This window comes from Alligator mississippiensis, chromosome 8, assembly GCF_030867095.1.
Source record: "Alligator mississippiensis isolate rAllMis1 chromosome 8, rAllMis1, whole genome shotgun sequence".
NCBI lineage: Eukaryota > Metazoa > Chordata > Crocodylia > Alligatoridae > Alligator > Alligator mississippiensis.
This window is the reverse complement of record NC_081831.1, coordinates 14,070,557-14,142,123: the sequence shown is the minus strand read 5'-3', so window position 1 is coordinate 14,142,123 and position 71,567 is coordinate 14,070,557. Positions and strand designations below refer to the sequence as shown.

At 48.0% G+C, this 71,567-nt stretch overlaps 1 protein-coding gene across 2 annotated transcripts; it reads left to right on the top strand.

Annotated features, from left to right (window-relative positions):
* Positions 1-22,967: 22,967 nt before the first annotated feature.
* CYGB (cytoglobin) lies at positions 22,968-71,319 on the top strand. 2 transcript variants are annotated; one of them, XM_006269221.4, is made up of 4 exons: positions 22,968-23,498; positions 45,921-46,152; positions 47,695-47,855; positions 69,522-71,319. In XM_006269221.4, the coding sequence occupies exons 1-4, from the start codon at positions 23,356-23,358 to the stop codon at positions 69,538-69,540; spliced, it is 555 nt and encodes a 184-aa protein (XP_006269283.1). In that variant the 5' UTR covers positions 22,968-23,355; the 3' UTR covers positions 69,541-71,319. The 2 variants fall into 2 exon arrangements, with proteins under 2 accessions (XP_006269283.1, XP_014457397.1); XM_014601911.3 differs by having other exon boundaries at positions 22,974-23,498; positions 47,695-47,823.
* The last annotated feature ends 248 nt before the right edge of the window (positions 71,320-71,567 follow it).

Below are 71,567 nucleotides of genomic sequence, written 5' to 3'. Positions count from 1 at the left end.
AGGAAACCCTTCCTAGGGTAGGAATCCCCAATCACTGGGAGCAAGACATCCCCCCAGGTGATATTTGTCATCACTTCCTGATTATCACAGAGCCAGAGGTTGCATCATGGTTTCTGGATGGCATCACTGAGGTGATCTACACGGGGCTGCTGGTCTTAACTGTAGTGTGTTCAAGGCATAGTAACGTCTTCCCTCAACTCTGAAGAGTAGCCCTTGGTTTTATGGGGTTCATCATGTGCACAACTAGGTGTCTTGACTAATCCTTCCTAACCACTGCCACTTGTTACCACAGCTGGTGTGAAGTAGAGAGCTGCTTCCAAACAAGCTGAGGCTGTGACATGACCAGCACCTGGAGTCTGGGCTTGAGGATGATCCAACGATACTGGGAAACAAAACACAACAGAAGAGCTTCACTGGTTAAGCAGCACTCAAGTCTTGAGATAGCCAAGAGCACAGAGGACTTGTGGACTGACATTCTCCCTGTATCTGCAGACCAGGTGGGCGCAGTCTCCTTGGTACCACACATCCAGGGATCAGCATTGCAAGTCTAGTCAGAAAGCTAGCTGTGAAATTTGGCTCCATATCTGAGCTCAAAAACTGTGGGCCCTGACTATGATCATCGGTATCTCCCCACCCAACACATGCACCAAACTGGAGTCATCATCCACTCACCCCCAGTACAAAAGGATGAAGCAAGGTTTACCTGTACCTCTCCCGATCCTCTTTGATCAGAGCTGTGGTGGTGCAGTCTCCTGCAGGACCTGGAGCTCACTTCCTGGTATCCCTGCACAAAGCACAGCACCCGGTAGTTTCTGATCACTGGTATATACCTTCCTTCCTAGTATGCATCCTAGGCCATGGCCTGCTTTCTTGGCTGGGTAGGCAAGTATCCTACAGCCAAGGTGGTACCAAATCTGCCCTACTTTGCTCCCCATGGCCCCTCCAAAGCCCAGTCAATCCTACAGTCAAACGACAGCAGCACACAAGGCTCCTGAAACATCTGGATTAGGAGGAAGAGTCCATAGAAGATAGGCTTCACCTGCATTTGTCTGGGAACTGAAAGGGACTTATTTCTCTTCCTTTCTGACCTGCTGGTCCCAGACTCAGGATGGGGTGATCTTGATTATGTCTTCTCCACTCATGAAACCCCCGCCCTATGGAAGACCACCAAAAAGCTACATTTCGTGGCTCCAAAGCAGACGATATGGTCATGAAAATGTACATGGGAGGAATAAAACCTGCCACTATTTTGTGTGGTCCTGACACGTGCCATAGGACATGCTATGAAGAGACAGTGAGGAACGGAAAGGCAATGACTGAGCTCTGTGCCAAGATATGCTTTGCTTCCAAGATACCCAGGTCCCGTGTTCTGCAGTCTCTCACTGACAACCTCCACACCCACTTCCATGTCTTGCTTTGATCATGAAGCAACATTACCTTGTAGGAGTGCCAGGGCCAGCCTCTTGCCTGGTCTCCTCAACTCCCCCAGGGTGTCTGAAAGAGGGAAAAGAAGAGGGTGAACCCACATATACACACCTCCGTGGGCCAGACCACGAAGCAACAGGGCACTGCAACTCTCTGCTAGCTTGGCTCCCTGACAAGAGCTGGGGCTGGCTGAGAGCTTCCTTTTGACACTTCTATATGACCAAATATTGCGAGTCTGACTAAACTGTTTTTCCTTTTCTTATGGAAAGTGCTTGTTTCCCACGGTAAAGTTCAACTTTTTGTTACACTCAAAACCCAAAGGTTTTCAGCTTGGAAATTCCCCTCTGGTGCCTACTGGGACCTGTGGTCTGGATGCCTCATAGGCCTGAGCTTCTCTTTGGGCCAAGCTCTCTAGCTGGACAGTATCTACCATGATTCATTGTAGGCAGAGACAACCACAGTTCATTGCATTGGTTTAGCAAGATGGATGGCAGGGGTGCAGCACAGGAGTCCACACAGATAGCTCATGGAGAACGGGAACATAAAACATCTGAACTACATGTTCCAAAAGGTACAGCTGTGACATTTTAAAAATCAAAATATGCATTTTTCAGCCAAAATTTTATTTTATCAGTCAAAAAATTGATGTTTCCCCTGTCTCACACCCTTTCACCGTCCTTGCTTTCAAATCAGCTCCATTTCTGACCCTTATCATACCGAAAGCTATACTTGAGTTTTGGGGTAGAATTGTAAAGGAAGCTCAAGGAATTGGGCTTCCATTAAAATGCAGTGAGGTCTGGGCACCTAAATCCTTTAGGTGCATTTGAAGTTCCCAGCCTGGAGGTTTAACCTTACTGTAGCATTACAGGGCATGGCTTTCCCCATTGAATACAACTAGTCTTCCTGCCTTTACCATGCACACAAACTAATGACTGAAATGCCTCTTGGAGCAGGAGAGTAGGCAGTGCTCAAACAGGTTTTAGCTATACAAAACCTTGCAAAACCAAAGGGGGAAAAAAGACATCTTATATCCTGTTGTATTGATTGCACAGGCAAGTAAAAGGACTTGCACTTGCTTTCTTCAAAGCACTTGACAAGCAGTAGCTAATCTCCAGGCCACCTTGGAGAGGCAGGTCAGCATAATCAGCATTATGCTGCCAGGCAAGCTGGTGTAGAGAGAGGCTAAAATTGGGCTCTCAGGAGCTGAGGCCTAAAGAATCAGTGGTCACTTTTGAAAATAAGGGCATAGGTGACTTGCCCACAGATGCAGAGAGAGATGGGAGCAGAGCCAAGATCTTAGCAGCCCCTGTATTCAGACCTTTAGATCAGATGGGCAAGCTCAGGGAAGGACTTTTGAAAGATGCCCCCCCCCCCCCCCTTTTTTTTTTTTTTTGCTCTAGATTCACGCATCTCTGTTACAATCCACAGCCCAGCTTTGTGTGGGAACGGACTGGTCTCCATAAACGCAGCCTCACCCTGACCTTTACTTCAATCTCAACTGTGAGCCTTTTAACATTTCAAGCTCTTCGAATAACCTTCACTTCTTCCCCAACTTGTTTTTCTGTTCTGCCTTGCACTTTTAGATGCAGGCACAACTGGAAATCAATATTGTGCAGAAAGCAAATCCTCCCCAAGACTAATGATGTTCTTTTTACTCTTGCAGCATGCCAAATATTTTTCACAGAGGTACCATTTGAGAGAAGTGTTATCAATTTAAAAAAAAAAATGAGATAAGGGTCATTCTGGGTGCCAAGCCTAGCCTTGAACCTGTCTGACAAAGGTTGCTATTATCCAGATGTTGCTTTAGCTGCTTGCATGTTTAGACTGGATGCTCTTTTGGACCATTTCTCATGTAACTGGATGGAGTTCTGACCATGATCAGGGCCTTTCTGAATTACTGGAATTGTCCTAAGCATGACATTGAAAGGGGAGGCTCTTTAGGTTGAATGGTTTCAGTATTATTCCCTGCTAAGTTGCATTTGGAAAGGAAGAAATACTAAGTTCTTATGGGACAGATTTTCAATTGCTGAACATCTGTAAGCTTTAAAAAGGGACTGGCTTCCATTTAGGGATTAAAAGAAGGATTTTCAATAAGAGCCCCATACCCCAGGTGCTCTACAGAAAGATCTGGCTACCTGTTTTGGTAATGAAATGGGAGATTAAGGGTGTGTCTACACTGCAGTCACTATACCTGAGCCAACTTTAACTTGCTTATGAGCAGCTTTTAGTGTTGTCACAGCAATAGGGAGCTTTATGCAGGTTGCACACCCTGCCTGAGAAATAGGGCAAATACTAAAGTCTGTTCTAAGCAATGAGATGACCTGGGTAGACTGTTACTGATACCCTACCTGGATAGTTTGAAGGGAATTTGGATGGTCCTGAACTCAGTGATGACAGTGTGCACATAACTCTAGTACTATTGAAACCCAGTCCTTAATGACAGTGGAAAGGCCCCCTTCACATCCTTAGTGAGATTACTGCTTATGCAAAACAGACACAGGAAACATAAAGCATTGGGCAACTCAGGGTAGGGAATACCTGAGATTTTGTCTTGTTAAAGTTAAGACTCTAGGTCACTTTTAATAACTCAGTCTAAATCAAAAGAAAAAATATTGGGCAATCCATGAAGCAGTAGCTGCCTGTTTAGTAGGGAACACTGTGCATTAATGAGCAGTGGTTACTGGGATACAGACTGTAGCCATATTGGTCTACAGGCAAGAGGAATCAGAACTCATGGCAGAGGTGATATCTTTTATTAGACCAACTAGATATTTGCAAAAAAAAGTCTTTATTTGCAAGCTTTCGGGTGCACACACCCCTTTTCAGGCATAGGAGAAAGCAAAGTTTGTAAAATTTCTCTTAGGTGGAAATGAAAATTCATATTTCACAGAAGAGTTGAAGGTGCTGTAAGATATCCTGGTTGGAAAAGTTCGTGTTGTGCAAATTAGGCTCAGATAAAAATTAGAGCAGTTTATTTGCCTGGTGGTTACTGCGCATTTAGTTACTAACTAAATGCTCATTGCTCAGTAACCAGCACTACCGCACAATAGCGCTGGTGCACGCATTTTAGGTGATGCTAATGCGCAGTAGACTAATTCTACTGCACATTAGCATGGTTTTTGCCCACAGCACTAATGCACAGTAAAATTAGTCTACTGCGCTTGTAGTGTCTTGTGTAGATGGGCCCATTGAGGTTCCTGATTGTGAATAAGATTAATTACATTTTACAAATAGAAGTTTTGTCTGCACTGAAGAGCAGGGAGACCTGGTTCTTGTAGCTCATTATACAACAGCAGGCAGTATTGTGACAGATGCAGGAATTATTGTCACCTTAGTTTAATCATCAGAAAGCTTTCTTCTCTAAGCCAGGATGGAGGGAGGATTTGCAATATTTACATATAAACTAGAGCTTACTTCTGTATTGAGAGATTCTGTATTCACTCCTCAGTCTTTTATTATGCATGTACTGGTATTAATTGTAAAATGCATAATTTAGAAAGCCTATTAAACAGAAAAAAGATTCCAAAAAAGAAAAAAAAAAAAAGTGGGAGCTAAGCAGATGTCTATTCCATTTGAAAGACAGCACTCCTCTAACTAGCAGCTTTCAAGATGATCTGCCCAAATTTTTCTCTAGACTAAATGAAATGCAGGTGCTCAATAGAGATTTAGTTGCAGCCAAAGTATCATCATCACCTTTTGTTTGTTCCCAGACACTTCTACAAGTATTATAATTAGCAGTGATACATCACTGACCCTGCTAGAATGTAGCAATAGAAGAAAGTGCATCTATTCAGTTGCTAGATATACAGGAGAGACAGTGAATAGCTGCTTGACATTCATTCGAGAGGAAAGACAAGGGGCCTTTTTGCTTAGTTGTGCCATTGGCGCATACGGTTGTTTTGAAAAGGAATCGTGGCCTTGGAGTAGTGGTGTTGTTGGCATCTCTGAATTTATTTAAAGTATAGAAAAGTAGAGTTCTAGCTGTCTGTGCACGCCTGCCTGGCACCAATCGCTGTAGTGTATGATTGCAAACAAGGCTAGGTTGAAAGAAGTTGCTGGTCCCATTTCCCATTTACATCCAGCCAGTTGCACTCTAAAGAATGGAAATTACGAAGTCGTGTTCCAGTTTCCATATGGGACTGAGCTGACGGTTTGAACGGAGGAGATGCCAAGCGTCTGGGTCTGTTCGCACTGACCCAGGGTTCTGAATCCATTCCTGAGCAGATGTTGACATCTCACCTGGGCAGATGTCACTGCCTTTCCTGTTCCCGTCTCACCACCAAGACTCAGAAATAGTCAGTGTCTCTGGTGTAATAGACCTCAAGGGCAAGATCAAGCCACTGTCCCTATTCGGGCATAAACTGACCTGATGGGCCCTGATGGTCAAAAGGGAGCTCCGTGCTCTCCCTCTCCTGAAAACTCTGGCGTTTGGCCCCAAAATAATAAAAACATCAAGGCCAACAACCAATACACCTCACTCCACTTCCCTTGAGGCTCCTTCTTCCTTTGCTCTGCTGCAGCCCGTGTTTCTTCTCAAGTGGCCCAAAGCTATGTCCCTGTTCCTACGGGAATCTTCTTATGCCCCTGGCACTCCTTCTCAGCATGCTTTGCACTCAGGCCTACCATTCCTATACACTTGGGGACTGAGAGTTCCCAGTATTTCTCTATTTTGAACTGGAACCAGGACCATGTTGGGCTTGTGAGCCTTAAATGACCATCCTGCCACCCTCAGCTTTTTCATCAGCAACATCTTCACCTAAATAAAACAATGTATTATTCATAATGAACATGTAAGAGACATTGAAAAGGGAGCACCATTCAATGGGTAACAGAGGGATGATGTGAGAAAGACAAAGCAGTAATCCAAAACTATCCTTTGGCATAAAAACCAGTAAATTCCATGTCCCTCCTACCCTGTATTGGCTAAAACTGAGAATAGATGATAGCTTAAAAGGACAAAAGAAACTGTAAAGGTCAGGACACCATACATCCAACCCCCTTGCCTTTCAAGGAAGGATTAGTCCAGATTACAGTTTCAATTTGCTTTTCATTTCCAGAAATCTCACGCATATGTCTGCCCCATCATTACAAATTCCATGGGGATTCCTAACCTCATTTGTTAAGATTGGTAGGGAGCTGGTGGAAGCAGTAGAGCCACAACTGCATGAAGGTCTGAAGTGAAACCCCCTCCTCATGAGACCATGTGCCAAGGACGCCAAAGCTAATGGACTGCGCCAGGCATCCATCATTTTGTATAAATAGAAGATGAGATATGAAGGAGATCAGGATTATAAAGAATCTTGCATAATCTAATCTTCACTCTGCTGCTTTTTTGTGTCTGCGCTCATCCTGCACTTATGGCACACACACAGCTTTCCAGTGGCTGGGCAGAGAAGGAGAAATAGGCTCTGATGTAGAGGGGGGTTTTCCCCCTCATTCTTTCATAGCTTGATAAGAACCTTTTTTTGACCCTGGACTCAGTCTTCAAATGGGAATCTCTTAATCAAATGACTTATCCACAGAGGGGATGTGGCATGGGGGGCTTACAGATGGAAAGCATTGTTTGGTGTTGCCATCTGGCATAAGAAGCCCCGGGTTCTACCCCGGTCCCTGCTGGAACTAAGTGTGGTCCAGTGGCAGGAGCACTGGCCTAGGGCTTGGGGAACAGGGGTCTCCATCCAGCTAAATCACTTTATCTCACTTTCCCAATTTGGGAAATGGGGATAAAGATGCTTGTTTGGCCAAGTGCTTTGTGAACAATTGATGAGAAGAGCTTAATGCCCTTCTGTGTATCATTGCTTAACTTCCATTTCTTTGATTCTTGTTTAACACTGTGATTAAATGGTGGGTAGATGGGACCAGGTTATGCAAGCTTCGTACACAATACTTTTCTCTTCATCAGTACTGTGATTGTCATGGATTACCTGGCCTGCTATGACCCCTTCCTCACTATCCTTGGCTTGTATCACTTCTTTCTTCAGATGCTGCAGCATTAAGCACAAAATAGAATCATAGAGCCAAAGGACCGGAAGGGACCTGCCAGATCATCAAGTCCAGTCCCCTGCAATAGGCAGGAAGTTATTCTGCTCAGAATAGCTCAACAAGGTGCTTGTCCAGCCATACTGTTGTTTTAAAACATATAAAGACCAAAGGCAAATATAAAAGACCAAAGGCAAATTCCCTGCTGGCATAAATTGGTGCATTTGGTGAAGTCAGTTGAGGTGTGCTAATATACTCCAGTAAGAGTGTGGCCAATGGACAGACGGGGTTCCAACACGGTGCCACTATAATATCTGGCACCTTTCTCTGAAGCACTGGGTTCTGCCCACTGTCAAGGGCGAGATGTTGGACTAGATGGAGCTCAGATGTGATCCAGGCTGGTAACTCCTTTGTTTACAACAGATAATAGTAATTCTCACTAAGAGTACTTGGCCGCTGGAACAGCACACAGAAGAACGTCATGGATTCCCCATTGCTTGCAGGATGTCTTTCCAAACTGGCACAGTGAAGCACATGTCTGAGGCAGAAGCCATGGGCATGATCCCAAAATCATGGGCGTGAGGACAAATCATATGGTCACAATAGGCCCTTTTAGACTGAAAAATCTATTAGTCTTCCTCTCGTGCTCCTATTCCTTTCACTATTTTTCTGGCTCTGACCGCAGTGAGTTCATATTTCACACACAGGTCACCAGACATTCCTCCTCCTACCTACACCCCAGCCTTCATTGCTACCTAGTCCTTCCCCCATGCCTGCTGCTGTCATTCGCACACTGATTTAGGTTGAGCAGGGACGTTATTTTTCTGTAAAACACCATGTACATGTGCACAGAAAAATGGACCCACTTCACGAGTAATAAATCATAGCTGCAGATCAGACACTCTCATTTTTTCCCTTTGTTTTCTTCCTAGTGGGTGCCAAATGAGCTGCAAAATTAACTTTGTGCCTGTGTTCTGATCACCAACAAAGAATATGCAGAGAGAAAATCAGGACTTCTCCAGTGAGGGGGCTGGACTAGGAGTTTCATACTCAAAACCATAAGCTACCCGTTGGGTCCCACCTGGGTGGAATGTACCCCCTGACACAAAACCACACCATGCAACTATCCTTCCTTTTGCACTACTGCAGGTGAAGTGTCTGCAGAGCGTCAGTGCTGCCTCCTCTTCCATCCTGGCTTCAGCAGTTCCCTTCCTGACCGGATAGCACAAAGCCAGCATCAGGACTTGTTTCAATAACATATTTTCTCAGGCAACTAATTAGTCTTTAATTCTGTCTCTGCTCTAGGTAGCACAGGAGGTTCCAAAGGGCAGGCGGGCTGGAAGATGCCTACCCTGCTTTGAGTCATGATCATCTTGCCTCTGATGTAAACTGGCTCATTAAATGCCAATTTGACTTACCCCCTTTCAGATGTCTCCAGTCTCTGCTGATAAATAGATTTGTATGTCTACAACGGAAACCTCTTAAAGCCAAGTCTATCTTTGAAGAGAACAGCTGCACTCTCTGCTCCTATAACCAGGATTGCACTCGGCATGTTATCATCCCTTGCAACAATTTGGGGCTTTCATTCTGCTTCCCTGTGAGCACAGCCCCATTATCTCAGTCTTAATAATCTGAGCCAAAATGGAACAGGTGGTGAGCGAGAGCTGGAAACCTATACTTCCCAGAGGGACCCAGGCCATATGCAGGAGAGGCAGGGTCCTCCAGTAGACACAGCTGGGACCTGGTAGTTGGAAGACCTGGGTTCATGTTCCAGGTCTGTCACTGACCCTACTGGGGCACATTAGGCACTTTTCCCCTCTGCTGCCTGCCTATTCTCTACTGCAAAGACTGGCTCCAGGGTCCCCTATACAAAACATAATCCTCTGGTGGGTGTCCATAGACCAGTGCTCACAATTACTTCAGAGGGACCACCCAGGGGCTAAGAATAAAAGCCACCATGGCTGACTCTTGCTGTTAACTATTACAGGCTCTTTGCAAATCTCCCCCGCCCCCCTCAGGGCCCACACTCAATAAATGCTGCACAGAAGAGAAGTTTACCCGGTGGCAGAACACATTACAGAACAGCCACTGAAAGGGGCAACACAGCTTTCTCAGCCCGTTGCTTACAGGTCTTGATCCCTTGAGATGTTTGAGAGCCTGCAGCTCTCCTCTGCAGAAGGGGAGCTACCAGTGCACATGAAGCCCTTCAGGATCAAACCTGTGCACAGCACAGATGAGGGCTCCTTTGAAAATCTGGCTCTGTAGAAGGTCCCTCAGAAACAATACAAAAGCAGTCCTCTGGGTATGCTCCTAGTTTCACTGCACCAATTTCTCCAAGCCAAGATGCATTTACATGCACAACACTGCTTGCCACACCATTTGCATTAACAGCTCCACTGAATCACCGCGCTCTGCGCACACACATTATTGAAGCAGACTTACCTTCCTGCTCTATGTACACTTCCCTCCCCTCTGTGTAAGGGGAGGCAGCTCTGCAGCCCTGCCTCACCATGCCAGCAGACCCCCTAATGAGTCCCACAGAGGGGATTCACAGATCAGAGTTGCATGAGTCGGAGAAGCAAAAGGTTTGTTAGAGCCCTGACCCTGTGCTTCAGCCTGAGAGACGGGGCCTGATTCTGATCTCGTACCCGCTACACACTTTGCTGGAGATCATCAGCATAAGTGAAATGGGCAGACAGTTCCCCATGGGTGAGTCCCCCTCTCACCAGGGTATAGAGGCCATTAACTGGAAACTATCCATAGCAGCCATTGTCCCTTGTAGCTGTTGAACAGAACCTTTCCCAGGATGTTAGACAGTGTCAGTGCATTGAGGATGACTATAAAAAACCAAATTAACACCCCAGGCTGCCCTCCACCTGCTTCCCCACCCCACGATGGCTGCCTCGGCGTCTGGGAGAGAAGGAAGGACCTACGGTTCGACTCTGTTTGAGAAGTGGCGCCGTAGCATGATGACCAGGGTGCTGATGAGCAGGATGGTGGTGCACATGGCTCTTCCTCCATCACCATGCACTTCAGAAGGCCGGCGACATCTCTGCTCTTACCCCTGAAGGCTGTGGCCAGGGCAGCAACGCTGCCCTCTGCCTGGTCCTGTCTGCTCCCCGGCGCTCCCACGCATACAGCAGCAGGCGGGCTGCTTTCCTATCAGTCACCTGAAGGCTCTCATGAGTGGTGTTAGCGGGAATTACTGATGGATCAGAGGTAATTAATGGCAAACAAATGAAGACGCCCTCCGCTGACCTTCACAGAGGGGAGGGGACTGGGCTATGAGGCCATGACATCTTCAGCTCTTAATTGATTTGGGCTTCCCCCGGGTGCAAACAGCGGGCGAGTCGGAGATGTGACAGGCTGGAGTCCGAGGTCCCTGCTGTGTAGTGGCTTGTCCAGCACGCGGGCACCCCCAGCACGCACCCTCCTCTCCCCTGCCCATCACTGCAGTAGGGAGGTGCCCCCCGTGCTCTCCCCCTCCCTCCAGTCCCCTGTTTGCCAAATCCCTCTCTATGAAGAGCTCCATGTTTCCTCTCCCTGCCCCTCCCTGATCATCCTTTAATAATCCGACAACCTGAGGACTGAATGTAATGCCCCAGGGGCTTGCTCTAGCCAGCTGCTCCTTTAGACCTTGTCCGTCTCAGCTCTCTTCCCGTTCCCCTTCTCCGCTGTCTCTGTGGGCTCCTCTTCTCTCTTTCCCTCCAGTGTGGTGTCAGCACCTCCCTCTCTTCAGCTCCCACTCTCTGTATTGGACTTCTCATGAGACCTTTGTCCCCTCTTAAATCTCAGCTGAATGCCTATAGGACCCTTTTTTTTCTTCCCTAGGCTTCTTAGTTTTTTCCTTCTGTTGCTGGTCTGATGACAGCATGCACCATGCCAGTTCATTTTCCCATGCAAAACAGGACTAGAGGCAATGCTGATTTTCAGGTTTAGGAGAGCACGCAGGAAAGAAGCCTCTATAAGACAGGCAGACACAGGAACACAAACACTGCTGCTTTACCGTGGGATAACAGACAGACATGCATGCTAGGAAACCTGATGGGAAGTCCTGGGGGAGACAAGAAGCTATCTCCTTACTGGGAGATCAGTTCAGGAGAGTCCAACTCAGCAGTGGATGCGGTGCTAACCTTGCCTGGGTAACTCCTGGTCAACGTTGCAGGTGCTTGACTCACTAGCATTTTACAGCAAGATAACCACAGTGCATTAGTAGTGCCCCTGTACAACAAAGTGCCACCATATTGTTAGCAGGGGCATAGTCCTAGGCAGACAAAACCTGGTGCCCCCATCAGCACTGTTCTGCACTTTGAGCTGAGGAATAAATGGCAACCTGGACACTCCTCCACATTGAAAGGACTAACACAAACCAGAACGCTCCTCTTCTTGGGTGCATCCCTACATGCACTGCACAAACGTTGCCATTACCCCACTGCTTTCTTCTGCTGTCACAGATTTAGCCCTCTGAAGTGTGTGGGGATGAAGGTACCATAAAGATGGGATAATTCTGCATTCTTAGACCTTTCCTTGGTAGGACTGGACAGCATGGCCCAAAGCTATGTATTTATATCTGGCCATTTGAAAATATCACATAGCATCCGCTTTTTAAATCAGCTTTAAAATGTGTTTTTTTTAAGTCAAGAGAAAGCCAGATCTAACCACCATGAGCCTGTCAGGAGTTCTTGAATCCAGATCCAAATCCAATCAGTGCCAATTGGTCTCATTTATACAGTTGGTCAAGTCAGGACTACAGCTCAAAACCTCTCTCCTTTTAATTCTACAATGCCACAGGACTCTGATATCTTTATAATTAATTATCACTCCATGGTGATATCATTTAAAAATGCATAAAGTCTAAAAAACAACTCTGAGAATAAAATGTCTAAAACTCATGCACTGATCTGATTTTATACAGTTGATTCAAACTTGGAGCTCAAGGTTCACTCATCTCTGAGGCTGGGAGGATGGGATGATTTACATGTAAATCAGAAGAAACGTTTCTGTAACCTCTTTAGCTTCCCTTCCAGGATGATTGTAATGCTGGTGAATAATTTATCACAACACAGAATCAAATACCTTGTGGGTGCTAAGGCTCACATTACACAGTGCTGATCAGATACATGCTGAATGATTCAGACCTCCATCAGACTCCTTGACTCTAAGTAATTTCTGAAACACACTGTGTATAGTGATATAGGAATGTTTTTCACATAGACAGTGCCCTAGGACCATTTTTGGTACGGTATGACATTATTAAATCCATATAAATATAAACTTGAGCCCAAGGCACTGTATCTGGCTGAATATGTGCCAGCCTAGTGTTATCTTGGACAAGAAGTGACCTTCTTTGTTTTAGTAATAGGCAGCTCGTTGTTGGGACATAAGCACTGAATTTTCATTACTTTCAGAAATGTCAGTGCTTCTCCAGCCTCCTTTTTCCCCCGTGTTGTCAAAATCCAACACAAAATCCAAAATTACTACTGCTGAAGCTCATGCAAGAGCTAGTGACCACAACTTTCCCCACTGACATCCTGATTTCTGTTTTGGAGCCCCAGGTGAATGAGAGCAAGAAGGGGCAACATTTAGGAGAACCAAAGAGATACCATCATCTATGGGCAAGCCCATCATTGTGGGATAGTCCCTAATTTAACACAGGACTGTGATGTTGGCTGCTACCTAATTGTATTGGTTGGGCAGTGACAGCGAGAAGGAAGCGAGAATGAGAGGATGTGGCTCCTATTGGCTTCTAACCTTGTAAGAAGGATAGGGAGACATTTGATCGAATGCTAGCGCTGACCCTAGAGAGTCTGCTTACTGACCGACACACAGTCTCTCTACATCCTCTTCACAGATACCTGTTGATATCCTTCCCCCACACCTGAGACCTGCATGGCCTGGCCTGGCCTTTTGTGATGGAGAACACTAGATTCTTCTGTGGGGAAAGATGGTCAAATCACCTCCTCCCACTGGAGCTGGGAGTAGGGAACTCAGTACATTTTCACCTATGCAATTTCCCCTTCCACGTGCAAGTCATCCGCACCATGGGAAGAATGTGCCTCAGTGGTATCAGAAGTACAACAGACGTCTCTTCTAGAAGTACAAGATTGTAGTCCAAGAACTGCAGGCTGTCTGGGTAGACCTCAACACACAACTCCAGTGCTGCATCCCAGTAACCAGAAATGTGGAAGGATTTCCTTCTAGGATGAGTAGCCTGAGATCCATAAGCCATGGTTCCTGTTATGTTCACCTAACATAATGATCTCAGGGCATTCGTTGTGCTAGCAAAACTTTCCCCCAGCTGGAAGCAGCCCATAGAAATCTGTGCATCAGTACTTCTGCCTAGTTGACATTCAATAAACTCACTTGGAGAAACTTGTTGTTCTGTAATGTGGTAAATCAGTTCCAAACAAGCTTGACTGACATACAGAGATACATATTTCAAAGACAAGGTAATGTGAGCAGCCTAGTTAATGCTTCCTGCCCTAGACCTTGAGCGCAGGGATGGAATGGAAAGGCAGAATTAATGGTTTCTGAAGGCTTTTCTTTTTAAGATATGAATCAATGAATCTTTATGGGAAGCATGGCATTGTGAGCTGAATAAGAATCGGGGCTTGTCTTTGAACTGGAGCTAGGTTCCTTGACAGTGTTTGCTTCATGTTCTGGCACCAAATGCAAGATGACATGAATACTTTAGCAGCCTGCCTTTCCAGAGCTCCCCATGGCATGATCAGACCAACTTCAGAGAGTAAAGTTTCAACAAAGAGAATCCTGTTGGAAGTGTCAGCTTGATTCCCAATAGTCCTGTCACTCCTGCTCACTGCTGAGGTGCCCGACTGACAGGGGTTGTGCTCATGACTCTGATGGAGTCAGGGTGGGATCTCACAGCAACATCTGGATCTGGATTTCAGGTGCCCCAGGCTGCATGGGGGATTGGACAAGCTCAGGACCTTCTTTCTGTTGTCCCTCTAATCTAGGCCATGAGGACGGAGCAGGTTAGTGTGACACACTGAACAAAGGATACCACAGCCCAAGGTGGGAGCAGTCAGCGAGGGAGAGGGCAGAAGCTGAGGGTGTTTCTCTGCTGTGCTTTATGTGAGTCTGGAGGCGGAGGTGAGGGGTGCTGGCAGAATCAGCTGGGAGGGAGGGCAGAGCATTCTCAAGGGAGGGGCTGGACGCATCCTCTCTCTTATAGCCCATCCTCCATCCATCAGTCCACTGATCCATTCTTCCATCTATCTGTCCATCCATCCATCCAATCTAGAGACATTAACAGACTAAGCAATTATAGCGTTTTAAAAATGGAGAGGGAGGTAGTGCGGGCCTGTTGAACCTACTGGAACTGGTTTGTCTGCTCTATCCTGTGATAACAGGGAGCAAGCTGCAGTAATGAACCTACCACCTGTTTCATTTAGGGGTCAATCATCCTGGTTTAGTTCCACTTGCAGTGGGATGGAGTGGACTGACACAACCTTTACAACAGATCAACTACCATGTCCCAGAGGGGTGAGTTTTCCTTCCTCTACCCCTCAAGGCAGTATAATTGTTTGCTTGCTCATGTCCACAGGTGTTATTAAAGCACCTTATCTATCACTCCCTTTGGATGAGTGTCTCCTGTCCATTTAACTGTCCCTGCCTGACCCTCCCAGATTCACCACAAGGTTTCAGTTCTCCAGAACTTTGTGGGGAAAACCAGCACGTTCACTTCATTTCCAAGGCCGGGTGGGACTGACACGGTCACCACTCACAAACACTGCCCTGACTGGCTGCTCTTTCTTTCTGCTCCCGGCCTGCCCTTTGCAAATCCAGCCTATGCCAAATCTAGAGTCGTCCCCGGGCTTCCCGCTGCAGGGACACAAGCAGTCGGTTGGGACTGCCTACCTTGGCTCTGCACCATACAGGAACCAGCTCACAATAGCTGTCTGCTCATGCAGTCTAGGAGGCCTCCAGGGCCTCTGCAGTTTTCACAGAAGTTTCCTAATCCTCTTCTGGTTTTCATAAAGCTGGCTAAGCTGTTAGTCTGCATAAATATCAGGTGGCAGATTCTTCTGAGGACGGGTTGATCCTCTTTGGGATCACTGGGTTGCTCTTCCCAGCTTCCCACCATGGCTTCCCCTTTGCCGTATGGTTGACTGGTTAAACTCCATCTCTGCGATGTAAACACACAAGCGAAGTGTGGATCCTTGCAGCGTTCTTCTTAGGGACCCCACCCCGAAGAGCTAAAGCATTTGCTAGCGTGGGATGTGGCTGTTGTCTCCTGGGGGCGTTCTCTGCAGCTATGTTGCCTGTCAACTCAGCTTTGCGTTCAGTTCAAGACTCTTCTAGGGGCCTGGACATACAATCCATTTATGCTGGTGTCATGTAACCTTACAAGAGTGTGAGAAAGGAGCAGACACACAGTGTACACCAGGGTGATTTACCAGAATCTGGTGAAAAGTTACCTGGGAAAACCAGGGGCAGCTCAACACGACTGGTGTGTTTGCTACTGTCCTGGGATAAAATTTGCTCAATGCAAACTATTATTATTGGCTCCTCTGCCACCTAATGGCAAGAGACTGTACTACACCTATTGCAGCAGCTCCCCTGGAAGAGCTGGTTGTCCGTACACTCTGGACACTGGTGAATTTGCACTGGTGTGTCAAATGGATGCAAGTTACAGTGGTGTCAATATGTCCTGTGTCTAGGCCACATGAATATGTAGAGGCCAACGTGGGTTAGGTTCCAGCTGCTGATAAGACTGGCATGCTCCCCTGTACCTGCTAGGACAGCGATTCTGGTGCCACTGATGCTATGTAATGTTAGCACCGTTAGGTGTGTGCAAACACTATTCGCTAGATAAACCCAGAGATTTCAAGCAGAAATCCATAGTGTCAAAAGCATTTTGACCTTTGTGGTTTTTCTGAGTTCTTTGCAACTGAAGAATCGCTCTCTTATTTTTCTGCAGTTAAAAATCAAGTGAAAACTAAGAGCTGACATTTGCTAAGAGCTGAGTCTAAAAAGGTTGAGAGCCACTGGATGCTCTTAACTAACAGCCTCTCATTAATTATTTGGAAGAGGGAGGGAGGCCGAGTGCTCTCAGGGCAGGGGTCTTGGCTCAGGAATGCTCTCCTCCAGCTGTTCCAACAAAGCCGCAGGCCTTGTCTACATGAGTTGCACAGGTTTCAGTTAAATGGGGTTTTAAACCAATTTAGTTAAACCGGTGCAGACTCTTGTGAGGACATGCTTATTTCACTTTAAGAAAGGCTTATCTTGCCGGGGAGCAGAGCAGGGTGGGAGCAGCCCTCTCCAGGCTGCTCCCATTGGGAGCAAATCTGTTCCCAAGATGGATCATGTGTATATCTATAAGCCCGATCCCAGTCCACTTAAGTGAAGTTGAATAAAGTTTGGTTTCAGGCAAAATAAGAAGCCCCACATAGGGACTTTTGTTAGCCTAAGTGAATTGGTTTAATTGCACACCTTTGGCTACCCCAGTGCTGAGTGCTTATGTGGAAAAAGCCTTATGGTTGCTGCCCTTGTGGCTTATCTATTGTACCAGGCCATCTCCTATGGAGATAGTTGTGTGAGGCTCCCCAGGAATGGGAGGAAGACCCCCCATGGCACCTGGCATGTGCTAGCATATTGTAGATGTAGCACTTCAGTGATGCAGCTGGCCGCTGGGACCATTAGCTGCACAGACCTGCAGAGAGTCCCGTTATGCCCCATAACAGCTGAATGCCTCCTTGCAGTCCCTAACCCACCCAACAGGGCTTTCTAGAGCACCGAGGCTCCTGCTACAGACATATGATGCTCAGCTTCACATCCTTTATGACTTTGAGTCTCTCTCAGAAGTCAGGGGTGAGATAGCCCCACTCTCCCCACCAATCTGACCAACACCAGTGTCCTGTTAAATGGTGCCAAGGTGCTCAGCTCTGAATCCCATCGGCTTCCTCACATCTACCCAGGACCAGCTCAGAAGGCGCCAGGGAAACTAGCACAAGGGAATGAGTGAAATGTTTGCTTCCAGCTAAAATAAGGATTGGATCCCTTCTCATGGGCACTGTAGAAGGAGCCAGTCTTTTGGATGCACCTCATGAGGACAGTGGGTGCATCACTGGCTGAGGTGGGGGAGAGAGTCCTGGGTGTCCTGAAGGGACCTGCCTTCCACACTTATACCCCTGACATCTGCTTCTTTACCACACTCACAAGCCCATAAGAGCCATAGCACAACCCTGTGTGTGTTCACCCCTGTCCCCACTCCCCCTGCTCCACAGCATCTGGCTGCCTCCTCCGGGACAACCTCCGATCAGTGCTGTGCTCCCTGCTCAGCCCAGCCATGAGAAGTATGGAGGATGGGCACGATGGGGAAAGCAAGGATCCTCAACTGGAAGGCAGCGGGGTGCTCCTGCAGCAGGGTTGCCCCCAGCAAAGAGAAGGGGGAGGAAACAGCTAATCTCACAGCATCTGCTTTTGGAGGATGCATTAACCCTCTGCATGTTTTCCCTGAAGCTCAAGCTTATGCGACAGGATTAGATATAGCACATGGACACATCAGCTCTGCCTGGGGTGATACCTTTGCAGCCCAGTTGAATTCAGCGACAGCAAGAGCAGAACTTGACCTGCCTGCTGTTCGTACACAAGCCCCTCAGTGATCGGCCGTCAGGGAAGCCCGCCATGAAAACACAGAATTTAAATGGGTTTTAGGCAAAAATCTGGCCCTGTCGGGGCTCTTGGCTGTGATGGGAACTTCTTTGAGTCTCTTTCATTTCCTAAAGTCTTTTACACCCTAGGACTTCCTAGTCAGTCATGGGGTTAGATTAAAAGAAAGAAAGAGAGAAATTGCAGTGCAAGGCACTGTGGTTAATGCCATGCACTCCCTTTCAGAGGCCAAAAGACTTAGTTTCAGCAGCCCTGAGAAAAAGACCAGCAATGATCTCCAAGCCAAAAAAGAGCATCAACGCAGAGCATCAGTTTTCCCTTCAGGAGGCCAGAAGATATGCCTTATGTGGGGGCAAGGATGCAGGGAGGAGACAGCCCCTAGGAATGAGCATCTACCCTGTCCACGCAGGACAGCTGCCCCTCACAAAATAACCTTCAGGCATGTTGATTGAGAAATGGAAGTGAAAAAGGGGTTGCATCAGCACATCCCCACCCTCTTCCTGGGGATTTTCTCAATTCTTAATTCCTGTAACACAGATCCAAGGCAGGAATTTACTTATAAACATGGGCATTAATCACAAAAGCTCCTTCTGGGAAAGACAGGGCCTTCCTTGAATTTTCTGCAAATGCAAAGAAACTCTCAGCTTTGATGGAGCTGATGAGACTCTCCTGGTCTGACTATCAGGGTGAATTAGAAGAACAGATCTGTACCTGCATAAGGAGAAAGAAATACAAGGGAAAACCTAGAGTTGGTTCCAGTCTATAATATCCCCAAGAGAAGCAAGTGCCTTGCTGCCTTCTGAGAACTAGAATTAAAGGCATGTATCAAACTGCAAAGCAATGCACAGGGATGTCTATCCAACAGACTTACAGGGTAGCAACCACTTGTGAGCAGAAACGGAGCCAAACGGCAGAATTTGGATTCAGATTTCAATTGCCTCAAAGATCAGGAGTGTCGAGACCTCTGATTTCTGCCCTGCCCTTTAGAGACATGGTCCAGTTATGGAAGCCGGGCACGGGGATGAACTTCACCCAAGTTCAAAGCTGTTCAGAGCAGGAGTATGGGTTGGAGCTTACCTCCCACTCGGGGACCAGGAGCCAAGTACATTTCTCCTGGCTCCTGACAGATTCATGGAACAGAAGAGGCAACGTAGGAGAGCAAAGGGGAGTGGGAGAGGGAACAGAGCTGGCACAGGCAGGCAGGGAAGTGAGACAGGGCAGAATATTAAAGCTGGGTAGATGGAGAAAGGCAGAAGAGGAGCCTGGGGGAAAGCAGTGGTTCAAGGGGCCTGCGATGCATAATATGGCACCTCCCGCAGGGGTGAAAATGGAGGATGCCCAACAATGCACTTGGTCTTTTATTGCTGAGCTGAAGCAGAGACAGGAGCCAGCAGCGTCTGTCTCCCAAGCAGCTTGGAGCTGACAAGTGGCTGATCTCTGCGCTCCCTGACAAGCAGCAGGTCGGCCTCCTGGCATCTCCACGCCAGCACAGAGGCAGCCTGGAGGACTGAGCTCTGGTACAGGGGAGGAGGGAGGCGAGCTGCGAAGATGGGAGGAATGGCAGAGAGAAAGAAAGGAGGGAGAAGAGAGGAAGGTGGGGTGGCTGAAAGGAAGAGGCAGAGAGAGAAGGGGGCCTAGTGCCAAAGGCACAGAAGAGAGGGGATAAGGCAGAGAGAAAAGGCAGGTGAGTGATACAGGAGGGAAGGCAGCTTTTAGATGGACCAGGGGAAGGTGAAAGCACAGAGAGAAAAGAGAGGGAAGACAGGAATGAAGGGAGAGAGACTTGGAAAGGATTTCAGTGCATTTACCCACACGCACAAACAAGCACACAAACACTCAGGCAAGCGTGTCCAGACCCAAGTGTACCCGCCAGACAAGCTCTCTCTTCCTGCCGGCCTGACCTCTCATCCCTGCACCCACCCCTAACCTCCTCAGCCCTGCCAAGGTGCCAGGCAGGTTTTTTTCCAGGTTGCTCCCTCACCTGCCAGGCAGACAGCACCCACCCTGCTCCCCTCAGCCCCTTCAAACATCTCACTTCTCCAGCAATGCCTACAAGAGAGGCATCAATAGATCACTGGCCATTTCCTCTGCTGGGCTGCCCGGCGGACCCTGTCTATTGGGCCAGGGCAACGTTGCCCACTCTGTTTGTACAGCGCCTAGCGCCGAGTGGGTCTAATACTGTCGGGGTGCTGGCAGCCGATTGCAAACAGGCGCACTGATATGGAAGGTAGACCTACCATGCGTTAGCTCTCTTGTGAACGCACAGGTGAGATAGACAGGGCCTCACCTGCTTAGTAACATTCCTACTGTCTAACATACCTATGTGGCCTCAAAACCATATAGTGTATGAGCACCTCACGATCTTTAATATGCGTTACCGTCTCAGCACCTCTTGTGATATCTGCTGTGCCATTATGTAGATAGGGGGATGGGGAAAAGGAGAAGCTTAGGCAGTAAGGCACTGGGTGCTGCAGCATGATGTTAGCGCTGTTAGCTGTGCAAACATGATTCACGAGATAGGACCGCAGAGTGTCAGCACTCTAACCTGCGGTAGGCTTTCTGAGTTGTTTGAGATGGGAGAATCACTCTCTTATTTTGCCATAGTCAAAAAACAAGGGAAAATTCAAGAGCTGGCATTTTCTAAGGGATGTCACGAGTCTAACAGAGGGTATGTTGAGTCTAAAAAGATTGAGACCCACTGGGTTAAGCGATACTCCAGAGGTTACCCAGAGAGTTTGTGGCAGAACAAAGAAAAGTACCCATGTCTCCCATGTCCTGATTTAACACGGCAACCAATGACCAGCCCCACTTTACAGCTGCATTGCATAGATGTATTTGTCATGCTGTCTCATTTGATTCAGCTCCTGATGAAAACAGTGGGAGGATTCTTATCGACTGGGCCAGGGGCAGGTCCGTAAGGTGTAAGGCATTGGAGAAAACAGCCGTGAAATGACTGTGCTATGCTGGAAACGAACTTCACTCCAATTGTAAATCAATATTGCAACATAAGCCACTGGCTGGCTGCATAATCAACAGATAGGATTGTACAAACACTGCATTAAAACTGATCTCATGGGGTTTCCCTGCCTGGAATCCTCCTGCATATTTCCTTATCAGGAGGGACTAAAAATCATGGAAACTATCATGGTAGCCACATTTTGTGCCCCTGCCCAATGCCAGATGGCAGGCACCAAAGTTCAGTCTCTTACCCACCTCTCCTGTGTGCCCCATCTCTACCATTGTTCTCCAACTATTTAAGTTGGTCTAATAAAAGATATCAGATTCACCCAAAGAGCCTTGTCCGCCCATCTCTACCAGAGCTTTTCACTCATGTTCTCCAAATGTGCCTTCCCTCCCGTTGTTGCGTGAAAGTTTTGCTCAGACGGAAGGGGGATTTGTAGTATTCCCAGAGCACATAAAAATCACGAGACGGGCCACCTCCAAATCAGGGAGCAGCTTAAAAGGGTAAGATCTTTGTGAAAAATGCTTGGGGATCTCTTGAGTTCTCCTCTCTGGTTGTCCAGAGTCAGGACATTCCCAGAGGGGAACCGGGAGGATGAGTGCCCTGGAGACTGGTACTCGGGTCCCACTGTAAAGGGGAACACCTGAGTCCTTAAGAGACAGCACTGCAGACTTCATTCTGGATCCAGCCTGCAGTGTCTCCAGGGGAACATGCATGACTACCTGCTCTGGCAGGTTCTGCTGCTCACTCCTAGGCTATGTCTGCTGTAGCAACTCCTGGGGTGCGCTCCAGAGGCACCCGCTGCTATAGCAGCTTCTGCTGTGCCCGGGCAGGCTACATGCCTATTCTGCTGTGGGGGGCTTGCTTGGTACTGCAGCCTCTGCTGTACGCAGCAGGGGACCTTCTCTGGAAAACAATTACACCCTGCTGTGCAGCTGCCCTCCTTTCCAGGGGCACCCGCTATCTCTTCTGCACGCATCAGTTGTGCCTTTCGCACCCGTTCCATCTGTCAAGCTGTCTTCTTGCTGCATCCCTTTCTCCATCTCTAACATGGACCCATCAGTCTTTGTCCGTCTGTCTGATCTGTCTGTCTTGATCTCGCTCTCTCTCAATCTGAGCGCACACCTAGGCAAGCAATTAAGAAAAGACACACACGGTTACACACACACGCTTTTCCAGCTTATTTCTCTGCTTCCCATCCTCCTTCGGGTACCGTCTGTTGTTATAAGCCCCTGTAGTATTTTCCTTCTTGACGTGCAAATAGATCGGGCTGCAGATCCAGAATTCCTGGTTTTCAATGAGTTTGAAAGGTCATTTGGGGGTGGGGGAGGGGCAGAGGGGGGAATAATCCGCAGCACAAGTATCCAGGAATTTCTCTTCTCCTTTAACTCCGTCTCCTTCCCTTCCTGCCAAAAACGCTACCTGCGATGTGCAACATCTAAACAGTAAAATCTCTGACAAAAGAACAACAACAGTCATTAGGATTGTGCCGCTGCGTTCAGTTCACGCAACCCAAATTCCTCTAAGATTTGAGTTGGAAGCAGGGAGAGGAAGCACATTTTGTTGGGATCACCGAGATCCTGCTCAATATAACCGTTTGTTTCAGAGGTGTTTCCCACTTCTTTGCCTTCCAAGCCAACCCTATCCCCACATGCACGGACTAGAAATCAGAGCCAAGCAGGGATTTTTCCTTCCACGCACAATCTCCTGCAAAATTAGGTAATGCAAGAGAAAGCAGAAAAGGCACAGCGCGGCTAAGCCAGCTGTTGAGATAAGTTTAACTGTTCACTTTGGATGCTGCATTTTCTCAGAGCTGTTTACAAGGGCTGGAAAAAAAAAAGACTTTTAGTCATAAAATCCCCAAGACGAACGATCCTGATGTTCCACAAAACCACTTTTTCATTTCTCCCTGTTTGGGGGGGAGAGAAATACAGACAGACATTGAGTGAGAGAGAGAGAGGAGGAGGAGGAGGAGAGAGAAAGTGAGCTCACGTTCACACATTGGTAAAGAGGCTGGTCTTGCAATGCCTTTGAATATTTTACTTTTAGTCAGTTCCCCATCAGAGTCAGAGTCATACATCTATGCTGAGCTGAAGCAAACTACAGCAATGGACAGCACTAGAAGATTTGAAATCTAATCTCATACATTATATCTCCTGGATATTTTTTTAATTACATACCCCCCACACGCAAACACAAGCACACACACATACACACACACACAGACGGTATCACCCACACTGCCACAGAACAAACACCTATTCTGTCCTCACGGATACACACACACGAGCGCACACACACACACATCTCTCTTTATCTCCTCCTGGCTTCCTGGAGGATTGTGCCGGCTGTTTTTCATGGAGAAAGTCCAGGGAGAAATGGAGATTGAGAGATGGGAAAGGAGTGAAGACATGTCAGATGCTGAGAAAAAGGTGATTCAAGAGACCTGGAGCAGAGTATATGCCAACTGCGAGGATGTCGGGGTCTCCATACTAATCAGGTATTTAAAAAAAAAAGAAAGAAACAAAGCGAGCAAAAATAATAATAAAATCAAAATGAAATGAGTGATGGCTAGAGAGGAACTGTTCTCAGTAATTATTGGCTCTGATCAGGAATGATTTCACAGTGCTCCTGATTTCGATATGCTATGGGGGGGACCCTTTTAATGTAGTTTGTGGGAATCAGTATTTCAATTGGAAAGGTCACCTTATACTCTGTGGTTGGAGGTGGGGGGAGTGTAGGAGGAGGGAAGAGCTGTACAGGGCTCTGCTCAGTGGTTTGTACTTAGATCCTTGCTGATGGCATGGCATATACCAGGTTCTTGGGTGAAATCCTGCAACTTGCAAGCCAAGATGAAACCAAAACAGGTGTGTCTGTGATGGCACCATCTGTTTGTCGAACTGGAGCATCAGTTATAAAGAACAATGCAGAAGTTGTCTGCTAGGGATGGTTGGAAGGTCATTAGCAGGACTGTCGGGGGGGGGGGGTGCGGGGATGTGAAAATAGGTCTGTGAGCTTTGGATGCACAAAACATTTTTGCATTGGGAGCGGGATGTGCTGACTACCTTAGGGAAACACACTCTGTCATGCAGAGACCGGCAGGTAAAGGGAGTGCTGTTTGTCGGAGGAGGGAGCTGGGGGGAGGGGGTGTCATTTCAAGCAGATGGACTGGGTTGGAGGGGTTGTTTCCCCTTTCAGCAAGTGCTTCACTATTCATTGAATGTTTGACTGTATTTTTGTGCTCCCGAACCTCTTGATATTCCCTGGGGACAGCACAGCCTCAGGCAGTCTTGTCTCATGCCCTTTGGCTCCCCAAATGAGAAGTCAGAGGAGGAAGCCTGGAGGACAAGGCCTTGGATTTCAGGGGAGAGGAGGAACTGCAGGAGAAGCCAGTGATGGGTGGGCAGGTGGAGAGGAACAGCTACAGGCAGAAACAATGACCAATTGCCCCTTGAGCTGAGCAAAGATGCCTGCTATATAGACCTGAACATAAACCTCCTGCTCCACACACCTGGAAGTGCTGGGGGCAAGCTTCCCAGAGCCCCTTTTTTAGCCACTTCCTCCCCGCGAGAATAGCCCAAACTGAAATCCCCACTCTCTTAACACTGGGGTGTTCGAAATCCAGGGGCAAACCTTGCTCTGGAGAGATCAGCCTCAGGTCCGATCCCTGCTCCAAGAGACACTTGGCCAGATGCATTTCTCACCAGTAAGAATCTGAAAGTTTTCTGGGAGGGGGGCCACCCTGAGCCTATGGGAGCTGCAGGGGCAGCAGATCCCATGAGACATGTGGGCAAAGCCTGCCTGCCTGCCGGCCCCTGTCCATCCAACTGTAGGCATCTTAACAAGAGCTCCCAGTGGGATTCTCCTGAAGGGGGCTACTTCACCAGCAGTCCCTCAGCCTTCTCTGTGTAGGAGCTTGAACTATTCAGGTGTATTCACTGCCCAGAAAGCCCCACCCTGGGGGATCTCCTGCCCTAGTTAATATATCATTTGGGCGAAACCCTGGCTCCACTGAAATCAGTGTGAGCTTTGCCACTGCCTTCAGGCAAGGCTTTTGCTCCAGCACCTCCATACTTCATTTCAAAGCACCAACCTCTCCATCCCCCGGGATCTGCACTTGAATCGCATGCCTGCTTCTCCTGCCCCACTTCCAGCAGGGGCTGAACCCCAGCTCCGAGGCCCCACAGCACTGGGCAGGGACAGATTCAAGTTAGGCTTGAATCCAAACAAGACCTAAGATGTGGACATTCAGGGGTTGATCTGAGCCACAATGAGGAGGTGGGACGGGAGTGGGACGTGCTGAGGGGCTGGTCTGTGAAGAGGGGTCTCCGAGCTCTGGCTGGAGGTTTCTTGATGGTCCTCTTGGCTCCAAAGGCTCTGCTGTTATTTCTACGACTGCCTTCTGCTTGCCTGGCACTAGTGCCTGATCCTGCTGCGTGCTGCTACCTGCATGCTCACAAGTACCCAGCATTTTCCACCCATGAGAGTTAGGGAAACCCATACTGGATATCTACTGCAGCTTTTCCCATCAGTAGAAGTGGGACTGAACACCTCCAGCATGGAGGGGGATCTGAGCCCTATCACTTGGCCCCATTTCTGTCCAAAGCAGCCTCTGCTCCTGATTCAGGGCTGACTCTTTTGACACCTGCCTTCTCCGCCAGGGCAACTGATGGGTGGTGTTGAAGCGGGAGTCTTGTTCTTAGGATGCTGAGGGGAGAGGAGCAGCTATGGACACCTGATTGATGGAACATGTGGTAGCCATTAGCCACGCAGCGTTGCAAATGTCCTGGGCTCCTCTCCTCAATCTCCTGCTGAAAGGCTGCACTGGAGAGTCCACCTTGGCACCTGCAAGTGGACAGAACAGTTCCAGTTCATCAGTGGTTTCAGGTAGCGTGGGTATGAGGCATGGGATATGTGACACAGTCGCGAGCATCTCTGCTATTCTGCACGCATGCTCAGCAAGTGTAGCTGACACACCAAGGGGCAGGAAAGTGGGGGTAGGAGGACAGGATAACAAGGAACACAGGAGAAAAGAAGAAAGCAAAGCCTGTGGTCATCGCAACAAGCAGATGCCCTGGAGAGCCAAGAACATTGCTTTGGCTGTCAATGTGCTGTAACAAAAATCAATTTCCAAGTAATCCCAATGATTCTTGAGAGAAGCAAGGGGTCAGAGAGCATCCTCAGCTTTGGGTTTGCACAACAGCCTGAAAAGCAATCAGGAAAGGGGAAAGAGAGACAGGCACAGAGGGGCCCTCGCTGCAAACTCCTCAGCTGCATCCAAACTTTCCAGGGCTGTTTGGAGACCCAGGGCATTGCTTGATGCTTAATTCTAAATGTCCCAGAACTGCAGGCTGGGGTTTCCTTGTCATTGTCCCCAGGGGAGTGCCAGCTAGCAAAGCCAGAGCAACTGGCTTGGCAAAGAAAAGGACTCCCAGGGAGGCAGGAGCTGGGTGGGAAAATGCGTTAATTAAAGCTTAGCACCTGGGATTTACGCAGGTAGATTTGGGGTTGTACAGCTGTCTTTCTTGCCAGCCAGAGCTCTGCCAAGATGCCTATGGCAATGGGAGGGAGGTGGGGGTGTAGGAAAGAGCAGGAAGGGGTCTAGGTTATAGCAAATGACCCATCCTTTTTTTCCCTGGTGCAAAAGCAGCAGATCACATTTGTCCCTGTGACATGACACACTGCAGGTGACTCACAGCTCCCTCCAAAGAAGGCCATCTATAGATGCTAATGCACAGCCTTCACCCCATGCTGGAGAAGAGGGCAACCAGAGAGACAGCAGAGAACAGGGGGTAGCGCTGAGTTCTAAGGACAGATTAAGAAGCTCCAAAACTGAGAGCCAGTCCTCCTTTCCAGGGATCGAAGTGGCCCTCTACTGAGCTTTCACACCGTTCTCACCCCAGAGCTCCCTGGGGAAATGTGTGCATCATAAAAACAGGACAGCCCTGGCTTCAATTGTCAGTACCTGTGTTAACGGCTCTCCCCCGGCTGACTCCTGCACGCCTTCACATTTCACAGCTGGCATCAGCAGTAGCTCCCTCCAGGAGAACTAGGTCATGTGTAGAGGCTGCTGGCAGGCCCAGCGGGGGGAAAGGAGATGGAGTCACGCTTTGCTTTTACTTTCTCATAAATGATTCAGCAGCTCAACAACTACAAGGGTCACAGTGTTTTGGCTTGTTGGTACACCCAGACCACGTGCATACACTGTCCTACTCGTGTGCATGAGCAAAATGACAGCCAATCTGTATCAGAGAGCATGCGGCCCACCCATACAGGTGCAGCAAGCTTTCCCAGCCCACTCTCTCCAAATTGCCGGGGGAGTTACAAAGCAGGCAGAGCATCAGTCCCTGTGTATGGAAACTGAGGCACACACATCTGATCAAGCAGGCTGTTGCCTACAAAAGCTCATACCTTAGTCTCCAAGGTGCTGCCCTGTCCTGCCTTCTGCCGAAGGCAAAATGCGACTTGGATAAGGACATCCAGTGACTTGGTAGCAGATGGCAGGCAAATAAATTGCTCCAGGTCCTATTAACAGCAACTCACGTGCTGAATCCATTGAGCCAGAGAGGCCAAAAATAAGCAGCTGTGCTTGTTGCTCATTGTTCTCAGGGTCGAGGAGCAAATTTAGGGTTTGTCTTCATGCCCTATGCAAAACCAGGACCTGTTTCTGCCTCTGCCTCACCTTTCCCATTCAATTATCTGCCTCTGTCTGGTATAGGCAGGGGCAGGGACAGACTCTGTGCCTGGTTCTCCCATTTGGAAATGGCTTAGTCCTTCACAGACAACCACAGAGATGCACTGTGCTAATGAATACAAGGCCCAGGGCTGGACCCAGCAAAGCCAAGGGGAGGTGGCCACTGCTTTCAATGACAGATCCAGAGCCAGAAACTGCAACTTCACAGAGGAAGGCTGGGAACATCTGACGCACAGAGGTGAGTTATACAAACACATGGCGACAGACCTGGACGCTCAGCCAGGTAGGAAACACAATCCCCAGGCCAGAGTCCAGGCACTTCTTTTGGAAACAACGAGGCATGCAGGATGCGGCCCTTTGGCAGTCGACTGGAAGGGAGGTGCCGATAACCCAGTAGCTCTGAGTCCCTCTCTGCGGCAAGAAATAGCTTCCTTCTCCTTCTGCCTTGGTCAATGCCCCTTGGGTCCTAGCACACGCGGTCTGCTCCTCCTGGCTCCTGTTATGGGTAGACAGAAAGCTCGTGATTCCAGGCACAACCCAAGGCTGCTTTCCCTGGGCCATCCCCACCTGATGGAGGGGTCAGCTCTCAGTGCTGATAGTACAGACCAGACCAGGGGTCCTGTTTGGGACAGGGTCGCTGGGAGCTGGCTGCTGTACTGTCACACTGCTGACTGGCCCCTTTACTTGACTGAGACATGCATATACTATGGACTTGGGCAACTCACTTCACCTCAGCTTCCTCTCCCATGGGTGGCATGCCTGGTTTCTTCTGAGTGGGCATTTTTGCTGTGCCCATGTGCACAGCTGACCACTGCTGCTGGCATCCTTGTCACCATGCCTTGGATCGCCATGTACCCCTATGAGGTGCCCCTATGAGGCAGTGCTATTACTGACTGGGCAGAGGGGGCACTGAAGCATGGAGAGGCCAAGCGAGCTACTCAAGGACAGCCAGGAAGTCTGTAGCAGAGCAGGGAGTCAGCTCCTAGGCGACTGCCCTAATACTTAGATAATCCTTCCTTTTTCCTTCTCCAGCAGCCAGAGCATGATGCTGCCGGGGGCCTCAAGGGGCTACTGGGATATAAATGATGCTAATAAATTTTACTACGCTATCACCAGACCCTGGGAATCAATGCTACGTGGTTAAAAGGATCGCACTAATTGACCCGTTTCCGTGGTGGGGGATCCTCCCTTCTGAGGAAACACAATCTCATCTCCGTTGTTTTCCTCCCTGGGGAAACCACAGGCCAAGGCATTCAACATTACTACTGATTTCACAACTATGCACTTAAGGCTGCAGAAAACAGGAGCTGAACAGAACTTGGGCCCAGCTTTGCTGCCTTGTCCCCCTAAGCAACATCTTGCTGATGCCAGTGAACCCAGATATCAGTGGGAGCATGCAGGCGAGGAAGGGGATGCAGCCCAGCCCAGGGAAGTAGGCACCTTGCTGCACCTCAGGAGACCTCCGCTCTGTCCCTGGCACTGCCTCTGCACAGTGTCGCACAAGCTACTTCATTTCTCTGGGCCTCAGTCTCCCCAAAAGCAACCTAGGGAGAATGATAATTGTTCCTTTATAAAGAGCTCCTGCTGTTCTGTAGTTGAGCTCTGTGCACGCATAAGAGTAGCAGTCACCTTCAGCAGCTCGCATTGTAGATTGTACTCCACCTAGAAGATATTTTCATTGCTGATAGTTAGCTGTAGATCCCAATACCTTGTTATTTCTGTTAATAAGAAATGGTATGTGGGAGAGAAAGCTCATTTATCTTGCTTTACAGCAGTATAGATCTGCATCAGTCCCAACACATTCACTGAATGCTTGCTGCATCAGATCCAGGCAAACACACTGCACACATCTTCGCGTTGCATGCATACAGAAAGCACACACCATTGTGCACCCAGGATGGGATATGTAACAGTACCCCTAAGAATAAGCTCCTGCTGAAAGCCAGTGGGGATCTAATTCCCTGGAGGACCTTGAAAATCTTACGAACACACTTCTGACAAAGAGACACATCCAATGACTGCAAGTACATACACACACGGCATGAACAAAATCCCACAGCTTGTGTGGTGCTGCAGTTCAGATTTGCAGTGCACACATATGAGCAACCTGCCCACAGAATGAGATGTAGACACTGGAGAATGATAGATGCCCCTTCGATCTCTTTGGTGAAAACCTTGGATGCTTTAATTTGCCCTTTTCAGAGCATACCCAATTGTATAACTGCATCAAGCACCAACAGTAACAGAAGTAGCAAAGCCACTGCAACACACTGCAGTCATTCTGAACCAGCGTTTGTGGGTCTACAAAGTTCTGGCATTTCTCCACTATAATTTCTAGAGATCAATACATCAAGCCTATGTCCTTTTAAAATGGATTTCATCTTAATTTTCACAGCTCTAGTTTCAACTTCTTCTCAGCCTCAGAATATCTCCCTTGCCTGGTGCTCTGCACTCTTCTCTCTCCTACACTCTCACACACACCAACCAGAGTCATCTAAAGAGGAGTCATTATAAATAGAGAAGCAGCCCCCATTGCTTCTGAGAGTTTTCTCTCGTCTGAAACAGCAGGATTTGGGCCAGCCAGTGTTTGTCAAGGGTGTTGAACATAAGCAGTCCAAGAGCCATGGGCACCATTAGGTTTAAATGCAAACAGCTTTAGTAAAGAGTAGGGCCAAGCGAGTTCATTAACTGAAGCAAAAAATTAAAAATATTCGGGCCAACTCAATACAAAAATTCTTGGGTTTTCTTGCCAGATCAAAAAACAAAAGAGAAAACCAACAAGGAACACAAGCCCAAACCAAACCCTGAAACTAAAAGAATTTCAAGTTGCAGGAAAACATTTTTTGTTCCATGTAAAACAAAATATTTGGTTTCCAAAGGGTTTCCCCCTCCTTTCTCTCTAGTTAAATTCAGACACATTACAAAACAAAAGGTCAGGTTGGAATCAACATGTTGCAATGTTTTGAAACATTAAAATAAAGAGTTGCAACCTGTTTTCCCCCCATTTATTAAATTTTGGGGTGCCAAAGCACTGAGACTAATTCGTCATGAATTCCTCATTTGTCTTGGTTGAACTGACTATGCCTTTTGGGAAGGCAGTGGGGGAATGTTTTGCCTGGAAAAATTTGGCTCAGCTGAGGTAATGAGCAAACACAGCAAAACTACTTTGGAAAATTCATGGAAACCCTCAGGCTTAATAAGCAAATACTTTGCGTGAACTTTGCAAAAGCACTTCAGAAGCAGGAAAGGCAAGAAAAATCGCAATAGGCAACAATATTAAGGATTCCAGTAGGCAGTTTAGCTGCAAAAGTCCCAACTCACCTAGCAGAGTTGCCTGAAGATCATGAAGGATGGGTAGGGATCCCATCTAGGTTAGTTGTTCCTACAGCCTGGCTTCTGGAACACTTGTTGGCCTCATAGGGATGCTACTTAGGCCATCTCCAAACCTGTACTCCTTTACCAACTACACCCCCAAATTCAGCTCTCACTGGCTGTCCAGCCCCATCCTGGGAGCACCACTGACCTTCTGGTCCTGAGGCTGAACTTTTCCCTTAATCTGCTTCTGCCTCCAGCATATTCCAGACTCACCCATCTGATGCAGGTTACAAGCCCAGAGTCCTCCAACCACACACTTCCCACCTCGATGTCTAGCCCTTCTGCACTCACCTCCTTTCTTTACTGCTGGGAACTAGAGTCAAGCACAGATGGAGAAGCTGAGACAAGTAGTGGGGAGACTGATTCCTAAAAGGGCTCTGCTGGAGGGATAAAAAGCCAATTTGCTGTGGCCATATGGTAAGATGCAGGTGAGGAGGGGTGGCTGGGGCTGGTTGAAGGCATGCACAGGGTCAACCCTAGCTAGCAGCATGGACATGTTCTACACACTTTCTGGTATCACTGCTCTGCGATTGCTTAGGGATGTTAGATGCTGTCAGCATCTAAGGAGAAGGAGTCTGTGGCAGTGTGTTGGGGTCAGTTTGAGTACTGGCCATTGGGAGGAAAAGTGGGGCATGGTGGAGAAGTAGGGGAGTGATGTGGTCTGGAGGATGGTGGATGGATGGAGAAGCCTTCCTGAGAGAATCTCTCTTACATTTTCACTGCAATTTTGTTAGTCTTCCTGTGTATTTCTGTAGTCTCTATTGCAGTAGTACCTAGAAGCTGCAGTTGAGGTTAGGGTCTCACTAGTCTAGGCACTGTATCTGTGTAGAGTACACATAGCATTTCCTGTCCCATGACTTTGTCTCCCCTCCCACCCTTGTGTCTTGTCTCTACTGCAAAGACATGCACAGGTGAAATTACTTATCTGATATGAGCAGAGTAGGAACAGAGCTGGGAATAGATCCCAGGTCTCTTGGCTCAAGCCCTAATCCCCACATCTATCCAGACTTTCAGAACATGTAATATTCTTGTCCAGAGTTGCCATTGTGCTGTTAGATGAGTCCTACAGAATTCACTCTTCACCAATCTCAGGTTTATTTCAAAACCTTCCCTGGGGCCCTGACCCTGTCACTGTAAAGCTGGAATCATCTCTTCCCCTTTCCTTTTCCTCTTTCATTGTTTTGCTGTAGTGAATTAGTTTGAAATCTCATTTGCTGTATCTGACCGCTTCCTCCAGCCTGAAGATCATTCTTTAAAAAAAGTTCTAGTGAACTGGAACAAGTTGGAGAAATTTTCCCTGCATCTATCTCAAAAGACTCCCATTTTTGCCCTCAAGATAGCAGGTACTGCAGTAGCAATAGCAGAAGAGCAAAACCAATTGTTACAGATACCCATTGAACTGTCTGTAATGCGACAAGTGATTAGCAGTATTGATTTGTGCTAACCCATGAGGAGCTCTGTGCCAGAACAGGGTGTGTGTGTGGGCCAACTTTTCTGCTCAGCTAAACTGCTCCATTTAATGAGAAGGCTGTGGTGTAGGTGAGAAGAGGCAAATATGGCTCTATATGATTATCTGATTCTATAAATGCACAAAACATCTTTGCTGTGGGCTACGGAGTGTTTCTGTCTGTCGAGCTACAGCTCATTAAAATCACTGAAAGGACAGACCTTGTGTATCTGGTAGAAGCTAAGAATTTAATATATCATTGGAGCAGTGAGCTGTGCTGCTTACACATCATATGCTTCTCAACCTTAGAAATACCAGTGTGCCTGACAAGGACTCACTGCTGAAGGCAAATCAGCCCAGTTAGCTCCATTTCTAAGGATAACTATGCAGTCTTAGAAAGTGGGTAATTGTACAGGGTCCTTGGGTACCAAGCTAGAGGAGGTGCCAACTGACATAAGGTAGTTTCTGGTATAGTGCTGCTCATCCTTCAGGGCCTGCAAGGTCCCCCAGAGGGTGGTATCTGGCACTGGTGTTCTAGGACCCACTGATGATTCCAAGTTGGAGCGATTGGCTTGGCACTGCTTGCAGCAGAAGGGGCTTGGGGAACTCACCGTGAGCTCACAACAAGGACTGAGAGAATCACACAAGTCAGTGGCAAAACTCTGTGCCCCAGAAGGTATTAGCAATGCTCTCAAGAAGTGCAAGCCTCAGCTATGATAGATGGCAACAGGCACTAGGATCATCTGGCAACTGCATATGTGCACTGTTAAGAGGAGATAGAAGGATGCAAGAGTCAGATTGTGAGCAGTAGCCTCAGGTTTAAAAGTGCCTACCCAAGTCAATGAGCTGCCCAGGCACATAAGCTCCCAGTGTATATGCAAAGCAAGTGATAGGCATGATGAATGCTTGGTGCCCTGGAAAGGGGTTGCAGCTACAAACTCTGTGTGCTGCACAGAGCTTTCAACAGCTTTCCAGCAGTACTTTGAAGAAAGGCCATTGCTGTGCTCTCATGCCCAGTGTGCTTAGCTAATAATCCCATGCAGGACTCTTTTTTGATCACCGTGTCACCTGTAGCACCCTGTGCCATATTATATTGTCCTCATAATTCCCAGCTGTGGTCAGGATCAAAACTGTCTCACACTAGGTGCTATCCATGCACAGAATAAGAGATAGTCCTTGTCCACAAAATCTGACCATCTGAATGGATGAGGCAGACAAAGAACAACAGAGAAATTCATACCTGATGCCAGGTATGTTCACAGGGTCTAGGCCTGCATTCATCCCTGTCCCTGTATTCAGTCCTAGCAGGTTCCAGTGCTAAAATCATAATCCTCAATCCTATCATTGCCCAGTGTCCTACCTGCCCCTGAGTTACCTAACCATTGTACCTGATGTTTAACTTTTGACTTAATTTTTTTGTTTATTTGAGCCAGTTTTTTAATGTTTGTTTACAAGGTGGTTTTTCTTCTGCTTTAATCTGCATTTCATTTAGGGAAAAGAGGAGGGCTGTGAGACTAAGGTACAAGAGTAGGACCTTAGAGGTCTAGGTTCAGTCTATTACTGCAGAACTCAGCAAGTTGTCTAATCTCTTTGGACCCTAGCTCCCAGGCAAGCTAAATAGGGCCCCTGTGGTATTTGGCAACCCCCTGCTCTTTCATAGGCTCATAGAATCATAGAAAATTAGGGTTGGAAGGGACCTCAGGAGGTCATCTTTCCCAGGGCCTGGTCCAAAATTGGTTGACATCCATGGCAATCTTTCCATGGATGTCATGGGGGTTTTGGATCAAGTCTTCCATGGGCAACTCCTGCTCCTCCAGGTTGACCAGCTTCCTACCATACCTGGGCGTGGGGTACAGAGGGAGAGACGCCTTTCTTCTCTTCCCAGAGCAGTGACCACCTCCCTGGCCTGGTTGAACGGCTGGATGCTGGGGAGGGGAATATCTTTTTGTCAAGAGACTGCTTATCTCAGCCAGAACAAACCATGCTCACAGGACTGGAAGGCTGGGGATGGGCTACTTCAAGTAACAGCATCACAAGGAGAGTGGGGTGCAGTGGTGAACACCTCCAGTAATGAAACAGGAAGTGAGGGAACAGCCGAACATGGCTCGCGTCCATGGTACTTTGGGTCATCCCTTTAAAATGTTCGAGTCACCTTACCAAGGAGACCAACCCATGAAAGACGAACTGCCATTTTCTGGGTTCGTCTAGCACGGTATCACCCAGCAGCCTCCCTCTAACCATTGGGAGAGGCTTGAGGCTCCTGGTGAGCTCAGGCCTGCTGTCACTTCACAACTAGCAGGCTCATCTAATAAATGGCAGAAGGTAGGTGTTGGGGGGCAGGTTCAACAGGTCATGGTCAATATTTTCCACCTTCCACCCGTCTCCCACTGTATTGCCCAGCAGTCAGAGGCATAGGAAGTTTTGATTCAGCAGCTATAGCCCTCTCTTCTGTGTTCAGTACCCAGGGATGGACCTTTCCTCCATAAGTTTGCCCAATCCCCTGATGAATTGTCCACTTTTGGGGGGCATTGGTTGGCTGGATTCTCATGCAGAGCTGTATCCCTGTAGCTTTCCATTGCCAGGAAGCCATGTCACCAGGAGCATGACACCATGTGTTGAATCCTAGCGACGATCAGCACTGAGAAACCCCTTTCTTAGGGAAAGTGGAAATTAAACTGAAAAAAAAAATGACTTAAGATAAAACCAACCTGTGTAAACTGAAACCAAAACCCCAGCAAGGCATTTGGAAACAGGAACGTGGGTTTCCTAGCATGAGGCCAGATCCCTGATGCCCAGAATTAAAGTCATTTCTATAATGGCTCTTGCAAGGAGGCACTGCAAAAACCATGTGGCTCCCAGAAAACCAAAATAGATACTGTCAGGATTAAGGGCTCACAGAGCACTGAGTGGAAAGTTAGATTTATGAATCAAGAGATGTTTGAGCCTCCAGCAATATCCACAGGTATAATGAAGACAGAGTGAATTTGGAGGCCATTACACAGTCTAGCAGGATCTGCTGCCTGTGGTGGCGAAATGACTATACCCGACCAGCTTCCACATTGCGAAAGTGGTAATTACTTCAGAGCACAGCGGTGGCCTCGGCTCTTTGAGGCGAGCATCTCGGAAAGCCTTTGATAAATCAAAGCTGGGGCTGCTCAAATCAAGATAACGACGTTGCAGAGGACAGGCAGCTGTCGACAGAAGGTCAACTGTATTGTGCAACGTTGGGGCAAGAATGGGAGGACTCTTCGATTGTTAGTTGTAGCCCATGTTCCTGTCTTGTGGGGAAACGACACCAAAAAAAGGGGAAATAGGAGAACGACCCTCCAAAGGGGACTGTGTTTTTCAGTGTCAGAGGAGTTCATAGATTCATAGATTCATAGATGTTAGGGCCGGAAGGGACCTCAATAGATCATCGAGTCCGACCCCCTGCATAAGCAGGAAAGAGTGCTGGGTCTAGATGACCCCAGCTAGATACTCATCTAACCTCCTCTTGAAGACCCCCAGGGTAGGGGAGAGCACCACCTCCCTTGGGAGCCCGTTCCAGACCCTGGCCACTCGAACTGTGAAGAAGTTCTTCCTTATGTCCAATCTAAATCTGCGCTCTGCTAGCTTGTGGCCATTGTTTCTTGTAACCCCCGGGGGCGCCTTGGTGAATAAATACTCACCAATTCCCTTCTGTGCCCCCGTGATGAACTTATAGGCAGCCACAAGGTCACCTCTCAACCTTCTCTTGCAGAGGCTGAAAAGGTCCAGTTTCTCTAGTCTCTCCTCGTAGGGCTTGGTCTGCAGGCCCTTGACCATACGAGTTGCCCTTCTCTGGACCCTCTCCAGGTTATCCGCATCCTTCTTGAAGTGTGGCGTCCAGAATTGCACGCAGTACTCCAACTGCGGTCTGACCAGCGCCCGATAGAGGGGAAGTATCACCTCCTTGGACCTATTCGTCATGCATCTGCTGATGCACGATAAAGTGCCATTGGCTTTTCTGATGGCTTCGTCACACTGCTGGCTCATGTTCATCTTGGAGTCCACTAGGACTCCAAGATCCCTTTCCACCTCTGTGCCACCCAGCAGGTCATTACCTAGGCAGTAGGTGTGCTGGACATTTTTCCTTCCTAGGTGCAGCACTTTGCATTTCTCCTTGTTGAACTGCATCCTGTTGTTTTCTGCCCACTTGTCCAGCCTATCCAGGTCTGCCTGCAGCTGTTCCCTGCCCTCTGGCATGTCCACTTCTCCCCATAGCTTTGTGTCATCTGCAAACTTGGACAGAGTACATTTGACTCCCTCGTCCAAGTCACTGATGAAGACATTAAAGAGTATCGGTCCAAGGACCGAGCCCTGCGGGACCCCACTGCCCACACCCTTCCAGGTCGAGACTGACCCATCCACCATGAATCTCTGGGTGCGACCCTCTAGCCAATTCGCCACCCACCGGACTGTGTAGTCATCCAAGTCACAGCCTCTTAACTTGTTCACCAGTATGGGGTGGGATACCGTATCGAAGGCCTTCCTGAAGTCTAAGTATACGACATCCACCCCTCCTCCTGTGTCCAGGCGTTTCGTAACCTGGTCATAGAAAGAGACTAGATTGGTCAGGCACGATCTTCCCGCCACAAACCCGTGCTGGTTTCCCCTCAGCATAATTTGTCCTGCCGGGCTCTCACAAATGTGAGCCTTGATAATTTTTTCAAAGACTTTACCAAGGATGGAGGTGAGACTGACCGGCCTATAGTTGCCCGGGTCCTCCTTCCTCCCCTTTTTGAAAATGAGGACCACGTTAGCCCTTTTCCAGTCCTCTGGGACTTGGCCCGTGCGCCACGAGCGTTCGAATATTCCCGCCAGTGGCTCTGCAATGACGTCGGCCAGTGCCTTCAGCACCCTCGGATGGAGCCCATCCGGGCCTGCCGATTTAAAGGCATCCAGTTCTTCCAAATGACTCTGCACCACCTCAGGATCTATGCATGGAAGTCTGGCGCCTTGCTGCTGCCTCTCTACAACCCCAGTGAGAGACTTGTCGTGCCCCTCGCTTAGGAACACTGAGGCAAAGAACTCGTTGAGGAGTTCAGCCTTGTCCCCCCTGTCCGTCACCAATTGCTTCTGCCCATTTAGCAGTGGTTCTATTCCTCCCTGGGCCTTCCTTTTACTCCCTATATATCTAAAAAACAATTTCTTGTTGTCTTTTACTTGGGTTGCCATCCTCAGCTCCATGGTAGCTTTGGCCTGTCTAACTGCCTCCCTACAAGCACGAGCAGAGGAGGTATATTCATCTTTAGTGATCTCACCCTGTTTCCACTTTTTATGTGCTCCCCTTTTGGCCCTTAGGCTGCCCTGGATTTCTCTGGTCAGCCATGGAAGCCTCCTGGCCCCTTTCCCTCTTTTGCCTCGCTCGGGGATCGTCTTGCTTTGTGCCCAAAGGATCGTTTCCTTTAGGCACAGCCACCCTTCTTGGGCTCCCATCCCTTCAAAACTCCTACTCTGCAGTGCGTCCTTGACTAATCGCCTGAGTGCATTGAGATCAGCATGAGTTGGAGACAGAAACGGAGTCCTCAGTCGTACAGTTGTCTTCCCACCCCCGCGCTGTCCACTCCTGTCAAGACAGGATATTTTATAGGGTTTTTGCTAGTCCATTTTTAAACATTCAGCCTCTTCCCTTGAGAGACTGTTCGCAAAGCAGCTTTGTAATATGCGGCTGGGTGCCCCGGAAAGCTCCGTTTCTGGCCTCTGAGACAATCACATGAATCTTAGTTTGAGCATTGTTACTTCAGGTCATTTCTATTAAGACAAAAGCCTGCTTTGCTTCCGTCTTAGGGCCTCAGCCCACGCTGCCAACCACTTGGTACCAAGGTCTCTGGAGAGTTTGCACTCTGGTTTCTAGCACATGCTGCAGCCCGTGACACTGTCTGCACTGCCGCTGCTCCCCATGCTACACAGATTAAGCCGGCATAAGTGGCAGCCCATGTTTCAATCACAGCTTGGTTTTCCTCTGCAGACCTGCAAGGTTTGTGTCCTTCCTTGGGGTCAGTGCAGTGTTTTGGCTTCCTCCTGACATGACTGTGAGCTATCAGACAGGCTGGGAACCCCAGCCCCTGAGAACTGCTGGCAGGATGAAGCCCCCTTTGCTAGTATCTCTGGATATTTGCTTACTGGGGTGACGTCTAGTTCAGCCAACATCCAAACAAGCTTCTCACTCTGGGACTCCTGGAAGAAGCAGCTTTTGACCAGAACAAGCTTTCTTGCTGTCCTCAATAAAGGCTGGTGAGCTGGTTGTCCAGCTGGCTGCTTTGAACAGGAACAGCAGATGTCCTGTCACCTATCTTAGATGGCATTGTGCAGCTCTGGGAGCAGAAAATGCTTTCCAATCATCTGTACCAAAGTCTCTGGCATGACTCGCACAGCTACAAATTTTCACCAGCAGTCAAAGCTAACTCTGTATTTATGGCTGTTCCCAGGTTTTAATAGCAGCCTCTTCTTCAGCTACTGTCCAGGGGAAGCAGGGAAGTGTGTAAAGACGTCTCTCTGAGCCCAATCCTGGTTGGTGATGTGAATCCCCACCCACATAGCTTGTAATGGGAATAGAGGGCTCTCGCAACAAGGCATAGACAAGGGCCCAGAGCAGATCTACATATCTTTCTGCCACAGTCCTGAATATGGACTGAGCGTGGGTTTGAAGTCTGTTGGTGGGATCAGATGTTGCTCCTGAAGCAAAGTAAAAGGAGAAGTGTTGTATATTTTAGTCATCTGTAGAGTTTATTCAACGCAGTTTAGTCAACTGGGTTTAGTGAAGTTCAGTCAGCTTTAGGTTTTGTATCTGCTTTGTCACGATCCATGAGACTGCCCCAGCTATTCCCACTACCAGGGTCCAGCTCTCAGAGGTGTCTGAGGAAGAGCATGTTCATAAATGTTCAGGCCCCCAGACAGGAGAGTGTGAGTATAACTTTGCAAGTAGTCTGGCCTGGGGTAGCTCTGTGATATAAGGTATTTCCATTTTCCCTTCCATTTTCATTATTATTAATGGAAGCTAGGGCAGGATGGCAACCTTAGGACCAAATGGTTCAGAAAGGCATGAGCTTTAGTGGGCAGCAGCCTACCTTGTCCAATGCTATGAATGAATTATTGGTGGTGGTTGTAGTGGCCAGGGTCCATCTTCATTGTGCAAAGATACTGTACACACATACAACCCAAACAAGAGACCCTGACCTGAAAAAAAAGATGACAAGCAACCAGGTGTAGATGACAACCGCAGGGAGAGCACAAGGTAAAGAGCGAGGCTGTTGTAAGTGCAACAAACAGCTGTCACGGCCCACCTACTCTTTGCTCCTTTTAAGTGTTTTGCAGGCATTGTGCAGCAGTGAGCTTTAAGAAAGGATTTGAAAAAAGAATAGGTGCTCTATGGGTTTAAACAGGGGTTTTCTCCTATACACAGTGATCAGCAAGAGAGACATAGCGAAGGTGTCTTAAAAAATCATAGCAAATAGCTGCCAATGGTCAGTGCTTGCGTGGGTCTTTTCATCTGTAGTTTTCCAGGCATTTTATAAAGGGGCTATTGGTCTTCTCCACACTTTATAGCTGGGAAGATTGAAGCATAGAGCATTTAAGTGACTTATTGAGCACCCCAAGTAAGCGTGTGTCAGTCGACTGCAGTCTAAGCAGGCTGGGTATCCAGTCAGCCCTGCCCTGGGGAGGGAGGGAAGGAAATGGGTCCACACACAGAAATTACTTATGAGTTAATTTGTTGGATGGGCTATCTGCTGCGGGTGTTGCGGCAGTGATAAGCTTCGATCCCTTGAGCAAAACCCCTGGATTTGCAGTAATCTCGCACCTTAATTATTTCCTTTGGTTCTGTTGCTGATAAAGATCCTCTCCTTAAAATGGTTAACAGGGACGAAGGGAGAAGGAAAAAAAATATTGCTCTTGGAACATCCTGTCCATTTTGTCCAGATGCAGTTCCCCGAATGCGAATGAGGGAGCGGACTGGAATCACTTAAAAAGGAATTGAATGACATCAGGATTTGGGCATCTGTTTTTTATCAATCATTTTGCGTGATCAGCAGTGGTAAATATTGTATTTGTAATGACCATGATGAAGGGGGAGGAAGGGGATTCCCAGATATGAAGATGTTTGAATTACAGAAATAGATACCGAAGGCGGGAGGGAAGGGAGGGATGGGGGAGAGCCTCCTATTAAACATAATTAGAGTTACTTTCCCTCCTCTTCTTCTTTTCTTTTTCTCTGCTTATGGTTCTCTTTTATGATAATTTAATCTTCTGAATTTATTGGCAACTACTTAGGAGGTGCTTTTTCCAAAGGTTTATTCACGTTTAAGTGAGGTATGTTGGACGCTTCTTTTCTGAATCAAACGTTCATGGTTTTTTCCCCTGATCCAGGCCACAGGTTTCACTCCAAAGGGCTTAACTTTATTCACGCAGAGGAAGGATGGTCTCCTAGCCTGCCACAGAGATCTTCTGTGACCTTGACCAAGTCCCTCAGCTTGATATGCCTCAGTGTCTCATCTCTAAAGAGGAGATGGTAATAGGCCATCCCTTTTTTGCAAGGAAACTGGTGTGAAGATAACTAAGTAAAGCAGAGCTATCTGACTTTGGAGTGGTTGGGGGCTGCATGCCACAAGGGATGCATGCCACATGCACCCCTCAGGACCCTACTCCGGTGCGTGCTGCTGCCCCTCTGCCACACGGGCAGTGCGCTCCCTGGGCTCCTTCTGCTGTACTGCCATGTCCCAGAGACCCTGGGGTGTGCCAGTGCTCCTGCTGGGACCAAAGCCAGAGGCTCCTGGTTGGAGGGTCTTGCTCCTCCACTCACAATCAGACCAGTCACCATATTTGGGGTCAGGAAGGAATTTTACCCCATGGTCAGATTGGTATGGGCTGTGGGGGGCTTTGTCTTCCTCTGTAGCAGGGGCATGAACCTCTACCAGGGATCTCTTGAGCATGTTAACAACCGTTTATAGAAGCAGGATGTTGGCCATCATGCTGTACCTGTGGCAGGGTAGGGTGCTAGGTCTGTGTTGTGTCAGGGTTGACGGCAGTTTTATGTAGAGTTTAGATTATGGATTGTACAGGATGGTTTGGAGAGGGATGATCCTTCCTCAGCCAGGTGGTTGAACTAGATGGCCTGTGGAGGTCCCTTCCTGCCCAACCTCTCTGTAAGGAGCAATGGGGGAGTGGTGGGAGAGCAGGAGCCCCCAGGCTTGTGTGCTAACCCCTCATGGGTCAGATGTGACCTGGAGGCTGTCAGTTAGACAGCCCTGATATAAAGGACTGGATGATGCTGGGGGATGCCACTGGCTTTATGGATTACCCTTCCACTGCTGGTACTAATCACCTAAAACTTGGTTAGAGGAAATATTGCCATATTGCTCATCATAAAAGGCTAGTGAACTTTGTCTTTTTGCAATGCATTTAAACATTAGGCAGAGCAAGAGAAGAGAAAACAAGTACTCACAACACCTTCTGTTTCTTGCAAACACAGAAGAAATAAAAGGGGCAGTGAATAGCAGAGGGAATTCTCAGCTTTTGCTTGAACACATTTTCACGATTTTTTTTTTCAGATATTCAGCCAGCTCTAGTGCGATACACACAGGTCCTTCCCCCACTTCACACCCGGTTTACATCAGTGTGATTCCATTGGTACATCCCCATTTACAACCATTGCAAGCAGAACTGTGTCCCCAGAATACTACATTGCTTCTCTCTGTCTGTCTAAATGCTTCGCTTGGGCTTTCAAGCCCACTGGGCACCTGAGCCCGCCTTGGTAGCTCACAATTGAAGTGAAACACAGTGGAGCATGCCATGTGTGCCCTGGGCTGTACTTTCAAGTGAAACAGCTTGCTACATCTCTAATGTAAATACCTCAGGCTTCTTCCCAGCCCATCCAGGTACACATGGTATCTTCAGGGGCTGGGAGATGAAAGCTGGTCCTTAAGAACCACAGACAGGGAAAACCTCCACTAGGCAAATCCATCTCTGGATGCCACGGGGTTGTACTGGCCATGAATCTGACTGCCAGATCTGTGCAGGTTCTGCACCAACTCTCAGGAGTTTTGCTCCCTGGTGTCACTGCACTGATGTCCACAGTGTTTCTTCTTGAGCTCTGGCTCCTGCCCTGGGAAGAGGCTCAGGACCTACATGCTTTGGCACTGACACAGGTTTCATGATAGACATCTTCCACCCTTCAAGTCAGGGTGGCTCTTCTGGTGGTTGTTTCCCTGTGTCCTGTCTCCGAGGCTGAATGCCCCTCATTTGGCACTGCACAGGTGGGCAGGAGGGACAAGCTCTCCTTGCCACCTTTGCATCGTGACAGCAGGGTTTGCTAGGTGGCTCTTCCAATACTGCAGCCTGGCATGTGGGGGGCAGATCCTTGGGAGGATGGTCTGGCTACCACACAGGCCAGCAAAAAATGCCAGAGCAGCCTGGAGCATCACTGCAGAGGAGAGATTTGGGATGCTGGGTACTGAGATGACCAGATCTGGCATTGGGAAGGGCATTTGGGTACTGAGAGTGGTATTGATTTTTTTCCAGTCTGTGTGCTCAGGGCTGTTGCCTTTCTTATCTACTGTGACAGCTAGCAAGGTGGGGAGGAAGGAAGAAGAGGCAGAGAAAGAAGTTCAGCAGAATGGAGTTAGCAAGGATCCAGGTGCAGAGGCAGGGGCGCATAGTCAAGCAGAAACAGCAGAAGAAATCCTGTTCATAGGGAGGAGGAACATCTGTCCCTCTGCTGGGAAACACTCCAGACAGAAACCTTGAAGCACAGGGATCGGGGGGAGCATTCATAGTGATGGTCCCTCGGAAAGGCCGGGGACATCCATAACAATAACATCTCCCTGGCCACAACTGTCCTGCTCTAATGAGGCTCATCCATCCTGCTAATGCTCTGGCAGGAGGCAATATGGGTCCCCAAAGCCTTGTCCCCGAGCTGTGATACCATCTGTGTTTCTCTTAGAAGCCCCCCTCCATTTCTGTCTCTCTGAATAGAAAGAGGTGGGCTAAAAGAGCCAGGACAGTGGGACCTGAAGGGATCCAGGCCCAGAACATGATTTTCCCTGACAGGGAACAGATGTGCCACAAGGCTTTTACTGGGGGAGGCTCCAAAATAATAAAGAGGAGATTTTTTACAGCTCCCTCTCTGCTTTTAAAGCTGACACCTTATCCCCCACCTCCCCCCACCCCACTGCACACTCTTCACACATTGAAACCTATTTTGGGCCATCTGATGAATCCCAGATGCCTCGGGGAAGCAACAGAAGTGCCGTATCTTCCATTCGCTGCCTCACGCTGCTTTCCTGGCAACCCCCCCACCCCCGGATCCTCTGTGAGCCAGCAGAAGGGGGAGAGGATAATGAAGTGGTAAACGAGAATCTGCTCCTCAAATTGCAATTACCCATGGGCTGGTGAGCAGAGGAGATGAGCCCACCTGGCCTGTGAGGTGGGAAGATGCATTGGAATGGGGGTGCAACAAGGTGTGTGCGGGGGGGCAGCCTGGAGCAAGGGAGGAGACAGATGGTGGGAGGGGGGTGTTTGTCTGGAGCTGCGGACAATGCAGACATCAGGGGACAGCCCCAGGAGCCGAGTCTACCACCTCCCCAGCAGCCTACGCTGGCTCCCGTCCAGTCTAATGTACACACATAAGGAGACAGAGAGAGTGCACAGCTGCTCAAACCTTCGGATGTTTGGAGTGGTAAGGATGAGCCAAATCCTCTTCTTGCTCAGCCCGGTGTAAATCTGGAGTAATGCCAGGTACATCAGTGGAGTTACAGCACTTTGGAGGCAACCTGCTGTGAGCGACGGTGCTGGAAGATGTGCAGAGGTCTATGAGAGAGTCTTCTGCCCTTCCAGACACCCTCGCCACCGGCCTTCTGGTACATGGAGCTGGCTCGATTCATTAGCCTGTCAGAATAGGGCCTCTGCCCCGAGTCAGGTCTTGCTGGTACTCTACACAGGGCAGGAGGACTCCGAGCTCAGAGGAGAAGTCCCAGGGCCCTTTTGTCCCCAGCATTTCAGCTCCATGCCCATATGATGCCTTCGTAAGGAAACAACAATTGAAACAACCTGTTGCTGCTGCTCTCTCTCTCCCAAGCAAATTCCACAGGCCTGAAATAACAGCAGCAAAGGCATAGATTTCATAGCTTTTTCATAGATTTTAGGGTCGGAAGGGACCTATTAGATCATTCAGTCCAAATGTGGACACTGGGGAATAGAGATGGGCTCAAGGGGTTGGTGTTGTGCAGCCAAGGCATCCCTGACTCCCTTCATGTCCGCTGAGCTTCATCAGGGGTTAAGTCAGGGGCGGGCAATTATTTTGAGTGAAGGGCCGCTTACTGAGTTTTGGCAAGCCATCAAGGGCCGTGTGACAAGCAGCCAGGGGCAGATAAATATTCATTTTCTACATTTTTTAGGGGCCCCGCGGGCTGGATAGAATGGCCTGGCGGGCCACATCTGGCCCCCGGGCTGCATGTTGCTTACCCCTGGGTTAAGTTGTCTTGTTTGACCTAAGTGGCTCCTGTAGCTGTTTTACCTCCTTTGTGGGTGTCATGGAAGGACGGCTGAGGCTGGACCATCCTTTCTCCTCTGGGATGCTCCTTTCTCTCTCCTTTCTCTCAGGACATGGAGGAGGCACCATCCTAGGGTCACCCAGTGGGCAAGGCAGGAGCTCCTGGATGCACCAGACTCCATAGCGGCCTCCTCAGCCCTGATCCCAGGTCTCATTGCAATCCCTTAGTGATCCTCTGGGCCAATTTTACTCTTAGTTACCCTTGTGAAGACTCCTGGGATTCATGAGAGGGGTGACCAGGTGAGGACTGTTCAGTTTACATGGACATGCTGGGACAAAGTGCAGCCCATTTACTCAGGAAAGCCTGGGAAAACTGCTGCCATGGGGCTGAGGGGAGCCCTCAGAGGGGTGTCTTTTCCAGAGACTGTTTGCTGAGAGAAGAAATGTCTTTGCAAAGGCACTGCACGCTCTGTGGGACAGGGGGGATCTTACACTCTGTGTGGGCACAGTGCATAGCATGAGGAGGCCCTGAATTGGGTTTGGGCCTGTCAATACAAGAGGGATAATGATGAGGATGATGAATATTTATTGGCTGGGGAGATGACAACTCTCAGAGAAGAGGAGTTAATGAGCTGACTTTCAGGGGAGCCACGCTTCACAGTTTCTCATGAGTTCTGTGGGAGATGCAATGCTCTGCCTCAAAAATCACAGCATCCTTGAAAGAGATGGACTCACTCAGTCTGTTCCTGAGAGCTGGGTGTAGACCCCGCATCTGCCTCCCCCTGCTTTCCATCAGCCCCTTCCCCTGCTTTCCATCAACCTACACTCCATCGCCCACGGAAATTAACTCGGCTTCTCTCTCTTTTCCCCCCTTTTCTTCTCTCTCAACTGCACAATGCAGGTTTTTTGTCAACTTCCCATCTGCCAAGCAGTACTTCAGCCAGTTCAAGCACATGGAAGACCCACTGGAGATGGAAAGGAGCCTGCAGCTGCGCAAGCATGCCCGGCGGGTCATGGGTGCCATCAACACTGTGGTAGAGAACCTCAACGACTCTGAAAAGGTCTCCTCTGTCTTGGCCCTAGTGGGCAAGGCCCATGCTCTCAAGCACAAAGTGGAGCCCGTGTACTTCAAGGTAAAGGGCTGGAGTGAGGGTCTCTGATGCTTCATGGGGAAGCAAGGGAAGGAGGGAAGGATCATACTGACACCGCAGTGTTGCCAAGTCCCCTGATGGCTGCACGAGTTCATCCTACTCCCAAGGACGCTGTCCAGCCTTATGGGCCTTTCCTAGATCTGATTGGAAGTTTTCCAGTGGAACATTTTTCCACCAGAAAATTCCAATTTGCCGAAAGCCAAATGCTTTGCACACGCACGTCCGCTCCGAAAGGAAAAGAAAGAAGGACCCAAAATGGTGGGCTCCAAGAAGAGGAGAACAGAATGTTTTAGTTTTCCATTTTGAAATGACTTTCCCTAACTTTCTTCATCACACAACACGATAGGCAATAACATGCAAAGTCAGAACAGGACTGAGCCATTTCTAGGGCATCAAAACAAAACATTTCTAAGTGACCTAAATCAATTTATCTTCAGAAACCCAATTCCTGGGTAATTTGTCATTGTTGCTCTGTTGGAATGGGGACAGGCAGGCTGCAGTGGCAGGGCTCCTGGGTTCTCGTCCTTGATTTTTGCCACTGATTTTTTGGGTGACATGAAAGTAGTTTCTTAGGACAAAGCTTGCAAAAGCTTTGGGGCGCTTTGATTTGGCCCAAAACAAAATACCATGTGTCTGATATACATTAGTGTTGAGCTGAAGGAAATGTGGGTGCATGGCACCTTTGAAAACCAAGCTCTGGAGGATGGGTCCTCAAGTGGTCAGCACACACCACCAGGCTTGGTTTGTCTAACCAGCTTCACACTCTGCAGCTGCCCTGCGGTGCTTATGACCTGGTCTGCCCACACTTAATATCTTGAGCCCGTCTGTAAATCTGAACTTACAGATGTGTCTGAACCACTTGCCCACGGCTCACATAGATGCCACATCCCCTAGAGCCTGATTTTCAAGGGAGTTATATACCCACAGTTGCCACTGCCTTCAGCGAGAACGGTGAATTGTCAGCACTGAGGTGCATCAGGCCTGGGGTATCTCAGCTTGGGCCAAGGAATGAGGCAGTGAACCTGGGCTGGGGAGACCCACTGAGGTCACTTTTGAACACACTGGGCACAGAGACCTGGTGAGTGATGGCAGGGAACACCTACACGACTCCACTGCCTTGTTTCTGTGTTTGGCATAAGCAGAGCGGGAGCGGGTGAATGCATCTCAAATTAGGAACCCAAAATCTGAGACACCCAAAAATGAGTGGACGGTTGAGCTTGCAGTTGCCTCAGTTCCCCACTTTACCCAATGCAATTTATGCCCTGAGATGAGGTGAACAAACATTTGTGAGCCTCTTTGAAAGCTGCAGATAGGGGGGACCAATATCAGATTATGGTGCCATGACAGTTGATGTCCCTTCTAGCCCTGTGGTTCAATGGTTACTACCAGTCAGAGGGCGAATGGCCCCAGAACTCAGCAGTAGGGTTGTTTTGAAGAAGGGGCTCCTACCCCATTGCTTTCTGACCACCTACCCGCTCCTCCTGTGCCCTGGAGAATCCAGTAACACTCCTCTGTCTCCCTCAGATCCTAACCGGTGTCATGCTGGAGGTCATTGCCGAAGAATATGCCAATGATTTCACCCCAGAGGTGCAGAGAGCTTGGACCAAGATGAGAAGCCTCATCTACACCAACGTGACTGCCGCGTACAAGGAGGTGGGCTGGGCGCAGTATCCAAACTCCACCATGTGAGCGGACAAGGGGACAGGGAAGGGCCAGGAGGGGCTCACATCAGGACTTCACTATGGTCTCCTCTCAAGATCCTCACTGATCTGAGTGGCCCGGTAGGGTTAGCTCTGTTGCAGCCAAGTCGAAATTTTATCTCCATACGGCAAAAAGTGGGTGGGGCTCTGCAGCGGGAGGGGGTGGGGAACCATTTTGCTTGGTGGCACCATTTCCTTGCCCAGGCCAGGAAGTTACTTGACCTCCCCAAACCCAGAACATAGCTCTTGATTCGATGGCCACAAGATGCACTGGCTCAAATTCTGCTGTGAGGCAACAATGTGCAACCCAAATTTATTGAAGTTCCATGACCCTCCTCACCAAGGGAAGCCCGCTCCACTCTCCCCCGGGTTAAAATTGCTCTTGGCCTCATGGGACTTGTGATTTATCAGGCTAAGGCTCCTGTGTGGTTTGCAAAGTCAACCCAAAACTGTTGTTTCGGTTGCATTTGTAAAACCCACCTAAGACTCCGGCCCCAGATTTGTGAGCGATGCAGAGAAATCCCCCTGAACTGCAGATCGCTGGTTCAGGAGCAGCCCAACCAGTCCCCTCTCTTCCACCTGCATCCTGAAATAGTTGGTATTTCCCTGGCACAAGGGCCCTCCTTGGCTGGCTGTGGCACGTTGTCCTGGGGGTGGGCGCCTTGGAGAGGTGTGCCACTCTGAAGCAGCTCAGGTGGGGTAGGGAGTGCAGTGGCATTTTCCTCATTTGGGGGACCCTGGTGGCTTGGCGCACAAGACTGTGGGGGGAGGCTGGGAAGGTCTAGCACAGAATCCGTGACCTGCCGTCAGCGGTAACCCATGAGTCAATGCATAGTAGGTGGCCGACCGCTGGCAGTTGCAGAGACAAGAATCCGGGGAGAAGAAGGTGCATTGAAAACCAGTTGTGTCCCTTCAATCCTTCCCCTTCCCAATACATGACAAGGTAAGAAGGAAGCAGGCATAAACTGGCTCAGGCAACATGTGCTACATGCAGTGTACACCTGGGAAAAGGGCAGTGAGTGTCTGCAAGGGAAAGGGCAGGTTTAATGCCTCCAGCCCCAGGATACTCTTAACTTACCCCGACTGGGAGAAGGAAGTATGCAGTGATCAGGAAAGGGGGGACATACTAGAGATGGTTTCCTGAGTACAGTGAAACATCCCTGCTCCATTTAGAAGTACCTTGAGACTCTGAGTATATATTTGTCCTCAAAATTAAACTGGGTTCCTCAAAATAAAGTGCCTGGTAAAAAATCACCGCATACACAACACTGATTCCATCCCCATCAGTATCACGAGTACCCACTAATTCATCACATGCCTGTTTACCCATTGGCTCTCTCCCTGCTCCCCTGTGTAACCACATGAGCCTAGGAGTAGGCAGCATCAGATTTGGAGTCCTAACCCTGATACTGACTCCTCTTACAGCCTTGGTCACTTTACTTATCTGCTCTGCTGCAATTTCCCACCTCTGTCCAAAGGGAAAGAAGCACATAACCCCTTATTTGATAGGGGTGTTGTGGGGGTTAAGTAGGGAATGTCTGTAAAGTGCTCTGGAGGTGAAAGGCCAAGCTGGTCAAATAATTCAGAGGCAAGTTATCCCCTTGTCATGACACCAAGGAAGCTGAAAGCTTTGGAGTGAGCTCACCAGGCATCCTATACTATAAATGTCTCTTCCCATCCCCCTCTGAGAAGCTCTCAGCTTCCAGCTGGGCTTTAAGAAAGTGGCTGATCTCTGTCACCCCGTCTCTGTTGGCACCATCTGAACCCAGGAACTTCTACTAGCAAGTTATCCCTGAGCTAAATTAGTGATGTTCCACTAAGGGATGGATTTGGGCCCAAAGCAGCCTCTAGTCATAGGGGCTCTATGGGGAAATCTTGGGTGTAGTAATTATTAGGATGATGTCACTCCCCAAGAACTGTGCGTGATTTGTGTACAGCATTGCCTCTCATTCTGGTACATTTGCTCCTCTATTCTCTGCCCTCCTCTTCTGCCTGTCTGTCTCTCTGCTTTTCCTGGACACCTTGCAGGATATGTGAATGTTAAACTACCATGCAAGACTCCCCTTGTCAATGCCCTAGAAGTATATAGCACTGCTGTAGCCAAATGTGTTGTACTTAGCTTGTAAATAAGCTGCCGCGACATGATCAGCCCTGCCACTTGCGTGGTACCTACTCAGCAGACCCTCTGTCCTACCCCATACTTCCTTACTAGTAGACAAAGCTAGCTAGATGACAAGGGTCTTATTTGGACTGGATGCTCCATGGGATAGGGACTAGTTCTACATCACTGTCTTGTACAGCACTGCACGCTGGCGGGGAAAGTTCGTAATCCTCCATCATCATCTCCTCCTACCAATGATGATCTGCTCCATGCACTGCTATGGAGCTAACTGAGCTTCCGCAGGCATTTCTATCTTCCCTCTCACTTTCTACCAGTGAAGACCAAAGTAATTCTGATGGGAGTTAATTCCTTCCCTCCATGCACTGATTGTGACCATCTCCCTTTCTGTAATGGTGACTAGGAGAGCAGAGGTCTCTTTTTTTTTTCCTCCCGGGGAGGGTTGCAGTGGAAAGGAGCATGTGTGGGTGGCTTTATCTATTATGTTTCTTCATAACTGTCCCTGCCAGTCTGGAGTTCCTTAGGAAGCAGATGATCATGGGCAAGATAATCATGGTACATGGAGGCATAACAAGCAAATGGTCATATCTACCCGATACACACAGATCTTTCCGTTGCTCTACTGTGGACCATGATCCAACACATTTCTCAACTCTGGCCCAGATTTATTAAAACACTCATCACCTAATGAACTTTATGCATGTGAGATGGCCCATTCAAGCTGGGATCAGGGCCAAGGCACCTCTCTCAGCATCTTGTGGTTACAAAATGGCAGCATTTGGTTGATTCTGAATCTAGCCTCAACTAAGTTGATCAAGACTCTTTTGGGGATCTCAGGTGGGACCTTCTTGACCTCCCAGGTTTACTGACAGGCTGAGAGAGCTGAGTTTTGGTAACAGCTGCTAGATCCCTTGGGACTGTTATATCCCACTCTTGATTTCCCTCCACCATTCAAGGCCTCAAATTTAATCAAGTTCCATTATCTTCTGTTTCTGGAGAATCGGGGTGAAAACTGTCAGTGTCAGGAAAAGCTCTGCTGATTTTGAGTTGCCCCATAACCTAAGCTTATCTCCTGTCCTTTTCTAGGAAAGGGGCAGAGTCTTTTGTGCCCGAGGGAAATGTTAACCTTGAAAAAAGAAAAATCCATCCAGGGGTTTGATGAGAGTTGCAAATTCAGCTTAGCAAAGCCTTTCTCCAGTCAGTCAGAGATGGCTCCTTCATTCTCACTTCTCATGTGAGAAGAGCCTGAAAGGCTAGAAGATGCTGGAGAGGAAACCCAGGGGACCAGATTTCTCTAGTGTCAAAGTACAACACAAGCAGCGGTCATGAAGACTTCTCCTCACTGTCTTGACCTTCGCTTCAAGGGGTCATCTCGGCCTGAGGGGGCAAGTAAGTCTCCATGCACCTTCAGTCACTCTGTCGTACCTTCAGTCAGCAAGGGCACCGAGACGGTTTCAGATACTGTCATGGTGTATAAAGCCTCTCACCTATTAGGCTAGGTATAGAGCAGTGGGGTGGGGTGGGGTGACTGTGACATGGGTAGATGGGCATACCAAAGTAGTTTTGACCTGGGTGTACTAATACCAGCAAGGACTTCAGCTGCTTCAGTAAGTATCCCAGGTGTCTCCTTAGCTGCTGTTCCTAGCTTAAAGCTGGTGGTACCAGTACCTACTGCCTACCTCTACCACAGTCACCCCCAGCCCCCAGATGTTGCATAGACTTGGCTTTCATCAACAATTCAATCCCCACCTTTGCAGTCGGGATGGTGAGACAGTGTTTCACAGGCATGCAGTGCAGCAGGCTCTTTGAGAGTCACTGAGATTAGGGCAGCTCACTTCTCTTGTGACCCCTTCACTGCAGCGTTGCTCCCCTGTGAGACAGTGGCTCCATGGAACTGTTTAGAGGTGTCTGTCCAGAGCCAGCAGCCAAATGTCCAGGCCCAGGAACTACCCCACGCTCATGTCACTGCAGGAAGGAAGGATGGAGAAGGTAAACTCAGAATGGGAGGCCTGAGCCAGGCTAGGAAATGATCTCCGTATGGCGCACCGGAGAGACAGAACAGCTTCAGGGCATCAAGCATTGACGTGATTTGAGGGCAGGGAGAGGACAATTTTCCTTACAGTGCGTGGAAGGGAACAAGGCAGACTGCGGAAGTTTGTTCCAGGCCTGAACAGCAGGCGAGGCCATGATAAATACGTTCACTTTCCCTGGGAGAGAACTTTGCCCTCTGAGGCAAATGGCCAGAAATTCCTAACTTCACTCAGCAGCAGCCAAATTGAACCTTTCAAAGGATCTTTATTGTAGTGTTTGAGATGCTCTGGTCTCTTTCTATCAGCTGCCCTGTTGCCAGGTTGGCTACAATCTTGAGAAGTACTGCACACAAATTATTACAGCCTCCCCAAGCAAATGCAGCATCTGCACCCCCTGGGCACACCTGGCACAGGCTGCTTGGGAAGAGCTGCTAGCCAGCTTCTCAATGGGGGTTTCAGTAAACTCACTCAATACTCATGTGTGCCCCTGCCTCTCTTGACTCTAACGGTGGTGAAGCTGTGGGGTAGGATCTCTATGCTGTTGACTACCTGGTTATAGGGAGCAGAAAGGACCCACCAAACCCTAGTGACTAAGAAATGACTCCTGCTAGTGCCGTGTGCCTACTGAATTCACCTTTTCTGTTAATAGACGCTACAGTCCTCCTTTTCCACCCATTTTGCCTACGGTCAGCATTTCCCCATATGATCCAAACCCAGCAGACTTCTCATCCATAGAAGGTTTCAAGTGATTAGGAAGCCCCCTGGGCTGTAGGAGAGTACATGGGCAAGTTAGATCCACATGAAAATAGAAACCTATTAAGAAAAATTCCTCCCCCCCCCAGCCACTCCCTATCTTCTGATAATATCATGTTTTCTGGAGGTTAGTTTTTACCATTAGCTGTGTAGTGGCTGCTGACCTTGTCCTAATAAGGAACACCAAGCATGGGAGTCTTCAGGCCTTTCATGAAAATATGGGGAGATAACATTCAGATGCAGGGAATCTGGCCTCTTCCAGGAAGGAAGAGAGGATATTTTAAAAATCAAATGAGAGGGAAAGTGGCCTTCTGGTCTATTTGAGCCCAACTGGAGGTCCACTCTGACCCTCTCATCCACCACAGCCATCATGTGCCCAACATCATGCCACCAGAAAGAAGCAGGGGCTACAAAGGCACTTCCAATGCTTTGGCCATTGCAACCACCATGAATGTATTAGGTTAATAGCTAAATGTGGCTCTTCATGGGGCCACCAGCTCCAAACCCTTCCAGAACTTTGGGCAGGCCTTTATCTATCATGGACCCAGCTTTAGGCTGCTCAGGATTTGAATCCCATTCTGTGTGTGAACATTGCAACTTAAGCCCATGTCAATAGGGAACATACCTTGGTGCTTCTCTTATTGACAGGACAGGAGACTTGCTGTTTCCCCTAATGGCATATCGCAGTGAGAATGACCCTCCTAGAGAGCATGGTCCTACTACTAATAACCCTGCTAGAAGATGGTCTTGGGGTAAATTACCACAACTGCATAGAAATGTCCATCCAAGATGCAACTGTCTACCTCTCTGTTCCAGCATTTCTCCAATCTCTAGCAGAATAATACTATATTTACTCACATAGCACATACACCTTTCCCTAAAAAATTAGCCCTCCAAAATTCAGGTGTGTATCTTAAGCAGAGAAGCTGACTTCTGTGCCCAAATGGAAGCAGGGGGTGTTGAAATGGCTGCTGGAGGCTGTGCTTCTCTCCCTTCTCTCCTGGCCAGGAGATAGCAGGGGTGCCAGTGCTGGAGCTAGAGTTAACCCTCTCCCAGCCACTGTCAAATTGGGAGTAGCTTTTGGCTAAGCAACCAAAAGCTGCTGCCAATTCAGCAGCACCTGGGAGAAGGTTAAAACATTAGCTTTTTCCTGAGAAGAAAAGGGAGGGAAAGCAAGCTGAAGAATAGGCTCCCCCGCTGCTCCATGCAGTCAGCTTTCAGTTGTGACTGAAATTTCTTTATTTCTTCATTCTGCTTTCCAAAAACAAGGTGTGTGTCTTATATAGGGGGACCGATATCTGAAACAATATGGTGTCTGAACACCAGAGTTCTGCATGTCCAGTGCTGAGGTTCTTATAAGCCCAAAAGGTTTGGTCATGTTAGGAAGCCCAGGGAACAGGGATATCAATTTGGGGGCCATTTCATGGGGTAAATCTGGGAATATTTTAGAGACTCAGTGCCCTGGATTCTTATTTGTTTCACCAGCCTGGGGGTAGAAGTGGCCCAACAGCTGATGCCTTCAGATAACATCCAAACGTCTGTTCAGCTGCTAATCATTTATCTGCTCCTCTTCAAAGACGTATTCCAAATGTCAGCTCCATTTGCACCTGTGCATTCATGTTATTAGGACCAGAGTCATGACAATTGCAAAGGACCTGTTAATCTGGGGAGCTCGTTCCCATGTAAGGACAAGGACAAGGACAAGTCATCTGACAGGGAAAATATCCAGGGCACCAAGGGGATACTGTGAGGGTTCATTCAGTAAGTGGTGCAAAGGTCTTGGTGTCCTTGAGGCTCTGATTATTGATGGATGTATATAATCAAAGTGCTGGGCCAGCATTGGGCCAAAGTCTTAGGTGGTGGAAATCAGCATAGCTCTGCAGACTTCAGTGGAGCAATGCTACTTTCTAGCTGTGTCTTTGGCCCATTAAGTGCTACAAAAGATGAACAAGCTTTACTCATGTTCCAAGTCATTTCCTCCAGGAGGGAATTTAATTTTTCATTTTTGGATCTTTTTCCCCTTTAAAGCATCAAAGGCCAAATTCATTCCTGCTGTAAACAGGTCTAACACCATTGATTTGATGGGATTAGAGCTACGTGCACCTGGGCCTGGGTGAATTTTGGTCCTGATACAGCACTCACTGATGTTAATAGAAAGGCTCCCACTGATGGGTTGAAGTTAGTTTGGCAATGTAAAATCAGGGAGGTTGTGGATTGTGGAGGGTCAGGATTCACTGCAATAGTCTGGTTCAGGACAGGAACACAAAGGTCATAATATGCAAATGTCCTCTAATTTTGAGTGCCTCAAGGTTTTGGTGCCTGGTAGGTATTCCCTGAACTCCCAAATGCCTGCTGAGGTCAAATGATGCTTGAGGCCTTTCAGACCAGGTACGCAGAAAACAGTGGCACCTAGAATTAACAGCCCTTCAAACAGTCTTGTATTGTTGTCCCTGAGCAGATTGTTGCATCGAAGTTCCAGCACTTGAGGCAACAGCTCTGTAAATACACTGCCTGCTTCAGTGTATTTTTTCAAGAGATTCTTTTTCTAAACATCATCCAGATGTGCACAGCTGTCATCCCTTGGGTCTCCATCCAATAAGCTGAAATTGCAGGCCACTTGAATATATGCAAACAAAAACATGTTTATTTTTACCAGCCCCGTAGGAAGTAATATAAATGGGGCTGTGCCAGGGAAGAGGCAGAGATAAAGCGAACACCCCCTCCTCGCCTGCAGAACAGATCAGGGTTTGCTTATATCAGGAAAATCTCAGCAGAGCAGAGAGAAGAGTGAGTTAAAAGGGAAATCATTCCAGAATAAGAGAGAAATGTGAAACACAGGGTGGAAGAGCAGAAGGGAAGGCCGGGTCTTGGCTCCGAGCATGGTTTTCTCCTGTACACATGCATGCTCACAGCTGTTCCATGTTACAGGCAGGCCTGTGTATTTGTGTCCTCGGGGCTCTTCCCTGCAGCCATCACAACATTTCAAAATGATGGTTTTTGGACTCTGGACTGCATTTCTCTCCCTCCTCCATTTGCTCCTGCCCTCTGGACGTGCAGTGCATTATGCCTTGGCTTGTGGGTGAGCCACCTGTCAGAGCGGTAGCACCTTGCAGCTCCCAGGCAAACGCCCGGATCCGATGTGCTTCATCTCGAAAGAATATGCTTGCCAAAACCCACCCGTAGGACCAGATTCTGCAAGCCCCTCTTCTGATGCCTAGTGTCAGGGAAACATCCCACTGAGATCAGCAGGGCTCCTTGCATGTAAGTACAGGATGAAAGGGCAGCAGGAGAAGGTTCCTGAGGCCTGATCCAAGCCCTACTGAAGTCAGTGGTATGGTTCCCTTTGTACTGGGGACCCAGATTGCTTTGCATTCCTCTGATGTCTTCAGGCTCTGAGCTCTTCTGCCCCTCGAGAGCAAAACCATGATCACTAGCCGCCTGACTTCGCCATGCTCCAGAGCACTATGTCTTTACTATGTCCTTCTGATCTTCCTGCTCTCTGGTGGGCCTCATCAGGGCCTCACTGCTCATTCCTTCATGAATGCAGCAGTACAATATAATCTCTTAGCTAAAAGAGACTTGACAGATGTGACAGGCTGTAAGCCCGGTGCTAACAAGGTGAGGCAACAGCTTGGGGAAGATGAAGAGAGATCCTCGCCTATCACCTAGCTAGGCAAAGCATGTAAGGAAGAGAGATCTGGGCAAATGGGTTTTTTCCCCCCAGCTGATGGGTGGAAGGATCTTTTATCCCTTTCCAGTTTGCAGCTTCACCTGCTGATCACTGCCAGATGACAACAAAGAGAAACCCCAAAGGATGCTTCAGAGAAGGATGCAGTGAGATCAAGCACAGGCCCAGCACACAGATTATATCCCTCCCCCTGCTTTGCATCCATTTCTCTCAGCTGCTCTTGCTCCTTAGCTTAGACCTAGCTTCTCATCCCCATCCTTGAATGGAAAGCCTTGTCCTTTGGCAAGGATCCTCTCACACATGGGACAAGGGAACAAAAAGGCCCGTTCAACCCAATCTCTTTTTTTACTATGTGAGTTGTACCATTTTCCCTCTGTGCCCCGTGCCTCTGGTTTCCACCTCTACACCATGGCCCCTGCTTCTGCCTTTGGTTTGAAGCTCCATATTCTTTGCCTGGGGTAGCCAGGTGGTGTGAAGGCTTTGAACAAGGGATGCCAATGGTCTAGGCTATGGTTGTGTTTCACTTATTTTCCCCAGAGACCCCGGTAGAGTTGTTAAAAGCTTTGATCTAGTCCTGGCTATTGCTCTGTTTTGGATGAGGTTCATGCTCCCAGGGCTGGGGCTTACTTTTTGGTGGGTCTCTTGCAAAGGTAAGAACCTTTACCTAGACAACTGTCCTAATGGCAGCCCTGCAAGTGCCAGCTGCTGATCACTCCCATGGCTTCTTATGAGTGTCCTAGTCTAGCTTGAGACCTCTAATGTCAGTTCTGCATGATCTTTGGATGTCAGCATTTCACTATGGCCTGAGCACTGCTTGAAGGAGCTGGTTTTGTGGCACTTACTTTGTCCTGGGGGAGCTGATGTGATTTTGTAAAGCTCCCAGGGGAAAATTTTCAAAAGAACTCCAGTGACTTAAGAACCAAAGTGCCATTTTCCACAGTCCCTTAGTCATGGTATTGATATGCCCTGAGGTGTTTAAGTCTTACTGTAAGTCAACGGTGCTTAGACTCCTAGGCCCTAGCTTTTTAAACCTATTTAGGCATCTAACCCCTGCTGATTTCAGAGAGAGCTGGGCACCAAAATAACTTTAAACACTTAGTCCTAACTGCCGATGTCACTTTGGAAAATGAGATTTAGCAGCCTAAGTTACTTCGATGCTTTGGAATAAATTATCCCTTGACTCTGTTGTGCTTGCAAAATTGACTTCATCTAGTGAATGTCATAACTGCCAATCCAGAATATTAGACATGACACTTCTGGAGCGGACGGGTTCATTCATCAGTGAAGCAGTTTGAAACCGTGACCCAGAACTCAGTACAATGCAAAGGTGTCACAAAATAAACAGAGCCCTTTCCAAACAGTCTGTGTTGGGCAGTGGCAGGGGCTGTGAGGCCCTTGTATGTCCTAGCACCTAGCTCACTATATTAATCTGGTTATCTCAGCATAAGAACAATAAGTGAACATACCAGATGGGGTGGGAGGGCATGTGGATTTGTGTAACCTGTTTCTAAGATTATTATAAATGTCATCTGACTGAGACATCATATATATCCATACAAGTTTGTGCAAGAACATATATAGAGATATGGCATGTAATATCTGGATGGTAGAAATGTAAAAGGAAAAACAGCACGGTTGAAGTTTTAAAACCTGCCTAAAAGATTTGGAGATTCAGCTACTATTAATTTGGATGTGGGTATTCAAATCTACTAGGCAGCCTGTGTACGCAGACACAGGCAAAGACATGTGCATGCACACAGCTCCCCTCCTCCCCGCCCTGCAAAGTTGCAGAGCTAAGAACCCAATTCTGAAAGAGCTGGTCCCTTCCCCAAGGTGCTTCCATTTTAGTTAACGAGTGGATTTCTGCATGTGCTTAAAGCTAAGCCTGTGTGATGAATTGCATTTATGACCATGCTCCATACTCCGTGCCCGACACTCTAGGGCTTAATGCATGAATTAGGGAGATAGGATGAGTTCTCATGCTGTCTGTTTGGAATTCAGGTGGAAAAACATCACTGTAGGTCATCATCTACCTACGGAAATCTTAGCTGTTCCAGTATGGTAGGTTTTACCACTGGAGCTATATTCTCAATGGACCTTTAATAAACATGAAAATAGCGCAGACAGCTGAATAGTTATATTCATCCTACATACCCCATGAACACATACTCGCTCTCCCTTTGTTTCTCTATCTCTCTCTCAGTCACAAGCCCAATTCATTCATGCTTCTGTGTCTATTCCCTTTCCATCTGTAAGTTTTTTGGGAGGGGGCCTTAAAGTCAGGAGATACTAGAAGCCTTGGGGCACACCGTGAGGAGAAGACCAATGCACAGCTCCCTATGCAATCCTTGCCCACAATCTTATAGCTACACCTGGGCTTCTCACAAGCCACACCTCATTGAGCCATCTTGTCAGACACTTGAACTCTTATCATTGATTTTCCTGCTGCTTTCCTACTTACGCTGGGTGGAATCCTCCCTCCACTGAAGTCAATAGGAGCGATGCCATTGACTTCCCTGGGGCTGGGATGGTGTCTGTAGCATGCCGACTTTACACTGGGACTCTTAGTTTTCTGGACCATCTTCCTCAGGCCAGAGCATTTTGACCTGAATTGACTGCAGTGGTTTTATGGAAGGCTGCATCCTTGGAGACTGGGATCTTCTGTTTATCTCCAGAGCAAGCTGAACAGGCAGCAGCAGTATCAACTTCCCCCACCCTACGTTGCTACTGCATCTCTGTGCCAGTCTAGGAGCAGTGGTGAGAGCAGCTCATTGGGTCCAATTCATCATGGGTGTAATTACACAACAGAATGAAGCCTTGGCCTCTTTGCTTACATTGCCAATAGTGGTAGCAATAGGGCCATATGCAAGGAGGGACCTTTGTCCATTCTGAATGGAGCCCATCCATACCTTTCATATTGCTGTCAAGTAACTGTCAGGTTGTACTGGCTAGACTTGTACTGGTGATCTGGAGGTGAAAGGCTTTGTAGCCCACTGCCAACCCCAGGGTGAAAGATGATATAGACATTAGGAGCCAGGAGGAAATGCAGGACAGGAAACGAATGGTGCCAAAGGTCCCATCCACCCTGTCTCCCCACCCCATGATATTTGCTTCTGAAAAGGGATTAGGGCTAAGATTTAAAATATATATTTATAGGTTGAGATTCTCAAAGCCACCTAAGAGATTTGGACCCCATACCGTATTCTGCAGTAAAGGTCCAAACAAAGCCCTGCAGCTTCCAATAGCAATACTGCAGCACTCCGACTGTTACCAGAGAATCCTGCTGTGGTTTTTCTCATTGGCATAAATGGGACCAGAATTTGGCTTTCTGGTCTACCAGCCAGAGCACGTTCTCCCTACTCATTGCTGTAGTGAAGTCACACTGTTGTGTCTATGTCAGTGTGAGGATCATCATGGCCAACAGAAGGCTGTGGCAGGAAAAAAAGCATTGGATGCTTGGATGAAAGAGACTAAATAAATTAACAAACAAAGCTTGGACCAACTTTAATAAAAAGAAAGGATAAACTCAAGGGTGGGTCCAAACTATTTAACAAACTGCAACAATACTATTTTCCATAGCTAAGGTTGTCTCTAATTGTTAGTATGTCCTTCTCCAGTCCCATGGTGACCCACAGACGTGAACCAACTCAGTCAGCCGTAACTCTGTGTCGTCAGTGTTAACAATACTATTACAGATACTGTTCCTGTACGTGTTATCGGCGCTCATGTGCTTTTTTTCTACATGCCGTTTAAGTGTATGATGGATGTACTTTTTCTTTTTTGTAGGTTTTTAGTATGTTTGTAACGGGACAAAATTGTGTAATTAAACTGAACTTGTACTTTCAGTTGATAAACCAATCAAACCCATTATTCTCAACAGTCTCTTCCTGGTCTCTTTCCTGCTGGTCACCCACATGAGGTGATTGTTAAGAGTTAAGAAGCCTTGGCTTCAACTCAGCTTGCTTAGTTACCCAGCTGGGTTCAACCACATCCTCCAGTATCCCCGAGTTCTGTTTCCAACATAATTATACCGCATAGTGCTGCTAGTCCCTCTGGCGCTCTCTCTCACTCAAGATCCAACTCCCTCTTAAGTCAGTGGGAGTTCACTTCCTTGGATATTGTGTCAGTCCTTATTGCACAGCAGTACTGCAGCATCCAGTTTTGAGACTCCATCATAGCAATGGCAGCCTGCCACAGAGTCAGAAATCCTAGAGTGACTCCCATGTGGTTTTATTAGTCCAGTCCCATGGAACTGTGCTGCTGTGTCATTAACAGAGATGGAATTCAATAGGCTGCTGGAATGAGAGTTGTTGTAAAAGGGTCCAAACAAAATCTGTGCTTTTTCAGGAAGAGGAAAACCGCCCCTATTTTTGTTTTCAGAAAATCCCTCTGGGAGTCTCTTACCATAACATATACCCGGGTGCCTCCCAGGGCTTAGAAGGTTCTGAATATATGAAAAACCATGTAATAAGGAAAATTCATGTTATAAGACTGAGTGGGAAACATTCCAAAATTGAAGCCAGAAGACAAAGAAGGGTCAATACATACACATCCCAGGTGCAAGTCCTTGAAATGATGGCTCTCAAATCAGACATGCCCATGGAAACAAAACCTCCTGTTTGCAAGGATGTGGTGATCTCTTCTAGGCAGCTTCAAAGCTAGGAAATGAAATTCTAGTCCCAGCTGCAAGCTGAGGCATTAATTACTTGCAGCTCAGGCACACTTCAAGAGCTGTGAAATTCCGCCCTTCAAAGAGCTTGGTTCTGCCCCCGTTCTTTCTACTGGTCTAGTACAAAGACAAGTAAATCAGCCTGGTTTGGAGCTGGCCTTTGGGAAAATAAGGGCTTAGTCCTTTGGGGATATCCCTCAAGTCCTCTAGGAACCCCATCCCTGAAGCATCTGAGCACCATTTATGCCCCCTGATAGGTAGGGAAGTCTTTTTGTTCACCTTGTATTGCAGACAGTGATGCAGAGAGAGGCTTAGTCTGAAGGCTGTAGGTGCTCACTGGTTTAGCTTACTTCGTCTAGGTCCTTGTCAGAGGCATCTGATTTTCAGAGGTAGAAAGCAAATGCAACAAGAGATTGTTCAGGCAAAACAATGGAAAGAGGCCACTGGCTGAGCTGACTCCTATCATGACTGTCTTTGAGGAGCACGGGGAGCTAGTCAGTTAAATCTGTTTTCCTCTTGCTCCTTTTTGGAAAAAAAATCATTTGATGCTTGTGGTAGGCCAGTAGGGTGTGCTCCTGCATCGAGCCACCCACCTCACTGCGCCCCACCAAAGATCAGGCTTCGGATGCCTCCCCAGGAGCGCCAGCTTCAGACTAACCCCCTACCTGGAGCACACCCACAAACCTGGGGTAGCGCTGCCACCACCCAGACTGAGGTCGCTGTCTGGGCCCTGTGCTGCCCACGATACACAGGCCCTGTAGACCTTGGAATTGGGAGTGCTTCTGTTAGCCTGAGGCCTAAAAAGTAGCCTCCCTTGGTCAGCCGAGCCAAAGGAACAAGAAGGCCTGCCCAATCCCTCTTGAGTATGTACATCATGGCTGGATATAACGGACAGTTTTATTGGGTAGAAAAGGTAGGCATGGGGAGGGGTACAAGTCAGAAAAGTAGCAAAAGAATAACTGTGAGCAAACAGAGAGGTTTGGTAGCCCTTGGATATGCAACTAGAGTACATCATCTATGTTCCTAGTTAAGTTCCTGGTAAGTTATTCACTTCTGGATCCTGCGTATGAGAGAGGGCTACAGAAGTCCATGATGCTCAGTGAGTGTCTTTAAAAATGTCCCACCTCCTTCTTCCTGGAGGGGACCACATAAATAGCCCTTCTGTCCTCACGAAGCAGTCCCATTGGCTGCTGACCAGTGCTTCCCAGTGACACACCACTGACCAGGAGAGAGAACTAGTCACATGACCTGCAAGGGTGGCAAACTCAAACAAAGAAAGAGAGAGCTCCCCCCTCCCTATGGAATTCCCTAGGCAACCAGGTGGTTGCCTAGCAACCAGGTTGATAGGCACATGAGTGAGGGAAGAGTCTGGGACCAGGCAACCCAAAAAGTAAGGAGGCTGGGAGGAGAGTCTTTCACGGTGCCATTAACATAATTAACAAACAGCCCTTGGAGTCTCCACCACTTCCTGTAAATGCTTGTAGCCGAGTGGAGGAAGCTAATTACCATCAAACGCTCTAGGAATGCTAAGGTCCAGATGTGCGACATTGGTCTCTGCAATGTGAGTGAAATGCCTGGAAGGCTTGAAGGAGATGGTGCTGGGGATATAAAGCCACTGTCTTCCTGGCTGCCTGTTTGAATCTAGCCAGGATCAGCAGTGAGCGAATGTCATCACCCTGACATGGGTTCTCCGTGGCTGCCCTTAGTCTATTATCTGTGCATGAACAACATTGATATGGACTTCCATGTCTTGCCAGCATTAACAAGTCCTTGAGGCTCCTGTGAGGAGATCATAAAGGCCACACCATTCCCACAGGGGCAAAAAGACCAGCTCTGGGCCACACAGCAAATCAAGAATCAATAGCACACAAAATTCCTTTGACTTCATCTGCCAGATCCCACTGCCTGCCCAGTGTCAGCCAAGCACATCAGCCCCCTCCAGAACCATAGTCCTAGAAGGGAGGCCAGCCCCAAGACCTCAGATGTTAGTGGGCAAGCCCACTCATGGGTGTAGGGGCTTCCACCAGCATAAGGACTAGAGGCTGCTTGTAGGAGAGGAAACAAATGCTGTGACTGTATCTGAATTGCATCTCCAGGGTGAGGAACCTGAGGGAGTGTTAAATTCCCTTAGCAACAAGATGGGTGGAAAATCTGAAACCAAGCAAAAGGTGCAAAGGTCAATAGGAGCATGGGAAGCCATGGCATGGTTAGTGCTCTGCACTGTCATGGCAAGGATCCGCCCACCCTACAACATGGTGTCACTCAGTGGCCATACAGCCACTGTGAGCTGGGGTAACAGTGTTGAGTCAGGCCTCCCCATTAGGGTTTCCAGTCACAAACCCTATGATGCCCTGAAAACTGGGGTCAGATGAAGAGTGGGGTGGGGAAAGTGTGAAATAGCGCATGGGGTTGCTGGGAGGAAGTAGCTTTGCCATAGGTCGTTACTCTTCTTCTGTGGTTGACTAGTTATGCTCAAGTGTTTGTTCCTTCAGTAAAGCCCCATCCTACTAACTCCATGGGGGCTGGAGGTGCAGAGAGAGGCTGCCTTGAAAGATGGGTCCCAGCTAGTACTTCATCTCCAAACTCCTTTGCTCCTTGAACAAGGCAAGGGCCCTATGGCTTGGACCTTCTAGTCTTGAGGGTGCTTTTAACCAGGTTCCCCATCACTATGTGATGCATTAAGCCCCCCTTAATGGTCTCTGCCTAGTATCCAACCCTTGTCCCATTTGCCCTCTCAGATTGACTCTACCAGGGTGCAGAGTTGGAGTATGAGTTCAAAGTCAAAGGGTGAAGAGCAGCATGGGGCAGCTTAGGAGAATGTGGCTGCCATGGTACTGTACCTTGTAGGTGAAGTCAATGGCCCCTTTGGAGGCTAGGAGTCACGCTTCCACCCCCCCCCCCCCAATGTCCCTGTTCTTCTCTCTGTACTCTGCTTGAATGAAAAGATCATGCGCTTTTGACAGTTTAGCTATTCTGGCCAAAGCCCTAGTCTGGATGCAGCGGTGCCAACAGGAGAAGGGTCTACCAGCTTGGGTCCATCATTTGGGAGGTGCTGTAGTCATACCCCATGTCTTCAGTATGGGGCCCTCCTGTCCTCACTAAGTGTACAAACTATGGCAGCAGCAGACCTGTGATGGAGAGAACCCTATGAGAAAGGGCATGTGGGAGCTTCCAGACTCATGTCTCTTTGGTACCGATGACATCCTTTTAACCTCACCACTACCACTGGCAAGCAACACCTTTATGCTTCTTGCTGTGCATTGCACTAAAACTTGTAGGATCAAGGATTACATATTTTCTTTCCAGAGCATCATAAAATAGGGCATTTTGGTCTGAGGCATAACCTGCCCATGAGGAATCGGAAAGGGATCCAGCAGTAAAACTCCTTCAGTGGCCTTTACAGGCTGGAAAGATAAAGCTGAGAATTTAGTTCTACAGCTTAAGGCACAAAACCCTCCATCCTGCCTCTCTTGGGGCTAGTAGAGCCACAGAGCCTTCTAACTGTACGGTGCACTGAGAGGCAGGCCACAAGCTGCTCAAATCAGAGCTGCCAGGGTTACTTTCAAGTGCCATGCCTAATATCTGCAAACAGCTCAGTGAGCCAAAAAATTCAATTCCAATGAATTATGAATACTTACGAGTTTGGTGCAGAAATAGTCTCAAAAGGTAGTCGGCCTCCTTCCCTGAGCCCCTGCACACTGCCTGGGTCCTAGTGTCCCCAAACTCTCCCATCAGAGAAAGAATAGTAAAAATAAGAAAAGAGTGAAAAGAATTGCTCCAGATCAGAGGAGGAAGACTACAGAGGGAAACATTTTCTGCATGAAAGGAAAAGAGGCAGAGAAGAGACTAAGCAATAAGACAGTAAGAAAGAGGAAAAAGGAGAGATTTAGATCAGAAATGTTCTCTATGTAAAATAGAATTATTATTATTATTGGTATCATTATTAATGACATAGCACCCATAGGCTTCCAGCGAGATCAGGGTTCCCTTTTGTTATGTATCAGGCAAATAAATATTAAGAAATGGTCCTAGAGATCTTATAGTCTGAACCAGACCCTCATTTGGAAAGCACTTGGGGTGGGAAGCACATCAGATGCATTCTTATTAAAGGCAGTGGCAAGCAACAGACTTTTTGCAAGTCCCTGATAAAGCATGGATGTTGCACGCTAGGAAAGCAGTGCTGAGTCCTTGCACTGGGGATGGTGGTTCTCTGCCTCGTGCAATCCCATCAGCACAGGGGCTTTGCCTCCCTTCTTCCTGTGCCATGCAACAGTGACACGTATGGAGGCATTTTTCCTTAACCTTTACACCATTTCTTTTCACCTGGAGGCATGCTCTGGCCCAGCACCCCAGTATTACTCTACCAGCAGTTACAATCCTCTGGCTATTTTTACAATAACTACATGCAAGAGGCTGTGTCCATGGAGTCCAAGGTTTTGCCAGTCAGTCCTTCTTGCAAGCTACAGGTCGCAACAGAAATCATCACCTCATAGTGCTGTACAAATACTCTCCCTTCATGATCTTATACACCCTAGTCTCCTCACACCCAGATCGCCACCCCATCTACTGCATTACATGTGGGTAGGGCGTGATTTTCAAAAGCACCTGTCCCATCGACTGACAAACATACCAAAGAATCCTTTTTTCGGGGACTTGGGCTCCTCATTATGGAGGGAATTTGGGGGAAGGTCTCCTAATGCTCACCAAACCAATCAGGCTTTGCCAATTCCTTTCCTCTTCTAGTTTCAACCCACGTTTCCTTGTGGGTGGTTTCACTAGCCACTAAGCACCTATTGCCACAATGGGGCTGATCTTCAGTGGATGTGGATTGTGACTGATGCATCCATAAAGGTGTGACAATTTACACTAGCTTCTCCTCTGGGTTTTTTCCTCAAGACTGTGTGCTGTATCATAGGGAGGGAAGATCATACCAACCTCCCTTTCAGCCAGGTGTAAGCAGGTGCCCGCATAGAGTAGGTGCTTACTGCTAAGCTGAAGTTGTGTGTACTTGTAGTGCTGCCCCATCTCTCTCCTTTTCTGCCAGTCTCTTTCATTCTCCCTGTGCACGTCGAAACAAGATGATTACTGCCCTGCTCAGCTGACTAACTAACTGCACAACAGATGTCTTAGTGTCTACACATGCATCCCTATAGGCTGGAGTAGATTAATTTAGGCATCCTGCAGCCTAAAGTACTATCCTGCTGCACAGTAAAAAACTGCAGCAGCACATATGAAGGCACTGCCCAGCTGGTTGGGGTTTAGTGTGCTTCAGCATGGGGGTTGCCTGCTAGGTAGCCCCACACTGAAGCACCTTCATGCCCCAGCCAGCCCCTCTGCAGCACATTGAGGCAGGGGGAGCAGCCCAGGGCCCAGGACCCCCTGCCAACTGGGGCTGCTCCGACTCAGCTCCTTGGGCTGCACCTGAATAAATTGTGGAGCTTATTGCTCCGGAGTGAATTGCTCCCAGGCACATGTTCAAATGGTGCACCTGAGAGCTTTAGCGCCAAAGCAATAAGCTCCATGGTTTATTCAGGCACCATCACTGCACATGTAGATGTGCCCCCTGTGCTGCTCCATCCCCTGTCATATCCCCCTTCCCTCGTGTGTGAGACACTAAAGCTGGAGTTAAACTCTTAAGTTTAGGATGCTCCAATGGGTTTGCTGTCAGGCAGCTTCCAGGTGAACATGAGTTGTGTTGTATGTCCCAAACCCGAGCTCACTGTCAGGAACAGTTAGGCAGCAAATGAGGTCCAGATTTCTGTCCAAGCCATCTGCCCTAACAGGTTTGCATAACATCTTTAGCCTATTCATTATTAATGTAACCTTTTTCTTTTGAGCTTTTAAGGCAAGAACTGGGCTTCCCAGTACAGCCACCCAAATCTCTCACCCAAATGGCACTGAAGCAAGAGTATAGCGCAAGCCGAGACAGGCTCTGGAGAACATATAAATATATTATGAAGTGCACAAACACTCAATAATTCATCTCACACCGAGAGCAGCTTTTGCGTCCAAAACTCCAAGGAGAACTTTTGAATCCCATCCCTCCCTCCCCCCCGTCTCTGCCCTCAAGGAGAAACCAAATGGAAAAGTCCAGTTTCAGCAACACACAGGACAAAGCTCTGAGCTCCCACATCCCTCAACCTGACCCGTGTCCCCCCTCAAGCTGTTCCAGTGCAAGACCCTCACAGGCAACTGCCAAGGCAATGTGCTCCTGCCCTTCTCCTCCTCCCCCCACCCTCCACCCCCAACCCTTGCCCTCCATTTCTAATCAAAGCAGGTCCAGGCCCCTCCTCAATGCTACACAATTGATGTCCCTGACAGCAACGCCCAAGAGTCAGTGGGAAAATGTCCTCCCCCTCCACCTCTGCAGGTACACGTAACCTACCTATGGTCATAAGAAGCCAGGGAGGTGGGCAAGTGTGGGAGGAAAAGTAGAAGAATAGGTAGGTAGGTCAATCCTGGATGATTTTTGCAACCTCCAAGGATTTTTGCCCCTTTTTCTTCTCCTTTATTGGCCCCGGGGGAGTGTCAAGGAGTCGACCTCACTGTGCTAGGTGCTGTATATGCACAGAATAAAGTGGGCTCTTTCTCCTACAGCTTACCTTTCTACTCTCTAGGCTCATACTTTTACACGCCCCGTGCCAGAATGTCTCTACGATGTTTTGGTGAATTCCTACCGTTCTTGATGGGGTAAACTCCAAAGAAACTGCATTGACTTGCTTACACCAACTGAGAATTAGGCCCTATTTCTTTAGTCCCCTCATGGATCTCTGCTATAAATGACAGATTCTGGAAAGTATAAAAACAAGAAGGAAAAAAAAACCCCAAGCTTCCTGGGCCTGATACTAACCAGGAGTCCAGTCCTTCCTTTCCCAATCCCTGTCTCTTCTTCCTCAGCACTGGGAGATATGGTTTATCTGAGCAGTGTTTAATGTAAACTCTGTCAGCCTGGACTGCCATTAATCCTCTGGAGTTTGGCAGCCACAAGATTAAATAATACGGAGAAAAATACACATCTGAAATTGAAAAATGCTTCAGAGCTTATTCCCAGCCAGGTTTCTTTCCTCTTCCAGCACTTTCAAAAGATAACGGCGGAGAAGGGAGACGAGTCTAGTGAGATGGGGAAGGAGAAGGGAAGAAGGCTCTTTTGGGGGCGACTCCTTGCTCCCTCTCACCATGGGAAGGGAACCAGCACCACATCCGCCTGCTGCTTTCCAGAGTGTGGAAAATTCCACCTCTCCCCCTCCCCTGTGCAGCAATCCAGACAGTGGTCCCACAAGGGAGGCTCTAAATATACTATAATCCCCAGCCAGCAGCTTCTATTGATTGACTGTGATCCCTGCCCCCACTGAAGCCATATTCAGAGAATGCAATCAGGCTCATCCAAACTCTGTCAGGCCCACATGCCTTCATTAAAGTACCAAGAAGCAAACAGGCCATCCTATGGGCTGGTTTTGCAGCTCTGTCAGTTTGAACAGATCATGCTTTGTGTAGTCTGGATGCTGAATGCTACTTGCAGGGGTGCGAAGTTGGAGTGCCTGTGCTGAAGTCAGTGGAATTATTCCAGATGGATGCTGATAGAGCTCTGAGCACAATTCAGCCTCTGATCCACAGATCATGGAGCAGTAGAGTTGGAAGGGACCCCAAAGGGTCATCTCATGAATCCCCCTGCTCTGCAAAGGATCAAGCATAGCATTCCCTTATGCTTATGGACAACCAGGGGCTTCATGTGTGTCACAGATGGCACAAATGCAAATCCACAGCAAAAAACCCTCAGCTTTTGAAACCCAGAGAAGATGTTAGCAGCTCAGATATGGCTGATTTGCTTTTATTAAAATGTCCAGTGGATTTCTGGTCCCCATTCCTCACTCTGCCACTGACCAGCAGTGAGACCTTGAGAAAGCCCCTTGCAACCACATTTTTCCAAAGCAGGGACTAATTTTGGGTGTTCCAGACTGCGGTAGTCCAAACTGGGCTTGTCCGAGGGGATCATGTTGGGTATATTCTAGCAGGATGCTTTCCAAGCCCCTAGGACTGACAGAACCAGATCCCAACTTTGTACCTCTTCTGATGAACCACAACAATAAAGCTCAGGTGTCTCTATGCCCATCCTCTATTCAACAACTAGGGTAAATCACTCCAAAGCAAGTCTTGCTAGGCCTGAGCATAGACTAGGGATAACTATGGACCTTATGTTGGAGTAATGCTACTTTTGGGCTCCTTCTTGTGGCAGGTCCTCTCTTGTAGGCAGAAGGGAAGCAGAGCTGATCGAGGCTGATCTGCTAATCCACACAGATGCACTAATGGGTGGATCTTTTCCTGGTTGGGATGGGAGTTATGGACAATTTTCAGGGAGAAAGAAACTAGCCAGACTCATCCTCTGTTTTCTCAGGAACCCCCTGGTGAAGTAGTGACAGCAGCAGCAAAGTGACAGAACCCTCTACAGCCAACTTGACATGCTGCCGTCCAAAGGAGAGCAATGTGCATTGAAACATAACAGCATCCAAGAGAACGGCATCACTCTCGTTTCCAGGAATTATTCTGTATATGCATATTAGAAGCTGGGAGGGCTTGGGGGATTCTTATAACCAGACTAACAACCTTACAGGATATCTCATGTACACCAGCCCCCTTCCCATGCCTGCAGAGACTCGGTTTCAAATCACTTACACTGAGACTGGGAGAAGCGGGCTGTTTCATTTCCTGGTAGAAGCATTAAACAGAACAAGATCATCCGAGCTCCTGATATTTGTCATAGCTTCAGGGAATTTAAATTCTACTAGTCCTGCAAGATGCAATCCAGTAATAACACTGATTTTCTGTAACAAGATATTCCACTCCCACAGAGCACAAGGGTCCAGGGCTCCACATACTTACAAATGAAGGTAACTTTATCCCCCTACTTATCTGCACATGCAAAAAGTGAATCTCAAGCATCAGTGTTTTCAGGATCAGGACGAGGGTTGTATATGGACAGTCCATTCACAGTAACATCCATGTGAAACATTGGATCATAGACCTACGTCTCATTTGAATTATGTCAATTTGATACTGATGGGCCCAGACTGTGCTTAGTTTTCATTTTGTAATTGTCATTATGAAAAACAATATGAAAAATGACAAATATGATGAAGCTAAGAAGGATTTTATATTTTATCTTTGACAAACTTTAATGAGAAATATCAATGTTTATTTCTAATGTGTGGGGTTGTTTTTTTTAAATGATTGCCTAAATTGCTTGCTTTGACAGGAAACAAAAGACCCCTCAGACACTAATTGTCATTTATACAAAAAAATGAATGCCTTAATCTTCTAAAATGGCCTTCAAAACAGACACTAAAATAAAATGATAATGTTCTGTAAAATTAATGTACTTTAAAGCGATGACTAGTATAGGTTTTTATGATTATACACAGTTATTGTTTTTAAGCAATATTTACTTTCTTTGTAAATGTCAGTGAATATATATTTTCTCTCTTGCTGTTGTTTTTAGGAAAGGAAAAGACTGACTAATACATAGAAACCAGCTATATACTTCCAGGTCAATAGATTTTATTTTAGGTTAGAGGGAAACAGCAAAACAAGAAATAAAAAATGTACAGTCCTAGTGGCAGAACAGAGTGGGCACTTTTCCTTTGCAACAAGTTGTGCTAAATCTGAGAACAAAATAGCTACTGTCACTAGAGGTTCTTAGATACTGGAAGATGCAAGGCACAGAAAATAAGTACCATATTTTCCCACATACCACACTGCCTACATGCCTTGTTTGTGAAAGGCAGAATGAAGCAAAAAGATATTTGCTTGTAGTAAGTAACTGAGTCACAGCAGCTAGGGAGCAGGGTCTGCTTGTTGTTCTGATCCTTGAGTCAGGTGCAGATTTTACTTCTACTTTTGCCTGTAACTAGCAGAAATTGTTCTTACTGTATTTCTCACATAAAATGCACACTATAACATCCAGCAGCTGATTTTTTTTTGGGGGGGGGGGGGGGGGGGAGTGTGTTGTATGCGAGAAAATGTGGTAATATAATCCGATAGCTACTGATACCACACAACCTGCTGATCCAAATATAATCCTTCCAACCCTTATCTAAAACTCTCCAGGCAGGAACTGATCTGTCATTTGATTTGTCTGTCAAACACCGTGCACAACTGTGGGGTTGCAAAAAAATAAATGATAAGTGTACCTATGATTCAACAGTGTCTTTTAAAAGCAGAAAAGATTTGTGGTTTATGAATATGTATTACGCTCTGTTCTGATTATCATTCTCCTCTAATTCCCTCTTTTTCACTCTCCTACAACTGCTAAGCCCTGCTGTAACTGTCCTCTGTGTATGATCAGTGCATATTGCCGACGTGCTGCCTTGTGGTTTTATTTAATCTTTCTGCATTTGTCCCTTGGTATCAACTGTCACCCTCATGTGTCTACTGAAGCTCGACA

Excerpts from the sequence above, each read along its gene's own strand:
- CYGB (XM_006269221.4), top strand. The coding sequence starts at position 23,356 with ATGGAGAAAGTCCAGGGAGAAATGGAGATTGAGAGATGGGAAAGGAGT. Across the intron at positions 23,499-45,920 it reads GGGGTCTCCATACTAATCAG|GTTTTTTGTCAACTTCCCAT; the intron begins GTATTTAAAAAA and ends TGCACAATGCAG. Across the intron at positions 46,153-47,694 it reads TGGAGCCCGTGTACTTCAAG|ATCCTAACCGGTGTCATGCT; the intron begins GTAAAGGGCTGG and ends TGTCTCCCTCAG.